Source organism: Prionailurus bengalensis, chromosome A1 (genome assembly GCF_016509475.1).
Source record: "Prionailurus bengalensis isolate Pbe53 chromosome A1, Fcat_Pben_1.1_paternal_pri, whole genome shotgun sequence".
NCBI classification, from domain to species: domain Eukaryota; kingdom Metazoa; phylum Chordata; class Mammalia; order Carnivora; family Felidae; genus Prionailurus; species Prionailurus bengalensis.
Window position 1 is genome coordinate 83,515,414 of NC_057343.1, and position 72,089 is coordinate 83,587,502.

At 34.2% G+C, this 72,089-nt stretch overlaps 2 protein-coding genes and 1 pseudogene across 2 annotated transcripts; all 3 read left to right on the forward strand.

Annotated features, from left to right (window-relative positions):
- The first annotated feature begins 8,153 nt into the window (after nt 1–8,153).
- On the forward strand, nt 8,154–9,104 carry LOC122468758 (olfactory receptor 2M3-like). Its single transcript, XM_043555671.1, has one exon. It carries the CDS (start codon nt 8,154–8,156, stop codon nt 9,102–9,104), a length of 951 nt encoding a protein of 316 aa, XP_043411606.1.
- Nucleotides 9,105–31,707: 22,603 nt separating this feature from the next.
- On the forward strand, nt 31,708–32,541 carry LOC122468836 (annotated as a pseudogene).
- Nucleotides 32,542–45,389: 12,848 nt separating this feature from the next.
- Nucleotides 45,390–46,351, forward strand: LOC122468904 (olfactory receptor 2M3-like). The gene has a single exon (XM_043555870.1). The coding sequence runs from the start codon at nt 45,404–45,406 to the stop codon at nt 46,349–46,351; it is 948 nt and encodes a 315-aa protein (XP_043411805.1). The 5' UTR covers nt 45,390–45,403.
- The last annotated feature ends 25,738 nt before the right edge of the window (nt 46,352–72,089 follow it).

Genomic DNA, 72,089 nt, shown 5'->3' on the forward strand with positions numbered 1-72,089 from the left:
AAAAGCTAGACATTTTTCTTCTGGATATTGTTTTTATCCTACATAACTCTAGGAGGGGATGACCATTAACAAAATGGAGTGTTACTTTGAAGATGAAGTGAATATTAAATGAGTAGTAGATTCATACAGAGGTAATGGTTCAGAATTGAACATGAGATAAGGAATAAGTATCAGAACAATATAATATCAGGCATTTGGTAACATATGGATTTTAGAAAAAATATTAATTGAAGATATATAGATACAGTGATCATACATGTGAACCAAAGAGGAACAAATCTGAAAATTTGGGGAAATCTAATTATCCATGGAGGAAAGGTTAACCAAGTGCATAGTATTTGGGAATAATAAAAAGACAACCAGTACTAGAATCAGGAAAGAGTAACCACAATGGCAAGTGTTCAAAAACATTAAAAAGAAGGGGTTGGGTAGTTGAGAGCAAAATAAAAAGACAAAGAAGAAATTAAAATTGTGTTGAGATCTTCAGTGTAGACATCTTAAGTCAAATGGCTCCCAACATTAAACTACTTGAATTATCAATTTGGAAACAGCTAGTGAATTTTAACAGAGTTCTATTTAGAGGTAATAAACCCCAAATGTCAATTAGTATCTCTATTTTAAAATCAGGAAACCAACTGCCTCTTGGTCAGTTAATATTATGGAAATAGCTTGAAATTATTAGAAAAAACACTTTAAGAGGAGAGTGCAAATGGAGTCATTAATATATGAATAAGCCAGGAGATACAAGGGGAAAATGCAGGGGGTTATAGTATTAATCTAGAAAGTAACTGAATTTTATTTTGTTTCTTAAATATCAGTAAGATCACATTTTCAAAATAGAGAACTCATTTTATATGAGGGCTTAAAAGAAAAAAGTAGGTGATAGCATACATTACTATAATTAAAGACCAGGGACTGGAAAACCTGGAGGGATTACAGGTTGAAATCACAGATGACTTAGCAAAAAAAATGTGTTACACAAGTTTTCTCTAGATATTTAAACGTTTTCAGTTAGTAAGTAGTTCCACGTCTTCCTAAAAATATCTAGATGGTAAGTCCAAGGAAGATGGTATATATTTCAAAATGCCCTTCTGAAGTTCAGTAAGATGGAACTACATTTCCTTCAAAAGGTATACATTAAAAGTTTTGTTATTTTGAAGTCCTCTGACTAGAGAGGCAACTTATATTTTTACATTCTTTGTAATATTAGCTTAATGTGCTTCTTATATTTAATACAGGGACTTGTGAATGTTTAAATAATAATAGTGATGATGCAAAGTAAATGTGAGACATTACGCAGAGCAATAAAATATATGCTAGCTATGGACTATTGCAAGACTCTGGTGAATCTAGTTTATTCAAGTTTTCAATCACTTATGGGGATCTTATGAACTCTACCTGTGTGTAAACATCTACTGTTAACTCATTACATAAGAAAAATTTAAATATATACCTTAGCAATCAAAAACCAACAATCTAATAAGGAAAACAGAATATTGATTTATTTAAAATAATTGTAAGTAAGCAACAGTGGAAATTACTGCAAAAATCTAATAAAAGTGTGATAAAATGTGTGCAAAAGGTTATGTTCTTCTAAAGAACGTGCACTGAAAGACACTTTGATGAGGAATTCATAAGAATTAACACATTCTATCTTACAGTAACTCTCAAATGCCCCCATCTCAGAGAAGTTAAGTAATTTGCCTGATGATATAGGAGTTAGAGGTAGCGCAAGATTGCAAACATGTTTGTCTGATCTTAGGGTCCATGATATTAGCTTTTTATATAGAACAGATGTAGATGCCACCCACTTGTAAGTACAATATATACACAGCTTTTATCTACAGAATGAACAGAAATATAATGAAAAATGCATGTGCATTCAAACTTGAAACAAATATGATATAATTTACAAAGGTAAAAGGAAAAGGAAAAGACATTCAGAGTAAAAAAAAAAACTACTGAAGAGGGACTAAGCTCAGATTTATGTTGTATCTTTGGGATTTGCACAGAGTTGGTATTGGAAAATGGAGAACAGGGGCTCCTAGGTGGTTCAGTCAGTTAAGCGTCCGACTTCAGGTCATGATCTCGGGGTCCATGAGTTCCAGCCCCACTTAGGTCTCTGTGCTGGCAGCTCAGAGCCTGGAGTGTGGTTTGGATTCTGTCTCACTCTCTCTCTGCCCCTCCCCTGCTCACACTCTGTCTCTTTCAGAAATAAATAAACATTAAAAATTAAAAAAAAAAGGAAATGGAGAACAGATGACTTGAAATAGAGACTTTTATGGCTTTCCGCAATTCCTCACAAACGATCGATAAGGACATGAAAGTCTGTTCTGAAGAAAATTTGATCCATTTAATGCTTTTGAGAAGGAGAGTGATATAATCAGAAGGTGCTTTGAGGAATATTCAAAAATATTGTTTCAGATGAGTAAAAAATAGAAAATCAGAATGATACATAATGTCAGTGGATGCAGACGCAAACAAGATGCATGTTTTTATTTTTATTTTCCTAAAGTAACGATGAACTTTTCCAAAAGGCATCAATAATCCTTTTTGTGTGTAGTGGTTTAATCTTCTACCAGGAGGTAAGGGAAGCTTTTGCTATGTAATTTTATGTATAACATATTGCCTTTTTTTGTGTGTCTGGTGGTGGGATCATAATAATAATTGGTTGAATGCATTTCATCTAACGAAGATACTTGGGCTCAGTGACCCCAGTCTCTTGTTTTGTTTTTCTCTCCGTTGTTCCTCTCAGTTTTTCTTCAGCCCAGGAATTCTTCCTTCATTATTCACTGCCTTTCATTATTCTGTTGTTTGCTCTGTCTTTACTTAACCAATATGGCTGCCCTCCTCTTCTCTGTCCACCCCATTTTCTTTCATTTTTCTTCTAAGCTGTAAGTATAAGTATACAAAAAAATAATTAACTGCCTAGCTACAGTTGTGGTGTATGGTTTTAAAGATATTTGTGACAAACAATGGCTTTTTATTCCAAAATATGAATACTTGATGATAATTCATGATATTAACAAACTTGTGAGGAAAGTATAATATGTAGACAGATACATATATATAAAAACAGATATAGATGTACAGTGAAGTAATTTGCATTACATCATTAAGTGCATACCTCTAACATCTATATCAAACCATTATATATTATATAACTGAAAGAAAAGATATTCTGAATATCATATAAGTGACTAAAGCTTTGTTTATTTAACTTTCACCTGAAGAAGTCTGAGTTTATTATTTAGAAATAAATGCCTTAGCCATAAAACATTGTTCACTCTCACTTCCTGTGAGAGAGGAGTAAAGGAAATGAGACTTTGTGGTGTGGTTTTGACAAAAAGTGAGTTAATACAATATAACATAATAAAACATAATATTTCTGTATCCTTTTATTCACGTTCAGCTGAAAGCAATAAAAAAAGACACATAAAAAATTATACAGGATCCACCTCTCCACTTAATAAACTTAAATATTGCATTTCTCTGTTGATAAATAACAATTCAAACTTGTGTCTCAAATTGGTCAAAATCCTACTGACAGTAATAGAAATCAACTAGTCTTGTACCCAAACTGCTATTCCTCAGTGGGTTCTGATATGAACTGAATGCAAAGATTATTTTACTTATGTGAAGAGACTTGAAGAGGCATAGTACTAAAATATTCCAGAGTTTTTTAGTGAACAGGGATTATCAAATGGAGTTATAAGTAGAAACAGGGATGGCAAATGAGACCTAATTATAGAGCCAGTTCCTGTCATTTAATAATAATATGGACAAGGGCAACACACTGCTAAATGATTACATTTCTTTAAGTAATTTCTCTTTTATAAGCTACTACAAAGAAATTTGATTTATAGGTTTGAACATAGGGTAAACTGCAGGATGGTAGCAACCTTTCAGTTCCTCTGATGATCCTGGCTGTGTGAGTTGGATTTGGGGCTTAATAGCAGGTCACGGCTTTAATTAAGCAGCAAAGTCAATACAAAGGCCAAACAAGCCACCTGGTCCATGGCGTTCCTCAGGCTGGGTAGATTTTTTGGCACTCCTAATCTCCTAACTTAAAGACTAGTTATAAATTTTGGTCCAACTTGAGAGAGACAATGAATCTGGCATTCTGTGTAATTCAAGACTACAGCACAATTGCTTAAAATCTTACCTTGTAGAAAAGAAAAAAAATGACCAAAGATCTCTTAGAATTAAATTAATCAGACTACTTGTGGGTTGGGGTGCTAAGGTTTCTAAAGTTAATACAAACAGCCCAGGAAGGCTTTTTCTCATTTAGATGCTCATCTTCCCAGATCAACAATCCATTTCCACAGCTACAACATAAAGTTTAATAAATCATTTAGGCAAGCACACAGTACAGAACTCTTAAGACCCCACCATCCCCTTGCAAGAGAGGATAAGAACAGGAAGGAAGACATCTGAATCACAAAATTAAAAAAAATACAATCATTTCCTACAATAAATATGTCTTTATTCACTAAGTATCTATTGTACATGACTCATCAAATCTCTGCATTCATTTAATTTACATCCTGATGAAGAAAGAGACAGCAATCAGATAAATTACTATGATGTCAGATGAGGGAGACACTAGGCAGAATAAAAACAAAACAGGTCAGGGTAGGCAGGATATTTAGAGAGAAGCCATAAACTTTTTTATGAAGCAGAAAGCATTTGACAAGAGCCTGAAAATAGTGAGGGATTGGTCTAAAAAATAGAGAATGGTTAAAGGGAACAACCAGTATAAACTCACTGGATTATTGCATTACAAGTATGCTCCAGAAACAAGGAGGCCATCGTGGTTGGTGTTCAGTGAGCCAAAGAGTTCGGAGGTGCAGTGGATGAATTTAGGAGTGTGAGAGGTTCTATTTTTGTGCACACAAAAGTAAAGATGCTCTAATATTTATGTGAAAGCAAGAACAGGCAAAACATAAGCCTCAGAGATAGTTATTAAACTATAGATTGCATCTCAGGGGTGATAGGCTAGGAAAGGTTACAAGGAAATCTTTTGGAAAATATCCATATTTTGATCCGAGTGGTAGTCACATAAGTCTGAACACTTATAAAATTTCTTCCGTGGTATATTTAAGATGAATTCACTCAATTCGTCTTTCTATATGTATGTTTCATTTCCATGAGAAGTTGGTACAAATATAAGGAGACGACAGCATAATATTGTCATATTATATCTAAGCTACCCCATTGCTATAGCAATGAATAAAATATATCTATTCATTGATGATGTTAAAAGATGAAAAATCAGTATGCAACAATATTTTTATGCCATAAACATTTTTTCATTACTATTCCTTTAAAACATTATATATATTTTCTTCACACATAAAAGTTATGGTAGGACAACTTTTCATCAATAATTTAGCACCAAAGGGCACCTGGGTATCTCAGTCAGTTAAGTGACTGACTTCAGTTCAGGTCATGATCTCATGGCTTGTGAGTTTGAGCCCTGTGTTGGGCTCTGTGCTGACAACTCAGAGCCTGGAAACTGTTTCAGATTCTGTGTCTCTCCTTCTCTATCTCTGTCTCTCCCTTTCTAGTGCTCTGTCTCTCTCAAAAATAAACTTAAAAAATAATAATTTAGCAGCAAAAAATACAAAACAAAACAAAAAAAACAACATAATTTAGCAGCATGCAATATGTTGTAAATGTTTGCATGGAATATATGGTAATCTAGCTTTTGCTAGACATTAATACAAAATAGGTAACTGATTGCTTCACTTATGTCCCTGTGGCCTACCTAGATCATTCAAGCTTTAAGTCCAAAAACACATCCTGAGCTGTTAAAGTTCGATGTAGAGTTAAAAAAAAATACAAAACATGGGCTTCTGGGTGGCTTAGTCGGTTAAATGACTGACACTTCGTTTTCACTCGGGTCATGATCTCACAGTTTCATGAGTCAGGCTCTGTGCTGGCAGTGGAGAGCCTGCTTGGGATTGTCTCTCTCCTTCTCTTTTTCTGCCCCTCCCCTGCTCATGCAAACAAAACATTAAAACAATGTATCATAATATCATGCTTTAAATTAAAAATGTTCTCAAATAAAATATGCATTTTTAGTAAATTTGGCAGAACCACATGGCAATTTTTCATTTTCCAAACCCTGGAACTAAAACGCCTAGCAAACTTCTCAAAATGACTCCCAGAAGAAGGAAAACCCATACATTAGAAAGAAAGAAGTCAATGCCTTGATTACTGAATACAGCAGCAAGAGAAAAAGAAATGAGTGTGAAAATAGAAAATAAAATATATGCTATTGTCTAGGCAAAGAAATTCCCTGGAAGAGTCTTGCTAAGGAAATGGAAATGATTATTCTTTTTTGTTGTGTATTTGTTTATTTAGGGAGAGAGAGAGAGTGAGAGAGAGGGGAAGGGGCAGAAAGAGAGAGACAGGGAGAGAGAGACACCTCATGACATGGGGCTCAATCTCAGGACTATGAGCTTATGACCTGAACTGAAATCAAAAGTCAGATGTTTAACCAACTGAGCCACCCAGCCACTTAAGAAGTGAATAATTTTGTACAAACAAAAATGGTCTAAAAATAAAGTAAGGGCCATATCCTTTTTCTTCAATAGTATTTATTTTAAAAGTACTTATATGTCACAAACTGTATTCAAAGTGATGTTTGTACATCATAAATGTGATCTCATTTGCCTTAATAGCACCCTACAATGCCAATATTAACAAATATCAAAATTTACTAAGTGGAAAATGAGGCTTGGATAAATTAACTATCTAAGGTTACACAGAAAAATAATCTGAGTCTTTTTTATTATTAATTTTTAATATGAAATTTATTATCAATTTGGTTTCCATACAACACCCAGTGCTCTTCCCAACAGGTGCCTTACTCAGTGCCCATCGCTCACTTTTCCCTCCCTTCCACTACCCATCTACCCTCAGTTTATTCTCAGTCTTTAAGAGTCTCTTATGGTTTGGCTCCCTCCCTCTCTTTTTTTTCCCCCTTCCCTTCCCCCATGGTCTTCTGTCAAGTTTCTCAGTATCCACATAGGAGTGAAAACATATGGAAACTGTCCTTCTCTTTATGACTTATTTCACTTAGCATAACAATCTCCAGTTCCATCCACATTGCTACAAAAGGCTATATTTCATTCTTTGTCATTGCCAAGTAGTATTCCATTGTATATATAAACCACAACTTCTTTATCCATTCATCAGCGTGAGTCTTTTGAATTATGCTCTTTATGTGCTAACCTGCTTCTCCAGTAAAGTGACCTATACCAGAATATTTCATGGGTACACCTCATTTTAAGAGGTGGAGTAAGAGATGGGCATATTGGTGAGGAACTACTTCCACTACAACTTACAATTGTTAGCAATAAGTATTATTTAAGGTACTTCTAACCTTTGATTTCTCAATGTCTTCTGTTTACTTGGTATTTGACTAATCCCATATAATTTCCACTAGTACATGATTCCCTGTACACTTTGGTAAACAGAATTTTTATTAGTATTATAGTGTGATATGTTAAATTCTATGAAAAAATGTGATGGAAAATCTCATTGGCTTCTCAGCAATTCATGAGTTTTCTTATGACTCGGTGTGTTTCTGAATAATCCATATTACAGTTTAGTTAACTAGTTGCTAAAATTAGATTATATGCCTCTTTGGAAACTTCCTATGTTCCTTTTTTAAAATGTTTATTTATTATTGAGAGACAGAGAGAAAGACAGAACATGAACATGGGAGGGGCAGAGACAGGAGGAGACACAGAATCCGAAGCAGGCTCCAGGCTCTGAAGCTGTCAGCATAGAGCCTGGCGTGGGGCTCAAACTCACAAACTGCAAGATCATGACCTGAGCCAAAGTCGGATGCTCAACCGACTGAGCCACCCAGGCACCCGGGAAACCTCCTACGTTCTAATGAAAAAACTTACTGTGTGTTGTGTATGTGCTTTATATTTAAAAATCGCATCAGGCTAACAATAAACCTTAATATTCCTAGTATATAAATTTATAAAAAGTTATACTCAGCATAATTATTTTTTAATATAGAGAGACAATATCATGGATGTGCTGATGTAAGCTAGAAGTCCTTGATATTTCTGTGATACAGTACTGAGCACTGTTCACATGTTATATTGTCTACAGTGAATATATTTATCATGGCATGGGAGAATCAGACTTTCAACTTTGACTTTATCCTCCTGGGAATCTTCAATCACAGTTCCACCCACATCTTCCTCTTCTCTCTGGTCTTGGGAATCTTCACATTTGCCATCATGGGAAACACTGTCATGATTCTCCTCATCTACCTGGACAACCAGCTCCACACCCCCATGTACTTCCTCCTCAGCCAACTCTCCCTCATGGACCTCATGCTCATCTGCACCACTGTACCCAAGATGGCCTTCAACTACTTGTCTGGCAGGAAGTGCATCTCTCTAGCTGGGTGTGGAACCCAGATATTTTTATATGTGTCTCTGCTTGGAGCAGAATGTTTCCTGTTGGCTGTAATGGCCTATGACCGTTATGTTGCCATTTGCCACCCATTAAGATACTCAATTCTCATGAACCAGAAAATCTGTCATCTTATGGTCCTTTCTTCCTGGATTGTTGGCTCTCTTGATGGTATAATTGTTGTTGCAGTCGCACTATCCTTCCCATATTGTGGTGCCCGGGAAATACCTCACTTTTTCTGTGATGTCCCTGCCCTTCTCACTCTCTCATGCACTAATACATTGCTATTTGAAAGGTTAATGTTTATTTGCTGTGTAATTATGCTTCTTTTCCCTGTAACAGTAATTATTGCTTCCTACATTCAGGTCATTGTAGCTGTCATTCAAATGGGGTCTGGGGAAGGCCGCCAAAGAGCTTTTGCTACCTGTTCCTCTCACCTCATGGTGGTAGGAATGTATTATGGAGCAGCCATGTTCATATACATGAGGCCTGTTTCTGACCGTTCCCCCACCCAGGACAAGATGGTGTCAGCCTTTTATACCATCCTTACTCCTATGCTGAATCCCCTCATCTATAGCCTCCGCAACAAGGAAGTGGCCAGAGGATTAATGAAGGTGTTAGGGAGGGGAAGTCTACATAGCAAATTGCCTAATTAACCATATTCTGTACTCTTTAGTTTATGGTGAATTGATGTATTCAACTGCTACAATTCTATACCCAATATTTACACACTTTTGTATCAAAAGTTTCATAGACAAGCCCACAAGATTTAGAAAGTGAAAAACTGCATGCTTTTTGTTCAAATATTATATTTCTTTTGTTATGGAACTATCAAATTATGGTCATAAGTAAATATTTACTGTAAGATAACATGCACAATTGTACATTCTGTTTTATAAGTTAATAAATGAGAAGTATTTGCTGTCCATCACAGTACTACATAATGCCATGATAAAACAGGGCACTATTAGCATTCTTTTTTTAACATATAGTAATTTTACATTTGGCTAATCAAAATATTATCCTGAGTCAAATATCATTCTTTAGATTGATTAGTTTGTTAAAATGAATAATCAGGTTAATTACATACCAAGTTATAGCTTTATTAGATTATTATAAGAACTAACATGCTTTACCTAGATAGAGAAAAGAGGCATTAGATTGATGATTAGGTCTATGGAATCTACATTGTAATGGACAGTGTTCTCTCTCAAGATATCAGAGGATTAGGGAGCTCCTATTTATTTCCTTTTTCTACATAAGTCAGCCTTTTACATGGGAGACTGACATGTGAATCCTCAAAGTCTGGTCTTTTCATCCTTAAATGTCTTGATCACTATAAGGGTTGTATGCTATAATTATATGGAAAAGTGATCAATTTTGTAAATAGAAAATTTTAGGTTTACTGAAGGTCTGAATTTTTTTTAATAAATCACATGTCATATGTGTGACATCACTATAGATAGTGGTGTAATGATATATATGAAATTCACTGTAGTTCTGGGTATTCTTCTGTTTTGTTAGAAACAACCACTACGGCTAATCTGAATTTTTTTGTTTTCTTAAAACTCTGTTGTAACTGAATTAGTTTTCTTTTTCTGCATGACAAATGAACACAAACACAGTACCTCTAAATAATAATTATTAATTCCTAGTATATATGGGTAGGAATTCTTGCATTGCTAACCTGGGTATTCTTCTTAAGGTGTCACAAGGTAGTAATCCATGAGTCAACTGAGACTGCAGTTATATCTAAGGCTCAGCCTCATCTTTCAAGTCCATATGGTTGTTGAAATAATTAATTTCTTTGTACCCGAATAACTCATTATCTTACTTCTTCAATCCAGCAGGAGAGACTGTGACTTAAGGGAAAGCCTAAGTCCTTTTGTAAAGGTCTACCAACTGGTTAAGACAAGCAAACACAAGACACTCTACCTTACATAACTTGAAGTCAATTGATTTGGGATCTTAATTACATTTGCACATTAACCTCACTCTCTCCAAATAGAATAACGTAAACATAGGAGCAGCATCAAGAGAAATAAATCATGGGGAAAGTTTAGGTTTCTGTCTACCACACACACCCACATAACTTATAGACTCCTATTTACAAAAAGGAATGAAAGGGCAATTACAATAAATTTTCCTGTCAGTGATATGAGAAAATATTGGTTATGTCCTAATGACTGACTGAATTATTTAACTTTAGAAATTATTTTATGGAGTCTGGTGTTGAGGGTTCTTTTAAAGGTAAAAGCCTAGGAGTGCAAAAGTACTTGTTATTGAGATTGAGTAGGGAAAGTGTCTTAAAATTTTTCACTTATACCTGCTGGAAGGAGGTCTTAAAATAACCTCTGATAAAGAGAATTAGAAAGTAACATGCCACCAGAACTGGGAAGGCAAATATGTCAGAGCATGACCAGACAATAAGTGTCAAATCCTTGGCTCCAACTTGCTGTGCACCAAGTCTACAGTGAGGAGGCCAGTCTTTTCTTTGTATTGTGTTTAGTATATCACATTTCCCTCAAACACAGATTTACCATTATTAAAGAAATATTTGACATCAAATATTGTTGACTGATTTGGGAGTTGAAGATAGGGCAGGAAAGGAGTGCATTCCCTACTGTGAAATGGGAAAATATTCCCAGAGTAACATGTATCACCTCATTCTTCCTATTAATGACTTAAAAACAAAGCTTCTAGGAAGAACATAATATGATCTATAGTCATACATTTTCTAAGATGAAAAGAGTGTTAAAATTTTATGTATTCAGGCCAACCTTACAAACTTTGGTAGGGATATGATGTAAAGGTTTCCACTGTAGCAAAGTTCTCATGAACATCAGGTAGATTTCTAATTTAGCTATTTTACTTTATATAGAATTTAAAGGTAACATTTTTATGTCTTTTTTTTTGTAAAAAGTATATGCAGTATTGTAGAGAAATAGTCATTTTTTTCTTGGTAGAACTGTGAGTTACTAAAATCTTTCAGGAAGGCAATTTAGCTTTATTCATCCAGCTATGTAATTGTATTGCATTCATCCAGATATGCAAAGTAATAATAATAATTAGTCATCAAATATTTATACACAAGTAAGGCAAGGAGAAAAGGTAAAAACAATATGTATGGCCTGTTGTATAAAGGTTAAATACTACACAAACTAATGGATCAATTTCTATTTATATTGTGTACTTCATACTTTCTAAATAATAGAATATGTGTGTCTGAGAGTAATTGGTTTTAGTTATGTTTTCAATTTAAAAATACAAAATTTTTGGAACACCTGTCTGGCTGAGTCAGCTGACCATCTGACTCTTGACTTTGGCTCATATCATCTCATAGTCATGAGATCTAGCCCTGCCTTGGGCTCCATGCTAGGCATTGAATCTGCTCAAGATTCTCTCTCTCTCTCTCTCTCTCTCTCTCCCTCCCTCCCTCCCCTCCCCCACCTCAAAAAATACAGAAATCTTGAGATTTCTCATGGCCATTGCATTTATTTATGGATATTAGGTACTATTTTCTCCAAAGTCTTATCAACAAATAAGCAGAGCTATCCACCTTTTTTCACTTGCAGATATATGGGCAATAAAAAGTATGGTTAAGCCAATTTTTCTTCTAATGATTTCCATACTTTGATTTTCTTGGAAAATCACTTTTTTCATACTGGGCAAAATCTGTTTTATCATCATTAAACACATACATTAACTAGATAAATTTAAGTATCAATGGCCTCCTTTAGTTCTATGTCAATTGAGATGATTTTTTATAATATGCTTGGTTTTCCTACCTCATTTGCTCCTTTTTGCCTTCTATCATCCTTTTTGTTACATCAGTTCCACTTGATCTTTCCTCGTCCTCAGTCCCAACTTTATTTTTCCCTCCCAACTACCCATTGTCTTTTAGCTGACTACTCCACATTCACAATATGTTGTTCCTCTTTCTGCCTTTATATCTTTGCTCATACTGCCAAAGAAATTCTCATTAAGAAGCATAGACAGATTTTTACAAGGTTGACTTATGGTGAAGTGGTAAAAATACCTTGAAATCAATCTAATAATTTTTAAGTGTTTGTTGGAGGTTTTCAGTCAGGCAATGATGCACAGATTAAGAGTTTACTAGTGATTTTCAAGAGTTATATTGTCTAGAGTTGGCATAGGCAGCTGTATTTAATTGGTGAAGAAAAGTAAAATAAAAGAGAAAATATGAGCAGCATAGTAAATATAGAATAAAGGAAGAATTAGGAGGAATAAGGAAAGAAGGAAAAAGAGGAGGAAGGGATAGAAGCTAATTCCATGGCTGAATATATAGAAGAAGTGAAGAAGGTAATGAGCTTATTTTTAGATGTTATGTTTGAATTTTGTGGGGCACAAAAGAAAAGGTTGCTTAAAATATAATAGGTTTCAGGTTATAATCTGAGATCATTTGTTTAAAAAGATCATGAAAATTAATGAGAATAATAAAAAAGGTCACATATGAAGGAAAATAATTGTTTCATGGTTAAAGTTCAACATTACATAGAAGAAATATATATATATATATATACACACACACACACACACACACATATATATATATGACCACCTGGTTGGCTGCGTTGTTTAAGCTTCAGACTTTGGCTCAGCTCAGGTTATGATCTTGTGGCTTATGAGTTTGAGCCCTGCACTGGGCTTTGTGCTGACAGCTCAGAGCCTGGAGCTTCTTCCAATTCTGTGTCTCTTTCTCTTTCTCTGCCCCTCCCCCACTCGCGCTGTCTCTCTGTCAAAAATAAATAAACATAAAAAGATATATATATACACATATATGTATAAACACAAACATATGTATATACAATCCATATGCATATTATATATAATATATATTATGTATATATATATATTATATAATATCTTAGAATAATACAGGCTTTAAGAGTAATAAACAAAAACAGAAATCCGCAAGGTGTAGGTATAGAAAAAACAGAAATTGACTTATTTAGAATGTAAGTACCTTTTGCTGTGCTATGCAACTAATTGAGGAAAGATCTATATGACCTTGTATATGTCATTAATATTATTTAACCCTCATTACCTCATCTGTACAATTAGGATATTTTTATTTCCTTTACAGGTTTATTTTGATAAACTATAGCACTCCACACATAATAAAGCACCATAATATATTTCATGTTTTATTTTCACAATTTAGAAAATGGCTCCAATTATGGTATGCATACTTACTTACCTATCTTATGTTTAGTGATTGAATGTATAATTTTATCTTATCAAAATTGTTAATCATTCAATATCAGTGAGTGTGAGCTCATCTTTATATCAGCCAGAAGAAATGTTCTAAAATGTTTATTGAAGAGTTCATGTTTGAAAAATAATAGTGGCTTAAAACACTGACTTATTACAACATAAATATAAAAATTTGGGTGAAGCAACCATCACTTTCAAATATGATTTTAAACATTGTTTTATGCTCAATTCTACAAATATCAAAAATTTGTTTCCTAGTATTTGCTATAGTTGACCAAAAAGCATGCTGCTGTTTTGCTATTTTGGCATTATTATAAGTGGATGGAATTGGGGCACCTGGTTGGTTCAGTCAGTTAAGCATCCAACTTTGGCTCAAGTCATGATCTCACAGTTTTTGAGTTCAAGCCCTGGGTCGGGCTCTGTGCTGATAGCTCGGAGCCTGGATCCTGCTTCAAATTCTGTGTTTCCCTTTCCCTCTGCCCTTCCCCTGATTGTGCTCTCTCTCTCTGTCTCTCTCTCTCTGTATCTTAAAAATAAATAAACATTAAAAATGGTTAAATTAAAAAAATAAGTGGATGGAATTAAATTTATTGGCTTTTTTCTATTCATTGATGTAATTATCATTTTTGATGTTCAAATTTTTCCATTTTTGTCTACCATGAGTCTCTTCGATTTGTCTCCTGAGTCTTCACACATGATCCAGGTAATATTAGATATATTTGTTGCTATTCATCTGACACAGTGCAATGAGCCAGTCTTATCTAGCATATTCCCTGCTATACGCCTGACATTAGCTATTTGTCCAATGGTAAATTTAGTCTGAAATTATATCAATCAACTGAAGTCATCAGGTTACAGGTGCTTTTTTCTGTTGGCCTTGACTCTAGACTTTATGAATGAAAAAAGTGGAAAAATACACAAATAAACATTTTATATTTATGTTCCAAACATTATGTTTCAAAATGTTTGTATTATGGTTACATACACAAACACATTTTAAATATATAATGTAATTTGTGTGGATTCCTAGTTTAATATGTAATTCTATCCTAAAAATAAGTAAAATGAGTAACAAAGAAAAAATCAACATCTCTTAGCTTTGTTGTATAATGCAGGTCATTAGGCAAATTAGTGTATCAAAAATTGAAGAGTCAGCAGCGCCTGGGTGCCTCAGTTGGTTGAGCATCTGGCTTCCTCTCAGGTCATGATCTCATGGTTTGTGAGTTCAAGCTCCATCCCAGGTTCTGTTCTGAAAGCTCAGAGCTTGGAGCCTGCTTCAGATTCTGTGTCTTCCTCTCTCTACCTCTCTCTGCCTCTCTCTCTCAAATAAGTAAACATTATAAAACAATTGAAGAGTAAAATAAATGGATACAGAAAATGATAAGTTGCCTGTGCAAAAAACTCCATGGAAACCAGGGTTGAAACCTCTGAGGAAAAGAGTACTGAACTCCTTTTATCCAGTGTTATATCTAGTTTTGAACAAAAATTATAAGGCATATGAAGAGTCACAAAACAGCTTGAGGAGACAAAACAAGCCCTAAAATCTGACTTACATATGGCAAGGATGTTGTAATTTTCAGACTAGGAATTTGAAATACCTATGGTTAAAATGCTCAATGCACTGATGGGAAAGAAAACATATATAAAATGTAAGAATAGATTCTAACTTAAGCAGTAGATTAGCATTCTAACAAAGAATAAATGCTAGAGATAAAAAAAACACTGTAACATAAATAAAAATGCCTTCGATGGGCTCATTAGTGTAATGAGCATGGATGTAGAACTGTAAGATTGAGGATGTGCCAACAGAAACTAAAAATGATTGAAACAAACAGACACAAGAAACAGGCAAAATCAAAATGTGTAACATGCACATAATCGTAACAGCAGAAGGGGAAGAATGAACAGAAGAAATATCCAAAACAATAATGACTGAGAATTGCCTCTAAATTAGTGGCAGCCACCAAATCACAATCCAGGAAGCTCAGAGAATACCAAACAGGATAAATGTAAAACAACAACAGCAACAACATGAACAAAAGCAAGCCTATATCTAGGCTTACAATTTTCAAACTTCAAAAATCAAAGATAAAGAATAAATCTTTAAAGAAGCCAAGGTGGGTGAGGAATACAGATTTACTCTATAGATGTAAAATATAATGACATTTGACTTCTCAGGAAAAAATGCAAGGAAGAAAATCATGGAGTGAAATATTTAAATTTTTGAAAGAAAAAAATGTAATTCCAGAATTACGACATTTGGAAAATTGTCTTTCAAAAATGAAAAGAAATACTTTCTCAGACAAAAGCTGTGGGCATTTGTTACTAGTACACACCTTTCAAGAAATATTGAAAGTCATTATTCAGAAAGAAGAAAAAATATACAGATAATAAACTTAGATCAACATAAAGAAAAGAGGGTCGCCTGTGTGGCTTAGTCGGTTGTGTCTCCCATGTGGTGAGATTGAGACTTACATTAGGCTTTGCACTGCACATGGAGCATTAAACCTGCTTAGGATTCTCTTTCTTCCTCTCCCTATCTCTATCCCTCCCCTGCTCTCTCTCTCTCAAAATAAATAAATAAACATAAAAAAAGAAAAGAAGAACTAAGAGAAGACATAAATTAAGGTAAAAGAAAGATTTGTATTTGATCCAACATGTTTGAATTATTAGCAAACATAGTTTTGATAATTACAGATTATCCATAAGAGAAATTCATAACAGTGGTACAAGGATGAGGAGGAAAAATACTTGGCTATTATAAGATAAATGAAGTATTGGTGAGGATATATATTGTAATCTTAAAGTGGATTTAAGAGTAGTTGTAATTGTATACTGCAGACTCTAGGGAAATAAAAAATTTTTAAAAAATGTATAATTTGCTTCAAAGGAGAAAAATGGAGTCACACATAATTCTCAATTGAAAAAAAGGTAGAATAAATATACAAGACAAAAATAAGAAAAAGAGTAAGGAAAACAAAAAGTAACACGTAAGTAGATATTAATCCAAATATATCAATACTTTCTTTAAATCTCAGTTGTCTAAATACACCAACTGAAAAATATTGATTGTCAGAGTGGATCAAAAAATGCACTCTATATGTTGTCTACAAGAGACACACATTAAAAGTAAAGATGAATTATATGTATATAAATATACATATAAATTAAAATGAAAAGGGATGGAGAAAAATGCACCATGTCAACAATAATCAATGCTGGAGTACTTATATCAATTTCAGGCAAAGGAAATTTCAAAGAAAGGAAAGTTATCAGAGACAAAGAGTCACATTACCTATGACAAAATGATCAATTTACAAGAAGACATAATAACCCTTAACGTGTATGCACCTCACAAAGTATCATTATATGTGAGGCAAAAACTGATAAAACTGCAAGGAAGCATAAATGAATATACTATTATAGTTAGAGACTTCAAATCCTTCTATCAGAAATGGACAGATCTAGCAAGCAGAACAATTAGTAAAAGCATAGTTAAACATGAAAGCACTATCAATTAACTGAATATAATAGATATCTATGAAATGCTTTACTCAAAAAAAGCAGAGAATGAAGTTTTTTCAAGCTCACATGAACATTCACCAACATAGACCACATTCTGAGCCATTCAACTATTTAGAAAAACACAAATTATTCAATTTCTGCTCTCAGAGCACAATGAAATTAAATTAGGAATCAATAAAAGAAATAAAGGTGAAAACCCCCAATGTGTGAAGATTAAAAAACACACTTTGTAATAACACATGAATCAAAGGAAAAAAATTCGAAATAAATTAAAAATAGTTTTAACCAAATGAAAATTTGTGAGCTACAGTAAAAGCATTTCTTAAAGGAAATCTTTAACTTTTAACTCATATATTGAAAAGGAAGAAAATTCTAATAATCTAACCTACTTTAGGAAACTGGAAAAAGTAGACAAATTAGATCTAAATTAATCAGAAAAAAATAGAGAAGAAATTAATGAAATTTAAAACAGGAAATAAATAGAGAAAATCATCAAAAGCAGGAATTGATTATTTGGAAAAAAAAAGAGTAAAACCAACAAGCTTCTAACCAAGCTAACTAATAAAAAAAGAGAGATAAAAGCAAAATTACAATATGAGACATGCAAGAAACTTTACTACAGATTCAATGCACATTAAAAAGATAATATAGTAATACTACTAAAAATTTTATGCCAAGAGCTTTGATAACCTAGGTGAAATAAACAAATTTCTTTAATGAACATTGTGTCATAACTCACACAAAGACAGACAATTTGAATAGGTCTATATATATTAAATAATTTGAATCACTAATTAATAACTTCCCAACTTAGAAAGCAACAACCTAGATTTGGTTTAATGATACATTCTACTAAACATTTAAGGAAGAAGTTAAGCTGCTAATTCTATTCAGTCACCTCCAGCCTATAGAAGCAGAGAAAGTACTTCATAATTCATTCTATGTGGTCAGAATTTCCCTAATGCTAGAATCACATAAAAAATTTCAAGAAAAGAAAGATATAGACCAATATTTCTCATGAATAGTTTTTCTCAATAAAATACAATCAAATGCAATTCAACAATGTTTAAACTTAACTATGCATCATGACCTAGTGGGATTTAGTTAATGCATGTAAGCCTGGTTCAACATTCAAATATAAATATAATTCATCACATTAACAAACTAAAGAGCAATAACATAATGATATAAATATATGCAGAAAAAGTTTGATAAAATCAAGAACCTACATGATAAAATCTCTTAGCTAAATGGGGATACAGAAGAATTCTCTCAACTTGTAAAGAAGATCTACAAAACACCTACAACTAACATAATACTTGGTGGTGAGAAATTAGTATCATTTCTATTAAGATCAGAAAAAGAATATCCCTTTTCACTACTCTCACTCAACATTGAATTAGTAGTCATACCTAGTGAACTAAGACAAGAAAGGGAAATAAAAGAATACAAATTTGGAAATAGAAATAAAACTACATTTGTTCATGAGGACATTATTTCTGTAGAAAATAGCAAAGAATCAACAGAAAATATCCTCCTGGAAGTAATAAGGAATTATAGCAAAGTTACATGTAAATATACAAAAATTCATTGTTTTCTTATATACTAGCATTGAACAATTGTTACTTAAAATTAGAAACACATTACCATTTGTATTAGCACCATCCAAAATAAAATACTTAGGCATAAATCTAACAAAGGCTTATATGAAGAAACTAGAAAATTCTGATGGGATATACAAAAGAAAGAAAAAAAAAACACTAAGTAAATGGAGAGATACCCTGTGTTCATGGATAGGAGGATCTAAAATTGTCAAGATGCTAGTTTTTGGTTTTGTTTTTGTTTTGCTTTTTTCAAGTTGAACATATTCAATGTCATTTCATTCAAAATCCCTGGAGTTATTTTGCATATATCAACATTTATTAAAGTTTATGTGGAAGGCAAAGAATCTAGAAAAGCCAAAAGGGTTAAATGAGAAAAACAAAGTTAGAAGGCTGACACTATCCAATCTCAAGTTGTACTATAAAACTAAAGTAATCAAGACAGTGTTATATTTGCAAAATAGAGACAGATATGCAGCAATAGACAGAAATAGACACTCACAAGCAAGCGACTGTTTTTGACAAAGGAAAAAAGCAATACAAGGGAAAAAATATGATCTTCTTAATAAATACTGTTGCAACAAATAAACATTCACATGTTGAAAAATGCATCTAGACAGAGACTTAACATTCTTCATGAAAATTACCACAAAATGGATCATTGATTTCAATGCAAGACACAAATCCTTAACTCTCCAAGGAGAAAAACAAATTTTGATTTTTTTAACTGAATATACAACATAGACTCCAGATTTGTTAAAGATTTAAATATGGTATGCAAAGCTATAGACTTATTTGAACATAATATAAAATCACCTTTCATATAAAGATAAATAAAACAATTTATATGAAAATTCATATAAATGTAATTTATTCACTTAAAGATTTAGACTATTCATCTAGAAAAATTCATGCAAAACTAACACACTGAGACATAGTGAAAGATAATATTTTCCAAGAATAAAATGAACAAACTAATAAAAAATAAAATATTCAAAACACTACACATTAAAAATTTATGAAACAAAACAAAATGACACTTATCTGCAAAGATACATAGTTTCATTAATATTCAGACAAATGGAAATTTAACAATGATAAAATACTACGTTTTACTCAATAGGAAAATTTCAACATGGATGGAACTAGAGTACATTATGCTAAGCAAATAAGTCAGACAGAGAAAGACACATATAATTTCACTCATGTGGAATTTAAGAAACACAACAGACGAACATAGGGAAAGGGAAAGAAAAATAAGGTAAAAACAGAGAGGGAGGCAAACCATAAGAGTCTCTTAAATACAGAGAACAAACAGTTGCTGGAGGGGAGGTGGGTGGGGCAATGGGTTATATGGGTGATGGACATTAAGGAGGGTACTTTTAGAGATGATCAATGGGCGTCATTTGTAAGAGATAAATCACATGGTACTACTTCTGAAACCAAGACTACAGTGCATATTAAATAATTTGAAGTTAATATTTTTTAAAAATAGGAAAATGTCAAAAGCTAGATAATACTAAATAATAACAAGGATGTGAATAAATTAAAAGGTTCAGAACTTCATTTGAAAACGTTCTGATTTGGCAATATAGAGAGTAATATTCTGCTTCCTAGTTAATTTATATTTGCATGTAAAGTAGAAATTAACAATTTTGTTTGTGGCTATTAATAATGAATACACTCTAGTTATGACAGAGATTAGGAAATCATTCAAATAGTTTACAAACTAATTATGAACAACTGTCTTCTGAATATGTGACTTCATATGTGATGGAAACACAAAAATATTCATTTTATTATGTTAAAATTTGGATTCCAGCAGTTTGGAGATAATATTGTTGCTCAAAGTCTTCAGGAAACCATATCTACTTCAATTATAACATAAATCACAACAGTTTGGGGAAAAATAAATAATTCTAAAATTAATATGGAAAATGAAGTAAAAAAGCATATGTAATAAACATACAAAAAGAATAATGACAAAAGATGATGTCATCAGTGACATAAATGTTTTCAGACATAGAAATCTAAACCAAGCAATACTCTAATTAAAAAAACTAAAAAGGAATTTACATAAGAGATCCAGAATCAGAATATAGAATATGGGAATTTGAAAATGGTATTAGATGGCATTATCAATCAGTATAGAAGAGAATTAAACCCAAGATATTATTGTATGAAAACTGGATATATATTAAATAATATTTATTTTTTGTTTTATAAAAATAAAGTAACAGTAATTCACTTTTTAAATAAAATTCTTTGAAAAGAGATAAAAATACCAATAAACATGAGACAACTACACAAATTGGTAAAGAAAATGTATATCAACATAAGAGTGAGGAGCCATTTCTTACAAAAAAAGCTTACAATTTTTTTTAAACGAAGCAATATAAAATGATTTTGAGAAATGATGAAACAAATTTCTCCATTTACATAGGTACTGAGTTCATAAAGTAGTCCATTAATTCTTACACGCAATTAAGACGACTAACAGACACAGAAGAAATGCTCAACATCATTTGTCAACACGGAAATACAAATCAAAACTACAATGATATATCACCTCATTGGCGATAATAGCTAAAATTAACAACACAGGAAACAACAGATATTGTTGAAGATGCAGAGAAAGGAGAAACCTCCTGTACTGTTGGTGGGAATGCAAACTGGCACAGTTACTGTGCAACACATATGGTGTTTTCTTAAAAAGTTAAATTAGAACTACCCTAAGATCCAGCAATTTCACTACTAGGTATTTACCCAAAGGATACAAAAATACTGATTCAAGGGATCCTGATGTTTATAGCAGCATTATTGACAATAACTAAATTATGCAAAGTGTCCAAATATCCATCAACAGACATTTACCCTCCAAAATATTGTTCCTACATAACAACTAAAGAAACAATGTGTTTAACAAAATGTTACATGCTTAAATGGTTTAAACAAACAGTAGATTAACTGAAGGATGAAGGTTCAGAATATGACAGAGTGAATATAAAGCAAGGAAAGGATATCAAAGTAAATATAAATGGTTGGCATTTGGAAATCTGTAATTTCAGAGAAGAAAACATATTGCTGGAAAATACACAAATAGAGTCATTATAGGTATGAATATATGAGAAAGACATGTCCAAAAGTCTTAGGATATCAAAATATTTTATGAAGAGAAAATTAACTCAGTATATTTGAGGATGATAAGAAACTGTAGTAGAATCAGAAAAAGAGTAACCACAAATTGCAAGCTTTCAAAGAATCATTTGTAACAGTGATGAAATCTTAAGCATAGGAATCTCAAGTTGAATGAGTTATTGGTGAACTTTAACAGAACTCTATTTAGAATTCTAAGGCCAGAACACACAATGTGGAATGTATATATTTTATTTGAAAATAGAAAGTCAACTGCCTATTTATTCCTTAACATTATTCAGTTAATTGAAAGTTTGAAAATATGAGAGATTAGAAAAATGATTGAAAATGTCATAATTAACATATGGAGAAATCAGGAGACAGAGAAAAAATATCAATCAAGGTGACAGGCCCTTGAATTTGATCTTAAATATCAATAAAACTCATATTTTCAAATTGAAAACTAATTACATATGAAGTTCTAAGAGAAAAAGTGGATGCTAACATAAAATACTATAATTGAAGAACAGGGACTCAATTCCCTAGAGGGATTATAAAGTTAAATCACAGATGACTTACTAAAATTGTGTTGCATAGATTTCCCCTGGAACTTAAAAAAATTTTCAGTTATTCTACGTGTAGTATCTTCTTGAGAACACCTAGAAGGTAAGCCTGAGAGAGAGTGTACATTCCAAAACATACAAGGTACTCTGGAGTTCAATCAAAGGGAATCAAAGTTTATTCAAAAGCATTATGTATCATAAATTTTGATATTTTGAAGCTTTAAGTAGGGAAGCACTTCATGTTGATCTGCAACTTACCCCCTTTATATTCTCTGTAAAATAAATGTTTTTTTTTTTATATTTATCCCAGGTATTTTTGAAGATTAAATTAAATATACCTGTGAAGATGTTAAAAATGTAAGGTATTATTCAAAACAGTGTTTAAAATGCTAAACTGAGAATCATTGCAAAAGTCTACCTTTTTAAATTTTTTTAAATGTTTTTATTTATTTTTGAGACAGACAGAGACGGAGCTTGAGCAGGGGAGGGACAGAGAGACAGGGAGACACAGAATCCGAAGCAGGCTCCAGGCTCTGAGCTGTCAGCACAGAGCCCATCACGGGGCTCGAACTCACAGACTGTGAGATCATGAGCTGAGCCAAGTTGGATGCTCAACGGACTGAGCTACCCAGGTGCCCCACAAGAGTCTACCTTTTATCTAGTCTATTTATTCTTGCTTTCAATCACTGTGAGGATAATATGGCCTTCGTTCAGTTGGATTAAACACATGTAAAATAAGCATATAGGTTATCAGTGTGGAACCAACAATTTAGTAAGAAAAACAGAATATTTTCAAAAATGTCAAAAGGAGCAGTAATGGAGATTATTGCAAATTAGGGGGAAAGAGGAGTGACAAGAAAGTAAGTAATGATGGTAATTTGTTCATCTGATGATTTCATGCAGTGATACATGTATTTTGATGTGGATCTTTAAAGAATTAATTAATTGTACTTTATAAAAAACCCTGAGAATTAAAACAAAATCTTAGAGACATTAGTTAACCTGTAAATTGACACAGGAGTTGGTGGTAGAGCAAGACTGTTAACTCACACTTGTCTGATCTAAAGGCCCATAAAATTGCCTTTACATAAAACAGAGGTAGATGCCATACATCTTCTGAAAGTTTTGTATATGCAGATCTTGCTAGCTATTGAATGAAGAGGCATGGAGCAAGATAGCCTTGTGTTTGAATTTGAGGGGATTTGTGAATTACAAAGGTAAAAGATTGCAGAAAAGCAGACATTCAAGTTGTAGACACTTCCTAAGAGACCTAAACTCATATTTATCACAGTTGTATCTTTGGAATCTGTAAGTAGAAAAATGCATACAGTTAGGGGAAGTAGAAAAAAGATATCTTGAAATAGAGGTTTGAATGACTTTCTGCAATATCTCAAAACAAGTTCAGCATGGATATGAAAATCTGCTATGCAGATAATTTGAGCCATTTGAGAATTGAAACTTTAAGAGGAGTGAAGAGGAGAATCCAGTATTCTTTGTAAAATCCAAAATTATTGTGCTGGGTGCAGAAAAGAATAGAAAGCTAGTTGATCTGTAATATTGGGGTATTAGAAGGGCTTATAAATACTGATAAGCACTTCAAAAAGGCATCACCAATCATTTTTGAGAAATGTAACTTGAATTTTTTATATATAAGCAGGGGATGGATTTAGGTGAATAACTTCTAAATTCCCATAAGAACATTTTTTTTTGCATACCATTTTATCTGTAACATACTGTTTAATTTATGTGTTTCTATAATGAAGGAGAGTATGACTTCTCCATTGACATTATGCAGCGTATCTAGAACAGCCATGTAGGTGAAGTCATCCTAATATGCATTCAACCAAACCCTCCTTGTTTCACTTTCTTCTCCCTCATTCACTATCCCTCTAAGTTTCTCTACAATTCATTTTGTTTCTTGAATTCACACGTCTCTCAATATTCCACTGAATGTCAACTGTCTTTATTTAGCCAACATGACTACTTTGCTCTGCCCTTCCTAACCCAATCCTTTAAATCTCCTTTCCTCAGAAGACTTCTTGAAGTTGGTGAATAGAATTAATAAAAACATAAATTATCTTTAGCTAAAGTTGTGCTGTAGGCTATTTTTAAGTACTTATAGAGAAAACCTATTAACTCCAAACCATTAATTATTTTTTGAGAAATTATATGGATAAGCTTTGATGAATTTATTAGACAATGTATAAAACAATGGAGTAATGTGCATTATGATGTTAACTTTATAGCACTATGCCTATGTAAATTTCTCACGTTATTATATCTATACCTAAATACATTCTTATAAATATAACATAACATAATTCAAGATATTACTTCCAGGAGGTGATGTGGAGGAGTCCAGGACGACAGTATTCAGAAACAAGTGTCTTGACCACCACAAAATATTGTTCACTGTAGTTTCCTGTCATAGGGCATGAGGCAACGACACTTTATGGGATTGGTTTGCCAAAATAAGATACAATGTAATGTAATGTAATGTAATGTAATAATATATAATATAATATAATATGTAATATAATATATCTTACAATGTCCACATTGAAGAAATACAAAACATAAAATTTTTACAGAAAATTAAAGGGTGAACCTCTTTACCTACTGCACAGTATTACATTTCTATACTGGTAATGGACAACTGAAAACTGTTTCTCACTCAAAATGACAAGTTACTATCTTACATTAATAGAAACCAGTCAATTTTGATCAGTTCTACTATCCTACACTGAAATTCTTCCATTGCTTCTCTGGCTAAGAGCCTAAAATGAGAGGATAATTATTGCAGATTGTGGACATAATGCAAAAAGGTATAGATTTAAAATATGATGGAATTTGTTGTTAACACAAGGATTATAAAAAGCAGCCATGAGGAAAAAAAGATCTAATTATAGAGTCAGTTTCTGTCATTTTTCTTTTCTTTTTTATTTTTTACCTAAGGTCAAAATTTAATAGACACCAGCTTGAGTAACAAAAACAATTGCATTATGAATTTGAATCTTAATAGAACTTCATTAAAAAAGAAAAAATAAAATATTCTGAGGAATAAAAAGGGAAGTTGAAAGCTTCCCTTCACAATTTACTTGAACTCAACCCTATCAAGCTTTTCTTATTTCATCTTACATCAAATTAAATTTTTTCAACAATTTAATTTAATTTGTTTTTTTTTAATTTACATCCAAGTTAGTTAGTATATAGTGCAACAATGATTTTAGGAGTAGATTCCTTAATGCCCCTTACCCATTTAGCCGATCCCCCCACCAGAAATCCTCCAGTAACCCTCTGCTTGTTCTCCATATTTAAGAGGCTCCTATGTTTTGTGCCCCTCTTTGTTTTTATATTATTTTTGTTTCCCTTCCCTTATGTTCATCTGTTTTGTATCTTAAAGTCCTCATATGAGTGAAGTCATACATTTGTCTTTGACTAATTTCACATAGCATAATACCACGTAGTTGTGAATGGCAAGATTTCATTCTTTCTGATTGCTGAGTCATACTCCAGTGTGTGTGTGTGTGTGTGTGTGTGTGTGCATATACCACATCTTCTTTATACATTCATCCATGGATGGAAATTTGGTCTCTTTCTGTACTTTGGCTATTATTGATAGTGCTACTATAAACATTGGAATGCATGTGCCCCTTCGAAACAGCATCCCTGTGTCCCTTGGATAAATACCTAGTAATGCAATAGCAGGGGCATAGGGTAGTTGTATTTTTAAGTTTTTGAGGAACCCCCATAATGTTTTAAAAAGTGGCTGCACCAGTTTGCATTCCCAACAGCAGTACAAAAGAGATCCTCTTTCTGTGCCTCTTTGACATCTGTTGTTGCCTGAGTTGTTAATGTTAGCCATTCTGACAGGTGTGAGGTGGTATCTCATTGTGGTTTTGATTTTTATTTCCCTGATGATGAGTGATGTTGAGCATTTTTCATATGTCAGTTGGCCATCTGGATGTCTTCTTTGGAGAAGTGTCTATTCATGTCTTTTGCCCATTTCTTCACTGGATTATTTGTTTTTTGGGTGTTGAGTTTAGTATGTTCTTTATAGATTTTGGATACTAACCCTTTATCTGATGTGTCATTTGCAAATATCTTCTCCCATTCAGTTGGTTGCCTTTTAGTTTCACTGATTGTTTCCTTCACTGTGCAGAAACTTTTTATCTTGATGAGGTCCCAGTAGTTCATTTTTGCTTTTGTTTCCCTTGCCTTTGGAGACATGTTGAACAAGAAGTTGCTGCAGCCAAGATCAAAGAGGTTTTTGATGGCTTCCTGTCTTACATTTATGTCTTTCATCCATTTAGAGTTAATTTTTGTGTACAGTGTAACAAAGTTCTCCAGGTTCATTTCTCTGCATGTCGCTGTCCAGTTTTCCCAGGACCACCTGCTGAAGAAACTGTTTATTCCAATGGATATTCTTTCCTGCTTTGTCGAAGATTAGTTGCCCATATGTTTGTGGGTCCATTTCTGGGTTCTCTATTCGGTTCCATTGATCTGAGTGTCTGTTCTTGGGCCAGTACCATACTGTCTTGATGATTACAGCTTTTTAATACAGCTTGAAGTCCTGGATTGTGATGCCTCCTGGTTTGGTTTTCTTTGGCTATTTGGGGTCTCTTCTGGTTCCATACAAATTTTAGGATTGTTCTACCTCTGAAGAATGCTGGTGTTATTTTGATAGGAATTGCATTGGATATGTATATTGCTTTGGGTAATATTGACATTTTAACAATTTTTTTTTTCTTCCTATCCAGGAGCATGTAATATTTTTCTTTCTTTTTTTTAAAATTAAGATTTATTTATTTTTGAGAGAGACAGAGACAGAATGCGAGTGGGTTAGGGACAGAAAGAGAGGGAGACATAGAATCCAAAGCAGGCTCCAGGCTCCGGGCTGTCAGCACAGAGCCCAATGCAGGGCTCCAATTCATGAGCCATGAGATCATGACCTGAACGGCCTGAGCCACCTAGGCACCCAGCATGTAGTATTTTTCCGTTTTTTTGTGTCTTCTATTTCTTTCTTAAGTGTTCTATAGTTTTAAGTGTATAGATTTTTCACCCCTTTGGTTATATTTATTCCTAGGTAATTTATAGTTTTTGGTGCAATTTTAAATGGGATGGATCCCTTGCTTTCTTTCTACTGCTTTATTGTTGGTATATAAGAATGCAACCAATTTATATCCTGCCACTTTGCTGAATCCAGGATCATTTGTTGCAGTATTTGGTGGAATCTTTTGGGTTTTCCATATAGAGTATCATGTCAGCTACGAAGAGTGAAAGTTAAACCTCCTCTTGGACAATTTGGGTGCCTTTTGTTTCTTTGTGTTGTCTAATTGCAGAGGCTAAGATTTCCAATACTATGTTGAATAACAGTGGCGGGAGTGTACATCTTGTCTTGTCCCTGACCTTAGGGGGAAAGTGCTAAGTTTTTCCCCATTGAGGATGATATTAGTGTTGGGGTCTTTTGTATATGGCTTTTATTATCTTGAGGTATGCTTCTTCTATCCCTACATTCTTAAGAGTTTTTATCAAGAAAGGATACAACATTTTGTCAAAAGCTTTCTCTTCATCTATTGATAGGATCATGTGGTTCTTGTCCTTTCTTTTATTGATGTGATGAGTCACATTGATTGTTTTGCAGATATTGAACCAGCCCTGTATCCCAGGTATAAATCCCATTTGGTCATGGTGAATAATTATTTTAATGTATTGTTGGATCTGGTTGGCTAATACCTTGTTGAGGATTTTTGCATTCATGTTCATCAGGGAAATTGGTATATAATTCTCCTTTTTTAGTGGGGTCTTTGTCTGGTTTTGGAATAAGTAATGCTGGTTTCATAGAACGAGTTTGGAAGTTTTCCTTCCATTTCTATTTTTTGGAACAGCTTCAAGAGAGTAGGTGTCAACTCTCCCTTAAATGTTTGGTAGAATTCCCCTGGAAAGCCATCTGGCCTGGACTCGTTGTTTGGGAGATTTTTGATTACTAATTCAATTGTTTTACTGGTTATGGCTCTGTTATAATTTTCTATCTCTTCCTATTTCAGTTTTAGTAGTTTATATGTTTCTATAAATTTTTCCATTTCTTCCAGATTGCCCATTTTATTGGAGTATAATTGCTCATATTTTCTTATTATTGCTTTAATTCTGCTGTGTTGGTCGTGATCTCTCCTCTTTCATTCTTGATTTTATATATTTGGTCCTTTCCTTTTTCTTTTTGATCAAACTGGCTAGTGGTTTATTAATTCTTTTAAAGAACCAGCTTCTGATTTCATTGGTCTGTTCATTGTGTTTTTTGTTTGTTTGTTTGGTTGGTTGGTTTTGATAGCATTGCTTTTTGCTCTAATCTTTACTATTTCCTGTCTTATGCTGGTTTTGGGTTTATTCACTGTTCTTTTTCCAACTCTTTAAGGTGTAAAGTTAGGTCGTGTATCTAAGACCTTTCTTCCTTTTTTAGGAAGGCCTGGATTGGTATATACTTTCCTCTTATACTGCCTTTCCTGTGTCCCAGAAGTTTTGGGCTCTTTAACTTCTTTGTTAGTCCATTCATTCTTTGATATGATGCTCTTTAGTCTCCAAGTATTTGTTACCTTTCCAAATTTTTTCTTGTGGTTGATTTCGAGTTTCATAGCGTTGTGGTCAGAAAATGTGCACAGTATGATCTCAATCATTTTGTACTTGTTGACGGCTGATTTGTGTCCCAGTATGTGGTATATTTTGGGGAACGTTCCATGTGCACTGGAGACGAATGTACATTCTTCTGCTTTAAGATGAAATGTTCTGAATGTGTCTGTTAAGTCCATCTGGTCCAGTGTATCATTCAAAGCTTTTGTTTTCTTGTTGATTTTCTGATTAGATGATCTGTTCATTGTTGTAAGTGGGTGTTGAGGTCGCCTACTATTATGGGATTATTATCAATGCGTTTATTTATTTTGTGATTAATTGATTTATATATTTGTGTGTTGCCACATTTAGAGTATAATTGTTCACAATTGTTAGGTATTTTTGGTGGATAGTCTCCTTAATTACGATAAAATGCCCTTCTTCATCTCTTGTTACTGTCTTCATTTTGAAGTCTAGTTCCTGATGCACCCAGGAACGTTTGCGGGACTGTGCTGCTGTCTATGCCCAGAGACTGCAGCTGGCTGCCAGCCCGCCCCAGAAAAAGTTCATGTGGTCATGTAGCAGCAGCGTTTCAGGGATTATGGAAAATTACAACACACATCTGCCACCAGTCTTCACCCTTAATGACCTTGTTTCAACACCAGAGAATATGGTTGTTCTCTGGGGTCTGCTGGGACCGGATAGCCGCACAGCCTCTACCTCTACCTTTCCAGCAGTGGAACCACTTCTTCCTGTGTGACTCGATAACTTCCTGGACTCTACTTTGCTCCTTGGGATTTGCCTTCCCACCAGAGCACTGCCAGGTATGGAGCTGTGGAGTTTCAGACTCTGCACTTCTACTGTTTATAGAGCCTTAAACCCTCTCCTTGCTCCTTTCTCCCTTTTTATTTCAGTCCTTGTGGCTGTTTCTACATTTCCACTCTCTCTTTAGCTGCTTTTGGGAGGGGGGTGCTTTTTCCGAACTCTCCCCCCATCTCCATCCTCTCTTCACAAGCAAAAACAACTCCCTGCTCTCTGCGGCTTCTCTCTCTCCCAGTTCACTTCTCTGTGCCATGTACCTGCTGAGTTTTGTAATTCAGATTGTGCAGAATGTTGTGTTAATCTTCAAATCATGTTTCTAGGTGTGCAGGATGGTTTAGTGTTGATCTGGCTGTATTTCATGGATGCAAGATGCAAAAACAATTTTTTCCATGCTGTTCTGCCACATTGGCTCCTCCCCTCCAGCTCTTGTCATTTTTATAATGTTCATTTATTTTTGAGAGAGAGAGAGACACACACAGAGCACAAGCAGGAGAAGCAGAGAGAGAGGGAGACACAGAATCTGAAACAGCCTCCAGGCTCTTGAGCTGTCAGCACAGAGCCTGATGTGGGGCTCAAACTCACAAACCATGAGATCATGACCTGAGCCAAAGCCAGACACTCAACCAGCTGAGCCACCCAGGTGCCCCAGCTCCTGTCAACTTTAAGTAATGGGGACAATGAAAGCAAAGTGAAAAAAGATTGCAGCACCCACTTAATTTCTTTTTCATAAGCTACGAGAACAAAATTTGATTTGGAGGTTTGCACATAGAATGAACTGCAAAATGGCAGGTACATTTTACTTCCCCAGATAATCCCACTGATATGAGTTGGACTGAGTCTCAATAGCATTATATGGCCCTGGTTAAGGAAAAAAGGTAAACAAGAAGACAATTTAATAAAGGTCAAAGAAGTATCTGATCCATGGAGTTTCTCAGGCTGCACAGCTTTCAAGGCACTCCCATTTTCCCAATTTATATAGTTAATTACATAAGTTAGTTCCAAATTGAAAAAAGTGATGAATCTGTTGATGTTCTTGGTATTATTCCAGGATGCACATTTGATTGAAAGATTGCTTTATACAAGGGAGTGAAAAGTGTCAAATTATCAGAAGATGACTTGATGTGTGTTGAATTTATCATAAGATCTATTATTTATATGGCAAAATATGAGGAAAGAGACTTTCAAACAAGTGAGAGAGTGTATTTATGAGCAAACTATTTCCACTACAATTCACAATTATTAGAAAAAAATACTTAATGGACATCTGATTGTTAATTTCTCAATACCTTCTGTTTACTTGACATGTGATTAACGTTCTCTCATTAAAATCAGTATATGATTTTCTCTATACTTTGATAGAATTTTTATGCCAAGTTTCATGGAAAGACTAAAGAAACATAAAGAAAATCTCATTGACTTTTCAGACATTTATGCCTTTCATGACCATGTTTTTATGAATGGATAATCTATATTACACATATTAGTTGACTAGTTGATCTAACCTGATTATATCACTTGATAAAACTCTCATATTTTTATGATGTAACTATGTCTGTGAACAATTCATTGTGCATTAAAAATCATATCAAGCTAAAAGTATACTTCAATATACTTAGTCTAAAAATGAAAAAAACACATGACTACAGAAACAATTGTCCCTTGCTTAGGCAATTTGGTAGAAGTGGTGACTTAGGGAAGGAAGTGCTTGATGTTTCTATAACACAATCACAGCCATTTGTCACTTCTTGTATTCCTTGAAGTAAACATTTATCATGGCATGGGAGAATCAGAACTTTAACTCAGACTTTATCCAGGTGGGAATCTTCAATGACAGCCCCACTCACATCTTCCTTTTCTCACTGGTCTTGGGCATCTTCATAGTGGCCTTCATGGGAAACACTGCTATGGTTCTCCTCATCTGCCTGGACAACCAGCTCCACACCAACATGTACTTCCTCCTCAGCCAACTCTCCCTCATAGACCTCATGTTCATCTGCACCACTGTACCCAAGATGGCTTTCAACTGCTTGTCTGGCAGAAAGTCCATCTCTCTGGCTGGTTGTGGAGCCCAGATATTCTTATATGTGTCTCTGCTTGGAGCAGAATGTTTCCTGTTGGCTTCAATGGCCTAAGACCATTATGTTGCCATTTGCCACCTATTAAGATCTCATGGCAGCTTCTTCATACATTCTTGGCTCGCTTGATTGTCTAATTGAAGCTGTAGTTGCATTGTCTTTCTCATATTGTGGTGCCAGGAAATGCCCCACTTTTTCTGTGATGTCCCTGCCCTTCTCACTCTCTCGTGCACCAGCATATTGTTATTTAATGGTTGATATTTATATTCTATGTTATTATTCTTATTTCCCCTGTAGCAATAATCATTGCTTCCTATGTTAATGTTATTGTGGCTGTCATTCAAATGGGGTCTAGAGAGGTCCAACGGAAATCTTTTACCACCAGTTCCTCTCACTTCATGGTGATGGGAAAGTAGTATGGAGCAGGTTTGTTCATATACATGAGGACCGCTTAAGATTATTCTCCCACCCAGGGCAAAATGGTGTCTGTCTTCTACACCATTCTTACCCATGCTGAATCCCCTCATCTAGATCCTCTGCAGCAATGAAGTGGCCAAAGCTTTCATAGGGGAGGCAGAGTCTAGAGAGTAAATAGACTGATAATATTTATACTTAGGTTTTATTTCCCTTTATTCTTTGCCTTATGCTTTATGTATTTAACCAATACAATTAAATAACTAATGTTTACTGATCTTTGTACATTTATAGGGAAAACATAAGATTTAGAAAATTAAAAACTCTGCTGTTTTTCTTCTTCAAATATTTGATTTTTTATTATTTTTTTAAATTTTTTGTTTCAAGTTTATATTTGAATTCCAGTAAGTAAAAATATAGTGTAATATTGGTTTCAGAATGTAGTGATTCATTACTTATATATAACACCCAGGACTCAAAAGAACAAGTACCTTCCTTCATACTCCTCATTAATTTAAACCATCCCAGTGGCCAATGCCCCTCTAAGAATACTCAGTTTTTTCTCTATACTTAAGAGTCTGTTTTATGGTTCGCTTCAATCATTTTCCCCTATGTTCATTTATTTCATGTTTTAAATTGCACATATTAGTTAAATTGTATGGTATTTGTTTTTCTCTGACTTATTTCACTTATCATATACACTCTAGCTTCATCCACATTATTGCAAATGGCAAGATTTCATCATTTTTGATGGCTGAGTAATATTCCATTGTATATGTATGTGCATACTCCTGAACAAACAATGAGTCAAAAATTTATTAAAATGGAAATAAATATTTTGCAAAAAATAAAAATGGAAATATGACATAGAAAAATTTATAAAATGTGACAAAAATAATTCTAAGTAAAAAGTTTATAGTGATGCATATCAACATTTAAAAAAGATCTTAAATTAACTGATTAAAATAACTTAAAAATAATAATTAATAAAGCCCAAATTTAACAGAAGTAGATAATAATAAATAAGATAGTAGATAAAAATTAAACAGAGACTATTAAAACCAAATCAATAATCAATGTAATAAAGAACCATTTTTGAGAAGATAAACGAAATTGGCAAATCTTCAGTTAAACTAAAAAAAGAAAGGACTAAAATTAATGAAATTATCAGTGAAAGAGATATTGCAACTTATGCCACAGAATGACAAATGATCATAAGAAGCATCTATGAAAAACTATTTGTCTAGGAATTAACTAACTTCGGAGAAAACAATACATTTCTGTAAATATACCACCTAAAATACAGAATTATGAAGACATGGAAAATTGAGGCAGGTCATTAACAAGTAAAAATTGAATCAATAACAAAAACCACACCACACGGAAATTCCAGGAGCAGATGCCATCACTAGTGAATTCTACCAAACATTTAATGAAGAATTAATAAGTATCCTTCTCAAACTCTTCTTAAAAAATGATGAACAGGGAATGCTTCCAAACTTTTTAATGAGAAAAGTGTTAATATGATACCAAAGAGAACTCTAAAAGAAAATAAAAATTACAGGCCAACATTTCATGATGACCACAGATGTAAAATTCCTCAGGAACTATTAGCGAGCTGAATTCAACAGCACATTACAATTATTATTTTCAATTATTATTACACACGACCAAGTAGGATTTATTTCTGAGATGCAAGTGTGGTTCAAGATACATGAATTAATTAATCTGATGCATCATATAAACAGAATAAAAAATTAAAACAAAATAACACAGTCCTCTCAATAGATGCAGAGAAAAAAAACTATGACAAAATTCAGCATCCTTTTATAAGTAAAAACTCTCAGCAAAGTGGGTTTAGAGGGAAGGCAGCTAACTCAATGTAAGAAAGGCCATATATGACAGCCCCATGGCTAACATCATACTCACTGGTGTTAGGCTGAAAGTTTTCCCTCTAAAACAAAGAACAAGACCAGAATGTCCTCTGCTTCTCCTCTATTTAACTGAGTACTGAAAGCCCCAACTAGAATATTAAGAAATAGAAAAAAAAATTAAAGGTCACCTAATTTTAAAAGAATGTAAAATATCCCTATTGGCAGACTGGATGACCGTATTTAGAAAAAACTAAAGACTCCATTAAAATTACTGATACAATGAGGGGGCACCTGGCTGGCTCCGTCAGAAGAGAGTGTGAGTCTTGATCTCAGGCTTGTGAGTTGAAGCCCCACATTGGGTGTAGAGATTACTAAAAATATATAAGTAAACTTTAAAATAATTTTGGTAGAAGGAATAAATGAATTATTTTAAGTTTAAGTATGTAAATCAACATATATTAACATTGAAGGAACAATCCCATTTACAATATCAATCAAAAAAGAATTAAACACTTAGAAATAAATTTTACCATGGTGGTAAAAGACCTTTGCACTTACACTGTAACACTAATGAAATGAATTGGAAATGGAAACACACTGAAATGGAAAGATAACCTGTGTATATGAATTGGAAGAATACCTTTGTTAAAATGGCTACACTACCCAAAGTGATCTTCAGATTCAATGTAATCACTTCCTACAGAATGCAATAGAGACCAGAAATAAGCCCAAGTATATGTGTTCAATTAATCTTCAACAAAGACACCAAGAATACACAATGAGAAAAAAAGTTTCTTCAATAATTGATGCTGGGAAAACTGGTCAGCCATGTGCAAAAACAAATAAATAAATAAATAAATAAGACCCTTACCTTAGATCATACCAAAAATAAAAGAAATACACATTTAACATAAAAACATAAAATATGAAAATTTACAACTTGTAGACGTAAATATAAGGAAAAACTTTATTGACATTCTTTGCAAATATATATTGATTTCACACCAAAGTCAGAGGCAATATAAGCAAAAACAGACGTGTTGAACTACATCAAATTCAAAAGCTTCTGGACAACAAGCAACAAGATAAAGAGGCAACCTATGAAATTGTACAAAATATTTACAAATTTTGTACCTTATAAGGGCTCGCTATAAAATCTGTATAAAAAATGCTATACAACTTCATAGCTAAAACAACAAATAAGTCAATTAAAATATAGAAAATGTACCTAAGATACTTTTCAAATGAATACATACAAATGGCCAATATACACATGAAAGGATGCTCAACATCACTCATCATCAGGGAAATGCAAATGAATATATTTTGCATTCTCTTGTCCTTCGGAGACTTCTGTAAGTGTTAATGATATTCTTTTTAATGTTTATTTATTTTTGAGAGAGAGAGAGAATGAGCAAGAGAGGGGCAGAGAGAGGGATACACAGAATGGGAAGCAGGATCCAGGCTCTGAGCTCAGCACAGAGCCTGACGTGGGGCTCAAACCCACGAACAGTGAGATCATGACCTGAGCTGAAGTTGGATGCCCATCCAACTGAGCCACCCAGATGCTCCAAAATGATGTTCTTGATGAAAGTCCAAGAAGTCCTTTAAGTTCTGAACTTTTTCTTAATTTACTTATCTTTTTTTCTGTTTAGTATGAACAATTTTAAGTAACCTATCTTGAAGTTCACAATATCTTTTTTTGAGATTGACTCCATTCTTATATCCCCCTAGTAAGTGGGTTTTTTTTAAATTTTAATTTCAGTAGATTTAACATATGGTGTTATATTACTTTCAAGTGTATAATATAGTGATTCACAATTCTGCATATTACTCAGTGTTCATCATGATAAGTGTACTCTTAATCACTTTCACCTATTTCACCCATTACCTGACCCACCTCCAGTCTGGTAAACATCTTTTTGTTCTGTATAATTAAGAGATTGGGTTTTTGTTTTCTTCTGTTCTGTTTTGTTTTGTTGAGTTTCAGTTTTGGTTTTGGATTCAGTTTGTCTCTTTTTTTCTCCTTTGTTGGTTTGTTTTGTTTCTTAAATTCCACACATGATTGAAATCATATGGTATTTGCCTTTCTCTGACTGATGTATTTCACTTAGCATTGTACTCTCTAGTTACATCCATGTTGTTGCCAATGGTAGCATTTCATTATTTTTTATGGATGAGTAAAAAAGAAAAGATTATATATATCTTATTTGATCTTCTAATGATGGACACTTGGGTTCCTTCTATATATGGACTATTGTAAACAATACTGCAATAAACATAGGAATGCATATATCTTTTTGAATAAGTGTTATTTTCTTTGGATAAATACCAGTTGGAAACACTGAATCATATGGTAGTCCTATTTCTAATTTTTGAGGAAATTCCATACTGTTTTCCACAATGGTTATAGCAGTATGCATTAACAATATCATCTCTTGATGGTTTATATTTCTCCACATCATTCTTTTCTTTTAAGAACAGATTCTTATGATGTACTTCACATACCATAAATTCACCTGTTTAATATATATATATTTTAATTTTTAGCAAATTTGCAGTGTGTTCAACCATCACCACAATTTAACTTTAAAATATTTCCATCCCCACTAAAATAAACCCCATACACATTACCAGTCAATTCTAATTCTCTACCTGCACCTACAACATCTTGAGCAACGACAAGTCTACTTTAAAGCTCTATAAATTTGCCTATTTGGCACATTTTATATGAATGGAATCATACAGTATGTGGCTTTTTGTGACTGGTTTCCTTCACTTAGCATAACATTTTAAAATTTCATCCCAATTTGTAGCATGTATTAGTACTTAATTTCTTTTTATTGGTGAATAATATTGGATGTTAGAATATTACATTTTATTTATTTCATCAGTTGATGTGCATTTAGGTTATTTTAACTTTTGACTATTATGAATAACGCTGCTTGGAATATTTTTACACATTTTTTTGTGGGACCATACATTTAAATTTTTCTCAGGTTAAATACCTAAGAGTGCAATCACTACATCATATAGTAATTCTGTGTTTAACCTTTTTTTTTTAGTTTACTTATTTATTTTTAGAGAGACACAGAGAGAGAGAGAATGAATGTGAGTGGCAAAGGGGCAGAGAGAGAGGGAGAGTAAGAATCCCATGACATGGGGCTTAACCACATGAAACATGAGATTATGACCTGAGCTGAAATCAAGAGTTGGGTGCTCAAATGACTGGGACATTCAGGCACACCACTGTGTTTAAATTTTCAAAGAACTGCCAAATGTTTTCCAATGTTTTTGCACCATTTTACATTCTCTGCTATCAATGCATGAGGGCTCCAATTTCTCCACATTCAATCTATTTTTTGTAATTTATTTATTTACATTCAAGTTAGTTAACATACTGTGTAGTATTGGTTTCAGGAGTAGAACCCAGTGATTCATCACTTATAAGATATAAGAAAATATTATGAAAAATCATACACCAACAAATAGGACAACCTAGAAGTAGATTTCCTGGAAACATACAAACTACCAAAGCGATACAGGAATAAATAAAAAATTTGAACAGTCTGATAACCATCAAAGACATTGAATTAGTAATCAAAAAATTCCCAACAAACAGAAGTCCAGAGCCAGATGACTTTAAAGGCAAATACTACCAAACATTTCAAAAATAATTAGTACCTATTGTTCTCAAACTATTCCAAAACACAGACAAGGAAGGCAAACTTTCAAATTCATTCTTTGAAGCAAGCATTACCCTGATACCATAAACATATAAAGACATGGCTAGAAAAGAATACTACAGGCCAACATCTTGGACAAACATAGATCCAAAAGCCCTCAAAACTACTTGCAAACCAAGTATAACAATACATTTAAAAACCATTCACCATGATCAAGTGGGATTTGTTTTTTACTGAGTTGCAAGGGTAGTTCAAAATTCCCAATCAATCAACATGATACATCATATCAATAACAGAAAGGATAAGAATCATGTGATCATTTAAATAGAGTAAAAAAGGGGCGCCTGGGTGGCGCAGTCGGTTAAGCGTCCGACTTCAGCCAGGTCACGATCTCACGGTCCGTGAGTTCGAGCCCTGCGTCGGGCTCTGGGCTGATGGCTCAGAGCCTGGAGCCTGTTTCCGATTCTGTGTCTCCCTCTCTCTCTGCCCCTCCCCCATTCATGCTCTGTCTCTCTCTGTCCCAAAAATAAATAAACGTTGAAAAAAAAAAATAAATAAATAGAGTAAAAAAATCCATTTGGCAAAGCAAAACTTCATTCATGATAGAAACATTCAACAAATTAGGTTTAGAAGAAACATACTTGAACATAATAAAGGCCATGAATTATAAACCTTGAGATAACATCATACTCAATATGAAATACTGAGAGCTTTTCCTCTATGGTCAGGATGAAGACAAGGATGTGCATTATCACTGATTTTATTCAACATAACTACTGAATGTTGTAGCTACATAGGCAGACAAGAAAAACACAAAGAGAAATGTGGTTTTTTATTAATTTTTTTTGTCGTTTATTCATTATTGAAAGATAGAGACAGAGCATGAGCAGGGGAGGCGCAGAGAGAGACACACACAGAATCCAAAGTAGGTTCCAGGCTCCGAGCTGTCAGCACAGAGCCCAACGCGGGGTTTGAACTCACAAACCGTGAGATCATGACCTGAGCCCAAGTCTGACGCCCAACTGACTAAGCCAGCCAGGCACCCCCACAAAGAGAAATTTGTAAAGAGGAAGTATAACTTTCACTATTTGCAGATTACATGATACTATATATAGCAAACCCAAAGACTCCACCCAGAAACTACTATAGCTGATAAATGAATTTATTAGATTTTCAGTATACAAAATCAATATACAGATTTATCATTTATATACACTATCACGAAGTAGTAGAAAAGGAATTTAAGAAACTGCCCATTTAGAATTTCACCAAAATAATAAAATATCTAGAAATAGACTTAACAAATGAGGTGAAAGGGCTGTACTCTGAAATCTACAAACCATTGATGAAGGAAGTTGAAGATGACAGGAATAAAGGACAGAATATGCGATGTTCTGGACTGGAAGAACAAATATCATTATCATGTTTATAGTATCTAATGCAATATAAAGATTTATTGTAATTCCTGTTGAAATACCAATAGCATACACACACACACACACACACACATTTTGCAGAACTAGAACAGGTAATGATAACATATTTAGGTCTAAAATGAGTCCCTTGTCAGCAGCATGACATGGAACTTTTTTTCTTATCAATCCATTCTGTCACCTTATATCTTTTGATTGGAGCATCTAGCTTATTTATATTCAAAGTAATTATTAATGATATATGTTTACTGGCTTATTATTTGTTTTGTTGTTGCTGACGGTTTTTTATGATCCTTTCTTGTCATTCCCCTTTTCATGTTTTGCTGATTTTATTTAGTGATATACTTTATTCTTTGCATATTTATTAGTGAGTATTTGTATATAGTCACTATTACCATATTACCTCTTTTGCATATAGCAGTCTTTATTTAATTCTTGGTCATTTAAGTTTGAACCCATTCTTTACTCTTCCTTACATTTTAGGTACATATTGTCACATTTTACATCTTTTTATATTGTGAATTCCTTGATATTTTTTACATAAATATTCATCTGCTGATAGCTAGTTTATTTATATTTGCATATAAAGTAGAAGTTAATGGCTATTAATACTAAGCAAATTTTAATTTGACCTGGATTTAGGAAATCATTCAAACAGTTTAGAAATTGTTTCGTTTTTCTGTCACATATGAAGTCACATGTTCAAAAACAGTTATTCATAATTAAACAATGTCTAAACTATTTTTCTTATTTTCAGGTGGAAAACTAATTATGTATGAAGTCCTAAGAGAAAAACTGGGTGCTAAAATAAATTATTATAATTGAAGAACAGGGACTGAATTCCCTGGATGGATTATGAAATTAAATCACAGATGACTTACTAAAATTGTGTTACATATATTTTCTCTGAAAAGTTAAAGGATTTCAGTTACTCTGTAAATAGTATCATTCTTGATAACACCTGGAAGGTAAGTTTGAATGAGACTGTACATTCCAAAATATCTAAAGCATTCTGATGTTCAATCAAAGGGAATAGAATTTTATTCAAAAGCTATATGTATTAGAAATTTTGATATTTTGAAGTTCTTTAAGTACGGACCACTTTTTCATGCTGATCTCTAACTTACCCCTTTATAGTCTCTGTAAAATAAATGTATTTCTTATATTTGTCACAGATCTTTTCGAAGGTTAAATTAAATAATACCTGTGAAGATATTAAATACAAGACATTATTTAGAACAATGTTATAAATGCTAAATTCAGAATCATTGCAAGACTCTCCAGTAGATCTAGTCTATTTGTTCTTGTTTCCAATCACTGTGAGGATCATATAGGCTTCATTTTTGTGCAATTTTCTTTAGTTGAACTAAACACATATAAAATAAGCATATAGCTTACCAATCAGGAACAAATAATCTAATAAGAAAAATAGATTATTTTCAAAAATAATCAAGAGCAATAAATTAAGGTTATTGCAAATTAGGGTGGGGAGATGTGATTTGGATGTAAGTAATGATAGTAATGCTCATCTGATGAATTCATGTTGTGATACATGTATTTAAAGAATTAACCTATTCTACTTTTTAACAATCCTTAGAGGAATGGAGGGAATTAAAATAAAATCTCAGAGACATTAGCTAACCTGTCTGTTGACATAGGAGTTGGTGGTAGATCAAGACTATAAACTCAGTAAACTGTCTGATCTGAAGGTCCATAATATTGCCTTTACATAGAACAGAGGTAGACACCACACATCTTCTGAAAGTTTTTTATATGCAGATATTGCTAGCTAAGGAATGAAGAAGGAGGCATGAAGAAAGATAGTCCTGTTTTGGAATTTGAAAGGAGGTGTGATTTACAAATGTGAAAGATTGTGGAACAGCAGACATCAAGTAAGAGACACCTCCTAAAAGCTCCTACTTATCTCAGTTGTATCTTTGGGATCCGGAAGTAGCAATACATAGAGTTTGTTTTGGAAAATGGAGAAGAAATTTTAAAATAGAGGCTTCAATGACTTTCTTCAGTGTCTCAAATCAAGGTCAGCAAGATGGTGAAATATGCTCTGCAGCTAATTTGAGCCATTTGAGAATTGAACTTATAAGAGGAGTGATACAATCCACTTATTCTTTGGGAAAATCCAAAATTAGAGTGTTGGGTAAAGTGAAAAATAGAAACTTAGTTTTATCTGTAATATTTAGATATGATGCAAATAGATGGGCTTTTTAGAAATACTGATAAGCCTTTCCAAAAGGTATCACAACTCACTTTTGAGAAATGTAACTTGAAAATTTTATAGGTAAACAGAGGATGGATTTAGGTGAACAATTCTTAAGTTTCCATAAGGACATTTTTTGCATACCATTTTATCTATAACATACTATTTATTTTTTGTGTCTTTATTAGGAGGGAGAGCATGACTTCTCCATTGACATTATGCAGCATATATAGAGCAGAGATGAATGCTCAGTTATCCTAATATGTATTCAACTAAACTCTCCTTTTCTCAATTTTCTCTCCCTCATTCACTATCCCCCTCAAATTTCTTTCCAACTCATTTGGTCATTCAAAACACACAAGGTCTTTCAACATTCCACTGAATGTCAACTGTCTTTGTTTAGTCAACCTGACTCTTTTTCTCTCCTCTTCCTATAACAATTTTTAAAATTATCTTTCTTCAAAATACATTTCTTGAAGCTGGTGAGCATAATTAATAAAAACAAATTATATTTAGCTAAAGTTGTGTCATAGTCTATTTTTTAAGTATGTATAGACAAAGTCTATTAATTCCACACTATGAGGGATTTGTTGAGAAATTATGTGGATAAAATTTGATGAAGCAATGGATTAATGTACATTATGTTGTTAACTTTATAGCTGTAATGCTTATATAAATTCCTCATGTTATTATAGCTATAACTAAATGCACTTATTAATATAAAATAACACATTTTAACTAAGACATTGCTTCAGAGAGATGATGTGGAGGAGCTTGAGCTGACAGTATTCAGAAATAAGTGTCTTGACCACCAATGTGAAACGTTTACTATAGCTTCCTCTCCTAGGAAAGTAAAGGAAATGAGACTTTGTGAGATTGGTTTGCCAAAATAAAAGATCATGCAATAATGTAACATAACATAACATAACATAACATAACATAACATATAATTAATATAATATAATAATATATCATTCTATGTATGCCCACATTGAAGAAATAAGAAACATAAAAAAAATACAGGAATATATAGGCAGAACCTCCTTACCTACTACAAAGTAAATTTTACATTTATCTACTGAAAATGGACAACTTAAAACTGTTTCTCATCTCAAATTATTAAAGATTCTTCTAACTGACTTTTATAGAAGCCAGTTAGTTTTGAACAGTTCTATCTCCATTGCAATTCTTCCATTCGTTCCTTTTATGGGCTAAAATTCATGGATTGTTTTCACATAATGACATAATGTGAAGGGGAATAGATTTAAAATGTGATGGTGTTTGCTGTTAACACAGAGATTGTAAAAAGCAGCCATGAGCAAAATAAGATCTAAATATAGAGTCAGGTCCTGTCACTTTTAAATAATGGAGACAAGGAAAGCATAGTGAAAAATTATTACAACACCCCTTTAGCAATTTATTTTTATAAATTACTCCATAGAAATTTGATTTGGAAGTTTGTACATAGAGTGAACTGCAGAATGTCAAGGACATTTACTTCCCTACATAATGCCACCTATGTAAGCTGTATTCAGTCTAGATAGCATTATATGGCCTTGATTAAGCAGAAAGATAGACAAGAAGACAAATGCAGGCCAAAGAAAACCTGGCCCATGGAGTTCTTCAGCCTGTGCAGCTTTCAAGGCACTTCCACTTTCCAAATTTATAGAATTGTTATTTATGCAATTAATGTCCAAATTGGGAATACTGATGAATCTGTTGTTTTGGGTATTATTCCAGGATGCACAATTGATTGAAAGATTACCTATTAAGGGGAAAAAGTGGCAAATTGTCAGGAAATGACTAGATATATGCTGAATGTTCCATAGGTACTGATATTTATGTTTCAAAACATAAAGAGAGAGACTTTCACCAGGTATAACAACATGAGCAAACTTGAAGTAGAAAGGATATATTGCTTTTTAGAAGCACAGAAATGATAGTAAACCAAGTGATGTTTTAATTTTCTGTTGGTCAATAAATTTTAATCAGAGGCATGAAAACTCATGTTATTTTTCAGTAGTAATTTTTGAAGTTTTTTCTGTAGCATGCATAATCACTTTTGAATCACAGTTTGAATAAGGTTAAAAGATTGTGTTAGAAATATTTAATAAACAATTGTGTGTAAGAGGAGTGAAAAAGTAAAAATACTTGAAAATTTAAATAGCATGAGCTATGCTTATTTACACAGTGTGGGTTGAGTTTCTTGACAAGTATTATAAATATAAGGAATAATGCTAAGAGAATTTATAACTGGTCAGAAATTTAGGATGTATTAAATACCTGAGTTATGATTGAAATATTATATACACTGAATTGTTGAATGCTACAGAGATAAAGAGTTTAGAAGGACCCAAAGTGGTGAAGAAAATGAATATTAATAATCTGTCCAGGGAGTGTTAGGGAAGAAAGAAAGTAAAGAATTTCTTGTCTCTTGGAAAGGGGATAAAGAAGGGAAAAAATGAATATGAAAATAAAGAATTATATGTATGCTATTGCATAGCCAAAGAAATCTTAAAAGGTTTTGCTAAGGACATGGAAGAGATTAATTTTATGTAAGCTAGAATAGTGTGGAGGTAAGTAAGTGTGGTCTCTCTTACTTTTAGTAGTATATATTTATTTTAAAATATATATATCATACAAACTTCACTCCAGATAATATTCACACTTTAAAAATATGATCTAATTTGATTTTAATAACACACTGTAATATAGATATTATAAATATTCAGGTTAATATACTGTAAAATAAAGATTGTAGGAATTAATTACTTAAAATCACACAGCTGAAGTAATCTGTACCAGACATGCCTTTGCCTTTGTACTCTCCTTTATCCTGTATCTTGAGATCAATACTTGACTGCCTTGTGGACACATGTCACTTTTAGGGATGAGTGAGGAAACGGTATATTTATGAGGAACTATTTACACTATAACCCACCATTATTAGAATAAATATTACATTATGGACAGCAGATTGCTGATTTCTCAATCTCTTCTGTTTACCTGACATGTAATTAATCTTGTCTCATTTCCATCAATACATGATTTTCTCTACACTTTGATAGAAATTTTATGCAAAATTTCATGGAAAACAAAAAAGAACCATAAATAAAATCTCATTGACTTCTCAGAAATTTATGTCTTCCATGATCATAAAGTTTTTATGAATGGATAATCTACACTACGCATATGAGCTAACTAGTTTCTCTAACCTCATTATATGACTTGAGAAAGTTCTCATATTTTTATTTTTTTAATGTTTATTTATTTTTGAGACAGAGACAGAGACTGAGCAGCGGAGGGGCAGAGAGAGAGGGAGACACAGAATCCGAAACAGGCTCCAGGCTCTGAACTGTCAACACAGAGCCTGACGCTGGGCTGGAGCCCACAAACTGTGAGATCCTGACCTGAGCTGAAGTCGGATGCTTAACTGACTGAGCCACCCAGGTGCCCTGAGAAAACTCTCATATTTTTAACATGTAACTTACTATGTCTGTGAACCACACATTCTTCATTAACAACAAACTTGAATTTAAATAAATAAATTTTTAAACGAAAATAATTCATCTAACATAAAATAATCATATCAAGATAAAACACTGCTTTAATATATCCAGTCTAAAAATGAAATTATGACCAGAGAAACAATTGCCTCTTGCTTAGGCAATTTGGTAGAAGTGGTGACTTAGGGAAAGAAGTGCTTGATGTTTCTATAACACAATCACAGCCATTTGTCACTTCTTGTATTCCTTGCAGTAAACATTTATCATGGCATGGGAGAATCAGACTTTCAACTCAGACTTTATCCTGGTAGGAATCTTCAATGACAGCCCCACTCACATCTTCCTTTTCTCACTGGTCTTGGGCATCTTCACAGTGGCCTTCATGGGAAACACTGTTATGGTTCTCCTCATCTGCCTGGACAACCAGCTCCACACCCCCATGTACTTCCTTCTCAGCCAACTCTCCCTCATGGACCTCATGCTCATCTGCACCACTGTACCCAAGATGGTTTTCAACTATTTGTCTGGCAGGAAGTCTATCTCTCTGGCTGGTTGTGGAGTCCAGATATTCTTATATGTGTCTCTGCTTGGAGCAGAATGTTTCCTGTTGGCTTCAATGGCTTATGACCGTTATGTTGCCATTTGCCACCCATTAAGATACTCAATTCTCATGAACCAGAAAATATGTGGTCTCATGGCAGCTTTTTCATGGATTCTTGGCTCACTTGATGGTATAATTGAAGCTGCAGTTGCATTGTCTTTCTCATATTGTGGTGCCCGAGAAATACCCCACTTTTTCTGTGATGTCCCTGCCCTTCTCACTCTCTCATGCACTAACACATTGTTATTTGAAAGGATGATATTTATATGCTGTGTTATTATGCTTCTTTTCCCTGTAGCAGTAATCATTGCTTCCTATGTTCATGTTATTGTGGCTGTCATTCACATGGGATCTGGAGAGGGCCCACGTAAAGCTTTTGGCACCTGTTCTTCTCACCTCATGGTAGTAGGAATGTATTACGGAGCAGCCATGTTCATATACATGAGGCCCAGTTCAGATCGTACCCCCACCCAGGACAAATTCGTGTCTGTCTTCTACACTATCCTTACTCCCATGCTGAATCCTCTCATCTATAGCCTCCGCAACAAGGATGTGGCCAGAGCATTCATGAAGGTGTTAGGAAGGGGTAAGTCTGGAGAGCAAATTGCCTGATAATCTTTACGCTTTGTTTTTTCCCAGTACCTTCTTTGCTTTATGCTTAAATTTATGTATTCAATCAATCCAATTAAGTAACTAATATTTCCTGATCTTTGTAGATTTATAGGCAACAACAAAGATTTTAGAAATTGAAAAATTGTTTTCATTTTTTCTTCAAATAGTTTACATTTTTATGGTAGTTTGAAGCTATGGCTATAAGGAAATTATTTAGTACAAAAAATCCGCAATTTATTCCATTGTATTATACCAATTTAAAAATTTTTTGCCATGACTACATCCCATTGTTTGGTTGCATTGTTTAAAATTATTTTTTTATAACATGTCATAAGCTTAACCTTGGAGAAAAAATGCTTTTTATGAAATCCAAAAATCTTAATTTGGAGTGATCAATTTTTTTAAAAAAGTGAATGACGAAGCAATTTATGGGAATGAATATAAGATTATTATGTAAATGAATTTGTCATAACTGGATGGGAAATAAGGGGTATTGTATTGTGATATAGCCACATTGAGCTTTAATTGTTCTAGAAATTGTCCTTCTTAGGGGCGCATGGGTGGCTTGGTCGGTTGAGCGTCCGACTTTGGCTCAGGTCATGATCTCACGGTCCGTGAGTTCGAGCCCCGCGTTGGGCTCTGTGCTGACAGCTCAGAGCCTGGAGCCTATTTCAGATTCTGTGTCTCCCTCTCTCTCTGCCCCTCCCCTGTTCATGCTCTGTCTCTCTCTGTCTCAAAAATAAATAAACGTTAAAAAAATTAAAAAAAAAAGAAATTGTCCTTCTTCGGGATAGTAGATAACTGGGGTGTTATCATTTATTTTATTTTCCTATAGAAATCAAACAGTCTTATACATGGGAAACTAAAATGTAAATATGAATCCTAAAACATGGTTTTTCTCATTCTTAGATATTTTCCTCTTTATATGGATTGTGTACTGTTATTGTATGAAAACATAATAATTTTTGTTTAATGAAGAAGTATTGGTTTTCTTTAGGCTGCATATTTTCCTTAAATCTCATGTGTGACATCCCCAAATATAAGTTCATAATGATATTTTTATTTATCTAGATATATGTATAAAATACGTATATGTAGATCATCATTTAGATATAGATGATATAGATATATAATTCTGGAGATTCTTGTGGCTTAAACAGAAAAATCTTTATACCGTAATATGAATATGAATGAACTGTTTCATTAAAACTGTGTGGTAACATCCCCACTGTATACAACAAATTAACACAAATTTAGCAGCTGTGAATAGCAACCGTTTATGTCAGAGTTTATATTTGTCAGAGTTTCCAGCGTGCCTAACATAGATATTCTGCTTCTGATATCAGAATGTAAGATCCATGTGTTGGTTGGAGCTGCGGTTTTATCTGAAACTTAAGGTCACCTTCAAAGCTTATGCGTTTGTTGAAATGAGTAATTTTTTAAATAATATATTGCTTTTATTTTTTTAACTTTATTTTTTTAATTTACATGCAAATTAGCTAGCATATAGTGCAACAATGATTTCAGGAGTAGATTCCTTAGTGCTCCTTACCCATTTAGCCCATCCCTCTCCCACAATCCCTCCCATAACCCTCAGTTTGTTCTCTATATTTATGAGTCTCTTATATTTTGTCCCCCTCCTTGTTTTTATATTATTTTTGTTTCACTTCCATTATTTTCATATGTTTTGTCTCTTCAAGTCCTCATATGAGTGAAGTCATGAGTTTTGTCTTTCTCTGACTAATTTCACTTAGCATAATACCCTCCAGTTCCATCCATGTATTTGCAAATAGCAAGATTTCACTCTTTTTGATTCACTCCATTATGTGTGTATGTGTGTGTGTGTGTATATACATATATATGTGTATATATATATCACTTCTTCTTTACCCATTCATCCATCGATGGACATTTGGGCTCTTTCCATACTTTGGCTATTGTTGATAGTGCTGCTATAAACATGGGGGTGCATGTGTCCCTTCGAAACAGCACACCTGTATCCCATGGATAAATGCCTAGTAGTGCAATGGCTGGGTCGTAGGGTAGTTCTATTTTTAGTTTTTTGGGGAACCTCCATACTTTTTTCAAGAGTGGCTGCATCAGCTTGCATTCCCACCGACAATGCAAAGAGATCCTCTTTCTCCACATCCTCACCAACATCTGTTATTGCCTGAGTTGTTAATGTTAGCCATTCTGACAGGGGTAAGGTGGTATCTCATTGTGGTTTTGATTTGCATTTCTCTGATGATGAGTGATGTTGAGCATTTTTTCGTGTGTCGATTGGCCATTTGGGTGTCTTCTTGGTGAAGTGTCTATTCATGTTTTGCCCATTTCTTCACTGAATTATTTGTTTTTTGGGTGTTGAGTTTTATAAGTTCTTTATAGATTTTGGATACTAACCCTTTATCTGATGTGTCATTTGCAAATATCTTCTCCCATTCTGTTGGTTGCCTTTTAGTTTTGCTGATTGTTCCCTTCACTGTGCAGAAGCTTTTTGTTTTGATGAGGTCCCGGTAGTTCATTTTTTACTTTTGTTTCCCTTGCCTCCGGAGACATGTTGAGTAAGAAGTTGCTGTGGCCAAGATCAAAGAGGTTTTTGTGTGCTTTCTCCTCGAGGATTTTGGTGACTTCCTGTCTTACATTTAGGTCTTTCATCCATTTTGAGTTTATTTTGTGTATGGTGTAAGAAAGTGGTCTAGGTTCATTGTTCTGCATGTCGCTGTCCAGTTTTCCCAGGACCACTTGCTGAACAGACTGTATTTTTTCCGTTGGATATTCTTTCCTGCTTTGTCAAAGATTAGTTGGCCATACATTTGTGGGTCAATTTCTGAGTTCTCTATTCTATTCCATTGATCAGAGTGTCTTTTCTTGTGCCAGTACCATACTGTCTTGATGATTATAGCTTTGTAGTATAGCTGGAAGTCTGGGATTGTGATGCCTCTTCCTTTCGTTTTCTTTTTCAAGATTGTTTTGACTATTCAGGGTCTCTTCTGATTCCATACAAATTTTAGGATTATTTGTTCCAGCTCTGTGAAGAATGCTAGTGTTACTTTGATAGGTATTGCATTGAATATGTAGATTTCTTTGGGTAGTATCGACATTTTAATAATATTTGTTCTTCCTATCCAGGAGCATGGAATATTTTCCATTTGTTTGTGTCTTCTTCAATTTCTTTCATAAGCTTTCTATAGTTTTCAGTGTATAGATTTTTCACCGCTTTGGTTGGATTTATTCCTAGGTATTTTATGGTTTTTTGTGTAACTGTAAATGGGATCAATTCCTTGATTTGTCTTTCTGTCAGTTCATTGTTGGTGTGTACGAATGCAACCTATTTCTATGCATTGATTTTATATCTCTTTACTTTGCTGAATTCATTAATCATTTATAGCTGTTTTTGGTGGAATATTTTGGGTTTTCTATACAGAGTATCATGTCATCTGTGAAGAGTGAAAGTTGGACCTGCTCCTCGCTGATTTGGATGCCTTTTATTTCCTTGTGTTGTCTGATTGCAAAGGCTACGACTTCCAATACTATGTTGAATAACAGTGGTGAGAGTGGATATCCCTGTCTTGTTCCGGACCTTAGGGGGAAAGCTCTCAGTTTTTCCCCATTGAGGATGATATTAGCGTTGGGTCATTCATATGTGGCTTTTATGATCTCGAGTTATGCTCCCTTTATCCCTAATTTCTTGAGGGTTTTTATAAAGAAAGGATGGTGTATTTTGTCAAATGCTTTCTTTGCACCTATTGAGTGAATCATATGGTTCTTTAATGTTTCCTTTCTTTTAATGATATGATGAATCACGTTATTGTTTTGCAGATATTGAACCAGCCCTGCATCCCAGGTATAAATCCTGCTTGGTCGTGGTGAATAATTTTCTTAATGTATTCTTGGATCCAGTTGGCTAATATCTTGTTGAGAATTTTTGCATCCATGGTCATCAGGGAAATGGGTCTATAGTTCTGCTTTTTAGTGTGGTCTCTGTCTGGTTTTGGAATCAGGATAATGCTGGCTTCATAGAAAGAGTTTGGAAGTTTTCCTTCCATTTCTGGAACAGTTTTTGGAACAGTTTCAAGAGAATAGGTGTTATATCTTCTTAGTGTTTTGTAGAATTACCCTGGAAAGATATCTGGCCCTGAACTCTTGTTTTTTGGCAGATTTTGGATTACTAATTCAATGTCGTTACTGGTTATGGGTCTGTTCAAATTTTCTATTTCTTTCTGTTTCAGTTTTGGTAGTGTATATGTTTCTAGGAATTTTTTACATTTCTTCCAGATTTCCCATTTTATTGGCATATAATTGCTCATAATATTCTCTTATTATTCAGTACTCACTCAGAACATCAATGGACTCAATGTTCCAATCAAAAGGGTAACAGAATGTACAAGAAAACAAGATCCATCTATATGCTGTTTACAAGAGACCCAATTTAGACCTAAAGACACCTTCATATTGAAAATAAGGGGATGGAGAACCATCTATCATGTTAATGGTCAACAAAAGAAACCCAGAGTAGCCATACTTATATCAGACAGTCTAGATTTTAAAATAAAGACTGTATCAAGAGATGCAGAAGGGCATTATATCATAATCGAGGGGCCTATCCACCAAGAAGAGCTAACAATTGTAAACATTTATCTGCCAAATGTGAGAGCACCCAAATATATAAGTCAAGTAATTACAAACATAAAGAAACTCATTGATAGTAATACATAATAGTAGGAGATGTCAACACCCCACTCACAGCAATGGACAGATCATCTACTCAAAAAATCAACAAGGAAACAATGGCTTTGAATGACACACTAGACCAGATGGACTTAAGAGATATATTCAGAACATTTCATCCTAAAGCAGCAGAATATATTCTTCTCCAGTGCACATGGAACATTCTCCAGAATAGACCATATACTGGGACACAAATCAGCCCTAACTCCAAAAAGATCAAGATCATACAGTGTGTATTTTCATACCACAACACTATGAAACTCGAAATCAAGCACAAGAAAAAATTTGGAAAGGTAACAAATATTTGGAGACTAAACAACATCTTACTAAAGAATGAATGGACTAACCAAGAAGTTAAAGAGGAAATTAAAAAGTATATGGAAGTCAATGAAAATGATAGCACCACAACCCCAAACCTCTGGGATGCAGCAAAGGTGGTCATAAGAGGAAAGTATATAGCAATCCACGCCTTCCTAAAGAAGGAAGAAAGATCTCAGATACACAACCTGACCTTATGCCTTACGGTGCTGGAAAAAGAACAACAAATAAAACACAAAACCAGCAGAAGAAAGAAATAATAAAGATTAGAGCAGAAATTAATGCTATCAAAACCAAAACAGCAGTAGAACAGATCAATGAAACCAGAAGCTGGTTCTTTGAAAGAATTAACAAAATTGATAAACCACTAGCCAACGGATCAAAAAAAAAAAAAAAAAAAAGAAAATGACCCAAAGAAATGAAATAAAGAATGAAGTAGTAGAGATCACATCAAACACAGCAGAAATGAGTAATTTTTATAAAGCTGACTAACATGTTTGCTTTTTTTTAACGTTTATTTATTTTTGAGAGAAAGAGAGAGAGAGAGCATGAGAAGATGAGCAGGGCAGAGACAAACTGAAAGAGAATCTCAAGCAGGCTCTGTGACTGTGACAGAAATAGGACTCCATTCTATGAACCCTGAGATCAAGACCTGAGCCGAAATCAAGAGTCAAACACAAGTGACTGAGCCATGAACGTGACCCTCTCTGTATGTTTTTTTTCATGAGAACTTCTGTGATGTAATGCAAACATTAAGTTCTCTTCTGAAAAATGACAACTAGTTAATATAAGCCAATCAAAGTTCATCTTGTTTCAAATTCTTAAATTCTACTGATTTGTGATATTAATTATAGCTGCACAATTTACTCTTATTTTATAATATAACATAATAATGAGAATAACACCAGGGAATAGAGAAAATGGAGATGGTTTAAAATTTTTCTGCCAGACACATCCAGATTAATTGCATACTTATATTCACAAAAGACATAAAAATAATATTTCATTTATTGATTCTACCAGTAATCTGAGAGAAACTTGGTAATGCCCAAATGGTTGAGTGAATTAAGACAACTTTGGGAAATTATTTAAATTCATAATATTTCTGCTTATTAGATTAAGAGAATTTATAGAATTGTATTATAGACTTATAATTTGTCCAGAGCACATGTAATGGGTATTCTATTTATTATAACATTTTACACACTGAATAAAGACATAACATTGTCAATCTCGTAAACAATTATGGATGCTATATTCAATAATTTTCTTTTTCAATTTTCAGTTTTAAATACGATTAAAACAAATACTACACCTCTTGGATTCTCTGCAAAGCAAACAGATATGAAAAAATTGGTGAGAGCAATAAAATAATATCCATAATGAATTTTTATTTTAATAAAAGAAAGTCTACATTTTAACCAAAATTTCTTGTTCACAATATTGTTTGACATTTTTTTTTAACTGAAATTCAATTCAAACAGTTAAACAAGTTGTTTTACATTTGGATGAAAGTACATACATATGTGTGTGTGTATGTGCATATAGGTGCAAAATAAGTGTTAGTTGAAGCAGTAGAGAAAAATTTTTAAATAGTTATTTTATAAAAAAAATAATGAATTTAATATTGGTAATATAAAATTTTTGTATAGAGAAATTCCTCAAGACTGAAATTATATCCTAAGCTCTTGATAGGGTGCTTCAAGAATAAAACTATTGCAAAACTAGAGGTCATTCATAGATTATTAGGATTAAAAATACATTAAGTCTGTATATAAAGAAAGCCTAAACCTTCAATATTCTTTAAAAAACAATTAGCAAGGAAAATAATATGATTATAAATTTGCTTAAACTTCCTTAAGTTATGTGTGAAAAAAATTCATAAGCTTCTATTTGAATATATAATATAAAGGAGATGATTTGGAGCAAGATGACTGAATAAGAAATTCCAGCTCTCATAATTTATGGATATAATAATTTTCACAATTATCCATGGATGGCAGTATCTTTGTGGGAACACAAGAGCCAGAGGAGGAATTTCAGAACACTGATCAAGCAAAGAATCCAAGAACAGACACATGGAAGAGGATGAGAAGAATGATAGCACATTATTCATGACCTTCCGTAAGATATAGCTCAGCATAAAGAGACACACTTGGCTTGCAAATTATCCCAAGGGAGAAAATAAGAACAGAGGACCTGGCTTCCCCAGCCTCACAAGATATCTCCTAAGAGGTTCATATATATGTCTTGCCTTACCAGATTATTGCAATTTTAGGCCTAGATGAATAATCTGGAGGTGCTTGGAGTAGAGAAAAGGAGTGGGTGCTTACAGCAACCACCACACAGACCTCAAAAACCCATTACATATTCTGCTAACTGGCTTTGGATCTTCACCCATGAACTTTGAAGATTGACTCATTTGCAGCCTATCAATGAGCTGATGCATGCTCCAACCCTACACACACGCCCCCAATATGGTGCATGTTAACTTCCACAGATATAATGCAATTCCACAAATGGCATGCAGAGTATATGCAATTCAACAGTGGCATACAAACCTCCTCAGACAGCACAAAGATTTCAGTGACCATTCTGACTCTGTGCAATTGAGAGAAGGTATGCAATCTTGAGCTCTATAGGGCACTGCCTTGGGAAAAATAAGTGAAAAGATTTCAGCACCCAGTCTGATATGAGATTCAGAAAGTGAAGATTGAGAGAATGAGATTGAGAGAAGGCACACAATTCTTGACTTATCCCAAGAATAAAAAGAAGAATCGTGTAGGTGTATTTGTAGAAAATTACTGAGAGTCGTTTTCTCTATCAGGGCTGACTGGTAAAGATCTTTAAATCTTCAAGCCACTCATCAAGGACTGGAGAAGGAGACTACTTCTTTAAGTGTTAAGCAGTAATTCAAGAGTTTAAGACAATTAAGTACCATAAAACATAAGCCCACATAAGGAACAAAATATTCCTTCCGTGGCTGTTCCCACAAAAATAAGGAACTGTGAATTGTCTGACACACAATTCCAAATAATTATCTTACAAGGACATAGACAACTAAACATATAATCAAGACAAATTGCATGACCAAAATATAAAGTTCGATATAGGTAATTAAACCACTGAAAACAAAAACAAAAACAAAATTTTGGAGCCAAAGAATACAATGACTGAACCAAAAACTAAATAGAGAACTTCTGAAGCTGAAATAACAAGCAGAAGATAAAATATGCAGCCAATAATTCTTTATTGAGCAAGAATTTATTCAGAATAGGAGATATAAAGATAGATAAAGAGAAATAAATAATTTCAGAGACAAAACCAAAGGAGTTTATGACAACTAAACCAGCACAGCAAGATATATTAAAAAGGACTCTTTGAGAGGGGACAAAATACCTCAGCTCTTCTTTTTCCTAAATCAGCTCTCTATAGCTCCTACCTTCCAAGATGGGGCAGTTTTTTGACCCCTAGGTGTGTATTTTTATTCTCTCAGTCCTCAGATCAATTTACTGGGTGTTCAAGATGTTTTAATATTTATTTCAAATATCAGTTGGTTAAAATGGCAGAGGAGTAGGGAGTACGGAGACCCTAGGTTTGTCTCCTCACTCAAAAAAGCAGGCAGGGTACGCTGAGCAGAAAATCAACAAGGAAACAATGGCTTTGAATGAAACACTGATCCAGATGGATTTAACAGATACATTCAGAACATTTCATCCTAAAGCATCAGAATACACATTATTTCCAAGTATATATGAAACATTCTCCAAAACAGGTCACATCCTGTGTCACAAATCAGCCCTCAATGGGTACAAAAAGATTGAGATCATAACATGCATATTTTTGAACCACAATGCTATGAAATTTGAAGTCAACCACAAAAAAAATATTGGAAAGACCACAAATACATGGAAGTTAAAGAACACCATACTAAAGAATGAATGGATTATTCAGAAAACGAAAGAAAAAAAGTATATAGAAGCAAATGAAAATTTAAAAAAACAAAAAAACAAAAAAAACCCACGATGGTTCAAAACTTTTGGGATTCAGCAAAAGCTGTCCTAAGAGGGAAACATATTGAAAAAACGGGTACATCTCAAGAAGCAAGAAAAATCTCAAACACACAACCTAATCTACTCCAAAAGAGACAGAAAAGGAGGAGCACATGAAGCCTAAAGCTAGCTAAAGAAGGGAAATAGTAAAGATTAGAGCAGAAATAAACAATATAGGAACCAAAAAGAAAAAAAAAACAGTAGAACAGTAGAATAGATCAAGGACCTCGCTATTTTAAAGAATTAATAAAGTTGATAAACACCTAGCTAGATTTATCAAAAAAAAAAAGCGAGAAAGAACCCAAATAAATAAAATCACAAATGAAAGAGATTACAACTAAAACATACATAGAAATACAAACAATTATGAAAATATTATGAAAAATTATATGACAACCAATAGGAGAATCGGAAACAAATGGATATTCCTAGACGATATAATTTATCAAAACTGAAACAGGAAGAACTAGAAAATTTGAACAGACTCATACCCAGCAAAGAACTTGCATCAGTAATCAAAAGTCTCCCAACAAACAAGAGTCCTGGAGATGACATTCCATGGGAATTCTACCAAGGATTTAAGGAAGAGTTAATACTGGTGTGCTTAGGTGGCTTAGTTGGTTAAGAATCCGACTTCAGCCTAGGTCAAGATCTCACCATTCCTGAGTTTGAACCCTGCACTGGGTGAGCCCATTGAGCCCTCCTTCAGGCTCTGCACTTGGGATTCTCTCTGTCTCCCTCTCTTTCTCTCCCTCTCTCTCTACCCCTTGTGGGACTCTCTCCCTCTTTCTGCCCCTCGCTCACTTGTGCCCTCTGTCTCTCAAAAATAAATTTAAAAATAAAAAATAAGAAATAATATCTATTTTTCTCAAACTGTTCCTAAAAAATAAAAATTAAAGGAAAACTTCCAAAGTCATTCCACGAGACAAGCATTACCTTGTTTCCAAAACCATATAAAGAACCTGCTAAAAAGGAGAATTACAGGCTAATATCCTGATGAATGTGGACGCTAAAATTCTCAACAATATACCAACAAATTGAACCCAATAGTACACTAAAAGAATTATTCACCATGATCAAGTGGAGTACATTCCTGGGTTTCAGGGTTTGGCCAATATTCACAAATCAGACAATGTGATACATGAAATTAATAAAAGAAAGGATAAGAGTCATATGACTCTTTCAATTGATGAAGAAAAAGCATTTGACAAAATACAGCACCATTTTTTATTTAAAAAAATAATGTTTATTTATTTTTTGAGAGACAGTGTGAGTGGAGGAGGGGCAGAGAAAGAGGTAAACACAGAATCTGAAGCAGGCTCCAGGGTCTGAGCTGTCTGAAAAGAACCTCTTGCAGGGCTCAAACTCATGAACTGTGAGATTATGACCTGAGCCAAACTGAGACGCTGAACTGACTGAGCTACCCAGGGACCCCAGAAGCATCCATTCTTAATAAAAACCCTCAAAAAGTAGGTATAGATTGAATATGCCTTAACATCATAAAGGTCGTATACAAAAGACCTGCAGCTAATATCATCCTAAATGCGGAAAGTCTGAGAGCTTTTCATGTATGGTCAAAAAAAAGGCAGTGATGTCCACTCTCACCATTGGTCTTTAACATACTATTGGAAGCTTTAGCCTCAGCAATCAGACAATAGAAAGAAATAAAAGGCATCCACATTGACAAGGAAGAAGTCAAACTTTCACTATTAGCAGATGACATGACACTCTATATAGAATACCCAAAATCTAACAAAAATCTGCTAGAACTAATACATGAATTCCACAGTCACAGGATACAAAATCAATGTAAAAAAATCTGTTTCATTTATGTACACAAGTACTGAAGAAGCAGAAAAAGAAATCAAGGAATTGATGTCATTTGAAATGCACAAGATAAAAGGAAGAATAAGATACATAGGAATAAAACTAACCAAAGAGGAAAAAGTTCTCTACTCTGAAAACTATTAAACAATTATGAAAAAAATTGAAAAGGACACGAAGAAATGGTAAAACATTTCATGCTCAGGGAACAGACAAATATTGTTAAAATGTTTATACTACCCAAAGAATCTACATATTTAATGCAATCTATATCATAACATGTTTTTTTATGTTTTAACCTAATTTTTTACAGGGTTAGGACAGACCTAAAATCTGTATGGAACCACAAGAGACCCCAAATAACCAAAGCAATCTTGAAAAAAGCAAAGTAAAAATGGAGGCATCCTGATTCCAGATTTAAAACTATAATACAAAGCTTTAGGCATCAAGATAGCATGGTACTGCCACAGAAACTGGCACATGGATCAATGGAACAAATAGAAAACCCAGAAATTGACTAAAACTATATGGTCAACTACTCTTCAACAAAATAGGAACTAATATCCAATGGAAGAAAATCTCTTCAACAAATGGTGTTGGGAAAACCGAACATCAACATGCAGAAGAAACTGAACAACTTTCTTACACCATACACAAAAATAAATTCAAATGTATGAAAGACCCAAATGTGAGACAAGGAAACCATCAAAATCCTAGAGGATAGCACAAGCAGCAACCTGTTTGTTCTCGGAGATAGCAACATTTTTCTAGATACATCACCGGAGTCAAGGAAAACAAAGCAAACATGAACTATTGGGACATCATCAAGATAAAAACTTCTGTACAGTGAAGGAAACAATCAACAAAACTAAAAGACAGCTTGAAGAATGGGAGAAGATATTTGTCAATGACATATCTGATAAAGGGCTAGTATCCAAAATCTATAAAGAACTTATCAAACTCAAAACCCCCACAACACAAATATTCCATGGGCAGAATACATGAATAGACATTTTTCCAGAGAATACATCCAGATAGCTAACAGACACATGAAAATATGTTCAACATCACTCATCCTCAGAGAAATACAAATCAAAACCATAATGAGATACTACTCAATACCCTGTCAGACTGGCTAAAATTAACACTAGATACAACAAGTATTGGTGAGGATGCAGAGAATGGGGAACACTCTTGCACTGTTGGAGTGAATACAAACTGGTGTAGCCACTGTGGAAAACAGTGTGGCAGGTCCTCAACAATTTAAAAATAGAACTACCCTTCAATCTAACAATTGCACTACAATGTATTTACTCAAAAGATACAAAAATACAGATTCAAAGGGGTACGTGTATCCCAACGTTTATACAAGCTAAACTATGGAAAGAGTCCTAATGTCCATCAACCGATGATTGGATATAGATGATATAGTATATATCATCTACATCCATCAAAAGGAATGGAATCTTGCCATTTGCAATGAGATCAATGGAGGTAGAGTGTACTATGCTAAGAAAAAAGTCAGATAAAGAAAGACACATGCCATATAATTTCACTCATTTGGAATTCAAGAAAAAAACAAATGAACATATGAGAAAGTGAAAAGAGAGGGAAACAAACCATAAGAGACTCTGTGTTAGTGTGGGGTGGGCTAAATGGTGATGTTTTAATGATTTTTATTAACAAGGGCACTTGTCATCTTGAGCACTGGGTGTTATACATAAGTGATGAATTACTAAAACCCACTCTACAAAACGATATTACACAATATGATAAGTAACTAGAATTTAAATTAAAATTTGAAGAAAACCCCACCTGTTATTTCTTGTCTTTTTGATGTTAGTTATTCTGAATTTGTGACATAATACCACATTATGGAGTTCAAAAGGATATATGCACTCCTATGTTTATCCCAGATTATTTACAATAGCCAAGATATGGAAGAAAACTAAATGTACAATGATAGATGAAGATATACATTTCAGATAAAATCGTGTCACTAGTGACAACATGAATGAACCTAGAGTTGATTATGCTAAGTGAAATAAGACAGAGAAAGTCAAATCCGAAATGATCTCACTTATATGTGAAATCTAAAACAAAAACAGAGAGAGAGAGAGAGAGAGAAACAAATAACAGAAAAAGAGTCACAAATAGAGAACAAACGAATGGTTGCAGAAGAGATAGGGTGAGGGAGTAAGCAAAATTGGTGATGGGGATTCAGATATATAAACTCCTCTTTATAAATAAGTTATAAGGATGAAAAGCACAGTGTAGAAAATACAATAAATTATTTTGCAATAATTTTTGGATAGTGACAAATGGTATGTACATTTACCATGCTCAGCTTTGTGTAAGGTATAGAATTGTCAAATTGTGCTTTATACCTGTAACTAATATAACATTGTATGTCGACTGTAATTAAAAAAAAGATAACAAAGGAACAGACACGAATGGCATAAAATTCAGGGATCCAACAGACATATATGGAACATTCCATCCAAGAGCAGCAGAACACATTTTCTTCACAAGTGTACATGGACTACTCTCCAGGATAGATAATATGGCAGGCCATGCAGTGAGTCTAAAAAAAATAATAATAAGAAAATTGCAATAGTATGTTTCTTTTCACCCACAATGGTATAAAACTAGAAAGGATTATTAACGGGAATAATAGGATAAATTTACAAATTTAGCAGACATAAACATAGACATTATAGTAGTTTTCTTATAGTAGATAAAATGCAATATAGATTATAAAAGCCAATAGAGATTATTAAAAAATAGAGATTATAAATAATCAACATAATATAGAAATGTTTTTGAAAAGGTAAAAAAATTGGCAAATCTTTAGCTAGACTAATTTAAATAGAAAGGACTGAAATTAGTGACATTATCAGTGAAAGAGATATTGCAACTGGTACCACAGAATAACAAACGATCATAAGAAGAATGAAAAATTATATGCGTGGAAATTCGCTAACCAAGAGGAAAAGGATACACTTCTGTAAATTTACAACCTACCAAGACTGAATTATGATGAAATGGAAAATCCAGGGAGACAATTAACAAGTAAGAGATGAAATCACTAACCAAAACCTCACAATACAAGAATTCCAGGAGCAGATGGCATCATTAGTGAATTCTAGCAAACATTTAATCATGAGTTAATAAGTATCCCTCTCACACTCCTTAAAAAATGAATAGCAGGGAATGCTTCCAAACTCATTTTATGAGAAAAGTGTTAATATAATACTAAAGGCAGTGAACTCTAACCAAAACAAAACAAAACGAAACTATAGGCCTGCATTCATGGTGACCACAGATGTAAAATTCTTCAAAAACATATTAGCAACTTGAATTCAACAGCACATTACAATTATTACACACATACATAAAGACTTATTTATAAGGCACAAATATATTTCAACATTCATAAATCAATTATTATGATACATTAGCTAAACAAAATAAAGAATAAAAAATAATGCAATCCAGAGAAAAAAGTATGACAAAATTCTGAGAAATTTTGTCCAGAGAAAAAAGTATGACAAAATTCTGAATTCTTTTAGAGTGAAAACTCTCAACAAAGTGGATTTAGAGGGAAGGTAGCTCAACATAATAAAGGTTATATGTGACAAGCCCATGGCTGACATTACACTCAATGGCAGAAGACTGAAAGCTTTCTTTCTAAAACCAAGAACAAGCAAGGATGTCCACTCTCCCTCCTCTATTTAACTGAGTACAGAAAGGCCTAGCTAGAATATTAACAAATATAAATAAATTAAAAGTCACCTAATTTGAAAAGAAAGTAAGATTTTCTCTACTTGCAGACTGCATGATTATTATAGAGAAAACTAAAGACTCCATTATCCTGAGAAACTTAACAGAAGACCATGAGGGAGGGGAAGGAAAAAAAAAGTTGGAGAGAGAGGGAGCCAAACCATAAGAGACTCTTAAAAAACTGAGAATAAACTGAGGTTTGATGGGGTATAGGAGGGAGGGGAGGATGGGTGATGGGTATTGAGGAGGGCACCTATTGCGATGAGCACTGGGTATTGTATGGAAACCAATTTGACAATAAATTTCATATTAATAAAAAAAGAAAAATAATAATGGTAGGGGTGCCTGGGTGGCTCAGTCAGATAAGTGTCCAACTTTGGCTCAGGTCTTGAACTCACATGAACTCACGGTTTGTGAGTTCAAGCCCCGCATCAGTCTCTGTGCTGACAGCTCAGAGCTCAGAGCCTGGAGCCTGCTTCAGATTCTGTGTCTCCCTCTCTCTGCCCCTCCCCTGCTCATGCTCTGTCTCTGTCTCTCAAAAATAAATAAATGTTAAAAAAATTAAAAAAAATACTGATAGAACAAGGGGTGACTGGCTGGCTCAGTCAGAAGAGCATGTGAGTCTTGATCTCAGGATTGTGAGTTTGAGCCCCACATTAGGTGTAGAGATTATTAAAAATAAATAAACTAACAAACAAACTAAAAAAATCCTGGTAGAATGAATAAATTTACTCTGTTAAATTTAACTAGAGAAATCAACATACAAAATCAGTTGTTTTTATATATTAACAAGTATATGAAATTGAAATAAAGAAAACAATCCCATTTTCATTAAACAATCCCATTTACAGCACCAAAACGAATTAAATACTTAAGAGTAAATTTTACTATAGAGGTAAAAAACCTTTGTACTGAAACTATAAAACATTAATGAAATCAGTTGGAAAAGACACACACACACACACACACACAAATGTAAAGATATGTGCTCATGAATTGGAAGAATAGCATTGTTAAAATGGCCACACTATCCAAAGTTATCTATAGACTCAATTCAATCACTTCCTACATTCCAATGCTTTGTATATCCAAAGAAATTCTAAGAAAAAAAGAACAAAGCTGAAAGTGTGACATGTACTGATTTCAAATTATATTGTAAAGGTATAAAAATCCAAACAATACAATATACATAAAGACACAGAGATCAACAGAACACAACAGAGGCCATAAATAAGCCCAAACATATATGTTCGATTAATATTCAAAAAAGGCACTGAAAGTGGGAGGAAGGGGGACTCTCTTAGAGAAATGATGTTGGGGAAACTGATCTAATTCAATTAGATCCTTATCTTACATCATACCAAAAATTAAAAACAAAATAATTAAAGATTTAACATAAAATCTGAAAGACTTTCAGCACTATTTTAAATAGTAATGATTAGAACAGGTATCCTTGTTTCTGACCATAGGAGAAAGGCTCTCTGTTTTTCCGCATTGAGGATGATAATAGCCATGTGTCTTCATATATGGCCTTTATGATATTGAGGTATGTTGTATCTATTCCTAATTTGTTGAGGGTTTTTATCAAGAAAGCATGCTCTATTTTGCCAAGTGCCTTTTCTGCATGCATTGACGTGATCATATGGTTGTTATCCTCTCTTTTATTAATGTGGTGTACCACATTGACTGATTCATGATATTGAACAACATCCCTCCATCCCAGGAATAAATCCCACTTGATCATGTTGAATAATTATTTTAATGTACTGTTGAATTCTATTTGCTAGTATGTTATTGAGAATTTTTGCATCAGTGTTCATCAAAGATATTAACTTTTAGTTCTCCTTTTTAATGGGGTCTTTGGTTTGAAATCAAGGTAATGGTGGCCTTGTGAAATGAGTTTGGAAGTTTTCCTTCCATTTCTATTTTTTTTTTTTTGGAATAGGCAGAGAAGTATAAATACGTATCTTCTTTTAACATCTGATATAATTCCCCTAGAAAGCCATCTGGCCCAGGAATTTTATTTGTCGGGAGATTTTTGATTACTGATACATTTTCTTTGCAGTATGGGTTTGTTAAAATTTTCTATTGCTTCCTGTTTCAGTTTTGGTAGTTTTTAGGTCGAGGAATTTGTCCATTTCTTTCAGATTGTCCAGGGTTTTGGCATATAATTTTAATAGTATTCTCTTATACTGTTTGTGTTTCTGGGGAATTGGTTGTGCTCTCTCCTCTTTCATTCATGATTTTATCTATTTGGGTTCTTTATCCTTTCTTTGTGATAAGCCTGTCTAGAGGTTTGTCAATTTTATTAATTCTATTGAATAAATATCTCTTAGTTTCATTGATCTGTTCTACTTTTGTTGTTGTTCTTGTTTGTATATTGTTTATTTCTGCTCTAATATTTATTATTTCTCTTCCGCTGGCTGTAAGCTAACTCTTTTCAGTGTAAGGTTAGGTTGTGTATTTGAGATATTTCTTCATTTTTGATATGGGCATAAATTGCAATATACTTCCCACTTAGATGTGCCTTTGCTGCATCCCAAAAGTTTAGGACTGTCATGTTTTAATTTTAGTTTTCTTCCATTTATTTGTTTAAAAAATATTTTTTAATGTTCATTTATTTTTGAGAGACAGAGTGTGAGTAGGGGAGGGGCAGAGAGAGACAGACAGAATCTGAAGCAGGCTCCAGGCTCTGAGCTGTCAGCACAAAGCCTGACACAGGGCTTAAACCCACAAGCTGTGAGATCATGACCTGAGACAAAATCAGAGACTTAACCAACTGAGCCACCCAGGCGCCCTTTCCATTTTTTAAAATCCTCTTTAATATCCTTGTTAACCCATTCATTCTTTAGTAGGATTTTCTTCAACCTCCATGTATTTGAGGGCTTCCCATTTTTTTTTCTTGATGTTCACTTCAAGTTTCATAGCATTGTCTAAAAATATGCATGGCATATTGGGATGATTTGCAACCCAGGATGTGATCTATTCTGGAGAGTTTTCCATGTGCATTCCAACAGAATGTGTACTGTTCTGCTTTAGGATGAAATATTACGAATATATCTGTTAAGTCCATCTGGTTCAGTGTATCACCCAAAGCCATTGTTTCCTTAGTAGTTTTCTGCTTCAATGATCTGTCCATTGTTGTAAGTGAGGTGTTAAAGTCCCCTACTATTATCGTATTATCGATGTGCTTTTTTACATTTATCATTAATTCATTTATGTATTTGGGTTCTCTGAAGGTGGGGGCATAAATGTTTATAATTGTTAGACTTCTTGATAGATAGGTCCTTTAATTATGATATGTTGTCCTTCGTTGTCTCTTGCTATAGTCTGATTTAAAAATAGTTGATGTAAGTATAGCAACTCCAGCTTTCTTTTGACATAAATTAGCATGATAAGCAGTTCTCTATCCCCTCACTTTTTTAAATTTTCAAAATTTAGTTATTTATTGAGAGACAGAGAAAAAGAGAGAGAGAGAGAGTCAGTGGGGGAGGGACAGACACAGAAGGAAATAAAGAGAATCCCAGGCATGGTATGCACTGTCAGCACAGAGCCCGATGCAGCACTCAAACCCGCAAACTGTGAGATCATGACCCTAGCTGAAATCAAGAGTCAGACATTTAACTGAGCCACACAGGTGCCTCTCCCCTCACTTTCAGTATGCGGATGACTTAAGGTCTAAAATGGGTATCCTGTAGGCAGCATAGATATGGATATTTTTTATCCATTATCACACCCTATATCTTTTGATTGGATCATTTAGGCCATTTATATTCACAGTGATTATTGAATGCATGAATTTAGTTCCATTATGTTGTCTATAGAGCTGGAGTTTCTGGTGATGTTCTTTGGTCCTTTTTAGTCTTTGCTGCTTTGGTCTATTTTCCTCCACTTAAAGAGTCCCCCTTAAAAATTTTTGCAGGGCTGTTTTAGTGGTCATTAACTAGATTTTCTTTGGGAAAATCTTTACCTCTCCTTCTTTTCTGAAAGACAGCCTTTCTGGATAAAGAATTCTTGGCTGTATATTTTTCCCATTCAGCAAGCTGAATATATCCTGCCACTTCTTTCTGACGTGCCAAGTTTCTTTAGACAGATCTGCTGTGAATCTGATTTGTCTTCTCTTGTATTTTATGGCTTTTATTCTCTTGCTGCTTTCAGAATTCTTTCTTTGTGTACTTTGTGAATTTGACTATATGTATTGGGATGTTTAGCTTTTTTTTTAAATTTAATGGAAGTTCTCTGTGCTTCTTATATTTTGATTCAGTTTCCTTCCTCAGTTGAGAGATGTTTTATGCTATAATTTACTCAGCTAAATATTCTTCCCCTTTTTCTCTCTCTTCATCTTCTGGTACTCCTATTATATGAATTTTATTTCATTTTAATAAGCTGCTGAGTTCCCTCAGTCTACCTTCATCTCCCCATATGTTTATTTCTCTCTTCTTTTAAGCTTCATTATTTTCCATAATTTTATCTTCTATATCAGTGATTTATTCCTCTGTTTCATCCATCCTCATTTTTATGGACTCCATATGGGCTTGAATCTCAGTTATATAATTTTTAACTTCAGTCAGACTCGATTTTAGAGTTTTTATCTCTGCAGAAAGGGATTCTCTAGAGTCTTCTCTACATTTTTCTAGTCCAGCTGGTATCCTTATAGTTCTTGCTTTAAATTCTAGTTTAGACATCTTTCTTATATCTGTATTGACTAAATCCCTGGCCATGATATCTCCTTCCTGATCTTTCTTTTCACATGAATTTTTCCCTCTGTCCAGAAATTAAAAGAAGAAAGGGGGAAAAAAAAACAATGACAAAACACTAAAACTACATTCTGGGTGTGTTTTGATATGCTTGTTAAAAGAATCTAGATCCAAAAAGAAAAGGAAAAAAAAAAGGAAAAAAAAAAGAAAAGAAAAAAGTTAAAGATAAATGATATACATGAATTAAAATTAAAATAATAAAAATTTTAAAAGTAATTAAAAAGATAAAATACATGACAAATAAGGAAATAAAAAAGAATAAATATAACAAGGAGGCTAGTTCCTATTTCCCTTAGAGCTGAAGCTTTGCAGTACTTTATGATCAGTGAGTTGTTTATGCTGGTCTTCCAGGGGAGCATCCTGTTGCACTGATTCTCAGTTGGTTTTTCTTGTGGTTGTGAAAATATCCAGGGTGCTGAGTGGCGTGGCTTGATGTAGGTGGCTCTTTCCTCCACTCGGTAGTGTTCTTTTGCTCCTTGAAGGCTTTCAGTGCTGATGAGTAAGATGTATATGGTGGTGCTCTTCTCTCCTGTCCAGGAACTGACTGTTTACCCACTATTCAGGGAACCTTTACAGAAAACCAATAAATCACCCCTATTGTGTCCCCATTTTCCATAAGAAACCTGTATCCACCCTTCCTATACCCAGCCTTTATTACCTCAGGCACAAAACAGAATTTGAAAACTCCAGATTTTAGGGAATCCAGTGACATGGACTCATGCTGTTCCTCTTGAGGAGGGGCTTCTCAAGCTTTTGCTGTCTGATGATATTGCCTTTGGTGCAATTTTAAATGAGACTGATTTCTTAATTTCTTTTTCTGGTATTTCACATTGGTGTATAGATATGCAACGGATTTCTGTATATTGATTTTATATACTATGACTTACTGAACTCATTTATCAATTTTAGAAATTTTTTGGTGGAGTCTCTCAGGTTCTCAACATAATGTATTATGTTATATGTCAATAGTTAAAGTTTGACTTCTTCCTTGCTGATTTGGATGTCTTTTATTTCTTTTTGTTTTGTTATTGCTGTGCCTATGACATCCAGTACTATGCTAAATAACAGTGGTGATAGGGGATATCCTTGTCTTGTGCCTGACCATAAAGTAAACCTCTCAGTTTTCCACCATTGAGGATGATATAAGCCTTGGGTTTTTTATGTATGCCTTCTATTATTTTGAGGTATGTTCCATCTAATGCTACTTTGTTGAGGGATTTTGTCAATAATAGATGTTATACTTTGTCAAATGCTTTTTCTACATTTACTAAAATGATCATATGTTTCTTGTCCTTTTTTTTAATAATGTGGTGTACTGATAATATTGAGTCAGGTTTGGCTGAAAAGAATGTATACTTTTCTGTTTTATAATGGAATGTTCTGAATATATCTGTTAAGTCCATCTCATCTAGTGTGCCATTCAAAGGCATTGTTTCCTTGTTGATTTTCTGTTCAATCAGTCCATTGATATAAGTGTGGTGTGAAACTCTCCTACTATTATTGTATTATAATCAGTTTCTTTATGTTTGTTACTAGCTGATATATTGAGGAATTCCCATGTTGGTTGCATAAATATCCAGTTGTTAGATATGCTTGTTGGATTGCTTCCTTTAAAATGATGTAGTGCCTTTTTTTACATCTTGTGACAATCTTTGCATTAAGGTCTAGTTTTCCTGACATAGGTATTGCTGCTCCAGCTTTCATTTGAAACCATTTCCATGATAAATGTTTCTCCATTCCCTCACTTTCAATATACAGTTGTGCTTGGCCCTGAATGGATTCTTCTGTAGGTAACATATAGATGGGTCTTTCTTTTTTTGTTTGTTTGCTTTTCATCCATTCTAACACATTAAGTATTTTCATTGGAGCATTTAAGCAATTTACATTCAAAGTAACTATTGATAGATATGTATTTCTTGTCATTATATGGATTTTTTTCATTGTTTCTGGAGGTTTTCCCTGAACATTTCTTGTCTTTTTAACTTGACTCTGCTTTGTACTCAGAGTCTCCTTTAATATTCTTGTGGTGCTGGTCACACAAGAGTAGTGGTCACAAACTCTTTGGTTTTGTTTTTCTGGTAACTTTTTACCTTTATTTTTATTCTGAATGACAGACTTTCTGGATAGATCATTCTTGACTGCAGATTTCCCCCCTCCAGCACTTTGAATGTATCATGCCAATCCCTTCTGGCTTGCCAATTTTCTGTTGAGAAATCTGCAACTACTTTTATGGGTCATCCATTGCAAGTTAAGGACTACTTTTGTCTTTATTTACTTATTTATTTATTTTTAGGATTTTATCCTTATCAGTATATTTTGTAAATCTAATTACAATATGTATTGGTGTTGACCTGCTTTTGTTGATTTTGTTGGGAGTTCTTTATGCCTCCTGACTTTGGATGTCTGTTTCCTTTCCCAGATTATGGAAATTTTCAGCTATTATTTCTTCATATAAATTTTCTGCTCCCTTTTCTCTCTCTTCTTCTTCTGGGATTCCTATAATACAAATGTTATTACATTTTATGGAATCACTGAGTTCCCTAAAACTATTCTTCTGTTCCATAATTCTTTCTGCTCTCTTTTGTTCAGCAACATTATTTTTCATTATTTTGTCTTCTATGTCATTAATTCATTCCCTTGCTTCTTCCATCCTGATGCTCATTGCAACAAGTCTGTTTCCAATATCATTTGTTGCATTCTTCATCTCTCATTAAAACTTTTTAACTCATATCTCTATAGTAAGGGCTTCTCTAATGTCTTCTATTGTTTTTTCAAGCCTACTTAGTATATTTTATTGCTTTAAATTCTCCATCAGGCATGTTACTTATATCATTTTTGCCTAGATCTCTGTTTATGGTTTTATCGTGTTGATTCACTTGGGATTAATTCCTCTTTTGGCATTTTTTTCTAAGTCTCCGTATTCTTTTCTGTTAGAAAATCCAGTTATATCTCCTGTTCCTGAAACGAATGGTCTTAGGAAGAAGTCATGCAGTGACCAGGGACTGGAACTTTAGAAACTGTCTCTGGTGTGTGCTCCATGGAATTTGACGTTGTGTTTTGACTGATCTATTCCACATTATCAGCCATCTGCAGAAGATCTCCTTGCTTATTATGGACAGTGTTTGGTCCCTCGCATGAAAGTGGCAAGTTTTAACTATGTATGTTCTGGTCCTTTTGTGGAATAAGACCTGAAACACACTCACCAGAACTGAGGCCCTGACTAACTCTTGTAAGGAGACATGGTGTGGCCAGGGCTTTGTTTTGGTTTACTGGGAATGGGCTGCCATACTCATACTGAGGTACACTTGACTGAGAAGGACAGCCCAGCCAGAGGGCAGGTGAGTGAGGTTTAGTGTAAACAAGTTAGGCAGCCAGTGTGAGTGCTAAGCACTTTCCCAAAGGTGTGCTGTGTTTATGGTGAGAGGCTGGGGGAGCAAGAATAGCACCAGCCACCTCCTTTGTTTCTAAAGAGGCATCTGTGTGAATGCTGACTCACAGGGAAGCACTCTGAAAAGCACGAATAATCTCCTTGTGTGCTCCAGGCATTCTTCAGATTACTGGTTCCATGCCCTGTGCCCAGGCAGATTTGCCTGCCTTCTCTCCAGGATCAGGGCAGTACCCTCAGGAGTCTACCCAAGCTAAACCTAAGACCTTTAATATTTCAGGCTTTAAGTCCTGCTGGTTGCAAGAAATCACAAATATTAGACCTTATCATTTTCCAAGCCAATGGCTTTGGAGAAAGATTCATTTTGTGCATTTCTATGTGTGGTCCTCTCACTCTTGCCTTCATCCAAGATGATGACTTCCTCCCCTCTGTAAGAACCATGATCTATTTCTCCACTATACCACATCTCCACACTTCCTACCTTTTAAACTGTGGCCTCATCTCTCCCTTTAGTAGTGGGATTTGTTCTGTCAGCGTTTAGGTTGATTTGTTGGAAATTTAGGATGATTTTATAGTTATTCAGTTCTGTTTGTGGGAGGAGACAAGTCTAGGTTCCTCCTACTTTGAATTCATTTTCCAGACTCCTCTGCATTCATCTTTAATCAAAAGTGTGTTTGTTTTAAATAACATATTGTTGGGTATTTATTTTCCTCTTTTTATTAATTCCCCCTTTGATCTTTGATTGAAACATTCAGACCACGTACCTTTAAATTAATTATTGAAAACATTTAATTAGTTATTGATAGGTGTGTACCTATTGCCATTTTGTGTCTTGATTTATGATCCTTTTCATAGTCTTTCTTTTTTTCCATTCATCTTTTCCTCTATTTCATTGTAATTTGGGGAATTTTTAATCTTACAATTGGCTTTCTTTCTCTTTGTTTTGTCTATGTATTATAGTTTTTTGGTTTGTTTTACCATGAGGATGATACACAATTTTATAAGTATATAACAGTCTATATTAAGTTCATGGTCACTTAAGTTTGGACACATTCTAGAAGAAATTTGTAAATTCATTCTTCAATGTTTTAATATATGCTGTTATTTTACATTTAAAAAAAATTTTTTTTAATGTTCATTTATTTTTGAGACAGAGAGAGACAGAGCATGAGCAGGGGAGGGGCAGAGAGAGGGAGACACATAATCAGAAACAGCTCCAGGTTCTGAGCTGTCAGCACAGAGCCTGATGTGGGGCTCGAACTCACAGACCGCGAGATCATGACCTGAGCTGAAGTCGGACTTTCAACCAACTGAGCCACCCAAGCGCCCCGTTATTTTACATTTTTATTCATAATTTTATTACTTCTATTTATATTTTCATAGTCTTAAGTAAATCTCTTTAATACATCCTGTAAAACCAGTTTTTTTGTAATAAACTTTTTAACTTTTGCTTGTCTGGAAAATAATTTATGTCATCTTCATTTCTAAGTCATAACATTGCTAGGGAGAGTATTACTGGTGATAGGTTTTATTTTCAGCACCAGGATCAAGGGCAAAATGTAGAAACCCATAATGCACAAGTGGATATTAATCCAGATATATCAATAACTGATTTAAATGTCCATGATCAGAGACTGGGAAGAAGATGGTGGCGTAGGAGGACCCTGGGCTCACCGCGTGTCCTGCTGATCACTTAGATTCCACCTACACCTGCCTAAATAACCCAGAAAACTGCCAGAGAATTAGCAGAACGGAGTCTCTGGAGCCAAGCGCAGATGAGAGGCCCACGGAAGAGGGTAGGAAGGATGGCGAGGTGGTGTGCACTCCACAGACAGGCGGGAGGGAGCCGGGGCAGAGGGGCAGCTCGCCGGCCAAGCAGAGCCCCAGAGTCTGGCTTGCAAAACCCGGAGGGGCCGGACGGATGGAGTGTGTTCTGACAGCAAGCTCGACTTAGCCTCTGGGAAGTCATAAGTTAACAGCTCTGCTCAGAAAGCGGGAAGGCTGGAGGACAAAGGGAGGGAGAGCTGCTGAGCCCCCAGACGACAGAGCTCAGTTTGGTGGGGAACAAAAGCACTCTCCAGTGCCATCTCCCTCACCCATCCCCCAGCCAAAATCCCAAAGAGAACCAGTTCCTGCCAGGGAACTTGCTCCCTCCTTGCAAACACCCAAATCTGTGCTTCTGTGGAGCCAAACCTCCGTCAGCGGATCTGACTCCCTCCCGCTGCCACAGGGCCCCTCCTGAAGTGGATCACCTAAGGAGAAGTGAGCTACCTGCTCCTCCTACCCCCGTGCAACTTGCCTACCCACCCCAGCTACTACGCCAGATCCCCAGCACCACAAGCCTGGCAGTGTGCAAGTAGTCCAGGTGGGTCACACCACCCCACAGTGAATCCCGCCCCTAGGAGAGGGGAAGAGAAGGCACACACCAGTCTGACTGTGGCCCCAGCGGTGGGCTGGGGGCAGACATCAGGACTGACTGCGGCCCCGCCCACCAACTCCAGTTATACACCACAGCACAGGGGAAGTGCCCTGCAGGTCCTCACCACTCCAGGGACTATCCAAAATGACCAAATGGAAGAATTCCCCTCAGAAGAATCTCCAGGAAATAACAACAGCTAATGAACTGATCAAAAAGGATTTAAATAACATAACAGAAAGTGGATTTAGAATAATAGTCATATAATTAATCGTTGGGCTTGAAAACAGTATAGAGGACAGCAGAGAATCTCTTGCTACAGAGATCAAGGGACTAAGGAACAGTCACGAGGAGCTGAAAAGCACTTTAAACAAAATGCAAAACAAAATGGAAGCGAGGACAGCTCGGATTGAAGAGGCAGAGGAGAGAATAGGTGAACTAGAAGATAAAGTTATGGAAAAAGAGGAAGCTGAGA

Excerpts from the sequence above, each read along its gene's own strand:
- LOC122468904 (XM_043555870.1), top strand. The coding sequence starts at position 45,404 with ATGGCATGGGAGAATCAGACTTTCAACTCAGACTTTATCCTGGTAGGA.
- LOC122468758 (XM_043555671.1), top strand. The coding sequence starts at position 8,154 with ATGGCATGGGAGAATCAGACTTTCAACTTTGACTTTATCCTCCTGGGA.